The following is a 72,089-nucleotide window of genomic DNA, read 5'->3' as shown; positions in this document are numbered from 1 at the left end:
ATAAGATAATTTAAGCTCAATGAAAAATAATTTCGATTTAGTATATAGAATTTCAGTGCATCAAAATTGAAAGTCTTACTGGCTAATACAAGAGGGGGGGTGAATTGTATTTGAGGTGAAGTCTCAAAACTTTTGCGGAATTTAACTAAATGAAACAATGACAAGAGAAGATATAGGCTTTTCCAAATTTCCACTATGTAATCAAACTCTTTACAAGTGAAAATTCAAACCCGTTAACAAGTTCCACAAATTAGGAACTTGTTTCCAACTCTTACAGAAGACTTCAACAGCGAAGCTTCCTTAACCTCACCTTACAAAAACTCACAATTCCAAACCCCAAAGTACTTGAATACAATCTGTAATTACAAATACCTATTACACTCAAGAATATATGAAGGTTAAGAACTCTCTTTATGTTATAAGATTACTATTGGAATTTTAATGCTCAAGAGTTGTAAGTTGCTGAGATAGTTTGCATGAGTATTTATAGAGAAGACTTAGCCATTAACCTCCCACTATAATCACGTACACATGTCAACACCCCACTAACAACTTGTGGAGTAATCGTGACAGATGGTGATCATGAAGGAGGTTTCCTTGCCTTGCTCACTAATCCACTATCTCAACAACTTGCTAAATATTTGCTTTGACAAAGCCGTATAATGAAAGATTCATGCAACAATAAAATTGCTTGTTGACTTTGTCAAAAGTTTGTTTAAAAAGATTTTATTTTAAAAGGATTTTATTTGAAAAAGATAATTTATAAATTAATTGGCAAAAATAAGTTAGGCATCAAAATATCAACAAACACACACAGTCATATCCAAAACAAGAGCCAAGTTCCGATTTAGGAAACGAAAAAGGAACATAGCGAATGTATCAAAAGATATAAGCGTACAAACCAAAGGTCAAAGAAATCAAACAAAACCAAAAGAAAATTGTTCAAAATATTAAATCAGGAAAAGTGCAATCAAGGTTTTAAAAGGCTACATTGGTAGGATCAAGGGAGTCTTCCTCTACTTCCTCGAAAGCTACTTTGTTAATTGTTTCCAAGATCTCCTTGTTGCCCTCAGTGAACTTTCCTTCAGCCTGTGCAAGCTTCTCCTCCACCCCTGCAAAGCCTGTGACATGAGATTCTGCCAGAGCTTGTAGCTGGCCTTTTAGAGAGAGCATTTGCGTGGCCATGTCCTCCAGCTTCTTGCTGACCATTGTAGTCATCATCTCCATATCTGCTTTAACCTGTTGAAAATCATAAACAGACACACGTGTTCCAGAGAAAGCAGCAAAGCCAGTAGGCTGAGATGGAGGAGGAGAAGGTGAATGAGGAGGCTGCCTTGGAGGTGAAATAGGAATAGAGGAGGGTTCAGTAGCAAAAGGAACTTAGGTAGGTTGGAAGGTGGGATCAGATTTGTCTGAGGAGCTGATGGTTTCTACAGTCACAGGGTGTGTAGTAGAAAAAGCAGGCTTGACCACATTCCTCTTACTTCTTCTAAGACCTCCTGTAAACATAGGAATAACAGGTGGTCCTGCTGTGCTCTCAGAGTCTGTGGTATGTTCCCCCTCACTCTGATCAGTTCCCTGCCCCTTGTGTGAGTCAGATTTCTGAGCTTCCCCCTCAAAAACTCCCTTATGTTCCCCCTCAGAATCTCCCTGTACTTCTCCTTGTACTTCTCCCTCAAGGATATTTTCTTTATTTTTATCTCCTTCAGAAATTTTTTCTTCTTCCTTATCTCCCTCAGAATCACTGGAGGTGGCAGCACCCTCACTACCCTGGTCACTGCTCTCTTCATCACTCGCATCACATTCTTCCTCAGTAGCTTTTCCTTTTCCTCTTCTTTTTCTCCTCTCCTTTCCTAGGCACAAAAGAGACTTTCCCATTTTTAAGCCTAAGACTCAGTCTAAGTAATGATTGTTCAGAGAGGATATTGTCAGGTTTTAGGTATGTAGGGGATTCACTTTCAACATCAATACCAAAAGACTTGAACAATACAGTAAGAAAAGAGCCATATGGAATTGTGGTCTTTTGAGCATAAAAATTTAAGTGTTCAATCATTAGAGCAGGGAAATTGATCTGTATTTTGCATGCAAGACAGAATATGAGGGAGGCATCCAAGAGAGATACGGTACTCCGTTTTTGTAAACGGGGTACAATACCCTTCCAGGTGAAGGTAAAAAGCAGCTTATGAAGGGGTGTTAGGGCATGATGGTGTGTAGTTTTCACTTTTGGATTTCCTCCAATAAATTGAAGGATTTTGCATTCATCATTATGGCCAATGTTTACAGATTGTTTGTGCTTTAAATAAGAACAATAGCCTTTAACAGGAACTTGAAACAGATTTCCAAGGTAATTGGCATCAAACGAAATTGGAATATCATTAACTACGTCCGAGCATACACCATTATCACATTTAAAGGTATTCTTGAACTCATAAATAAATTTAGGATAAACAGGATAATGTGAACAATTCTGGAACAGGTGAGTCCATTTTTGATAATCAATTAAAGAAGTAAATTCAGTGAACTTACTCGCCACACACCAATCATAGTTGATGTGATACCCGAGAGTGTAGTTCCATGATGGGAATTTGGTGGTTGCGCGCCGTTTCCTGTCGCCGCCCTTCACTGATGTTGCCTTCCTTTTTGGCTGAACAGGTGGATGCACCACCGCAATTGGTATCGGTTCTGGAGATCCCGTGTTTGAGGAGGGTTTGGATGGTGGTGATCAGGTTTTTGGGGTTTCATGGTGATGAAGGTGTGTTGAAAGGAAGGAGAAGATGAATAGTGTGAATAGGAAGGAGAGAGAGTGAAGCCGGTTATTATGAGAGTTTATGGGGAGTTAATTTGATGTGATTGGTGAGGGTGGAGTGTGAAAGAGGAAGAGTTTAAATGGGAAGGGTGAGAAAAAAGTGACGGTTAATATGGTGAGGTAGTGGGGTAGTTTTTGAGGTAGTAGGATTTAATAGGGTGGATTAATTGCACTTTTCAAATTCAATTAAGATAGAAAAAAAATCGGAAGTTAAGGAGTTGATGTACATGCTCCTTATCTTACGTAACAAATAAAATCTTTTTGTATTTTTGAATTTTGAAAATAAGAAAACAGAATTGAACATAGAAAAATAAGGATGAAAAAAAGATAAGAATAAAAGATAAAAATAATGAAGGAATAACAGATAATAACAAGAAGGAAAACAAATTAAAAAAATAAATAAAGGAATAAAAAAATAAAAAAGATAGATAAGTACAGATTGATCGTAAATTATAATGATAATTTACGTGATCATAATACAGAGTATAAAGGATGATGAAAAGGGAACTTGAAACAACATGGCTCAATATTTTTAACATATTAACAGTATGTACGAGTGACTTTTCAACACTTTCACAAATCTTTCCCCTTGGTAATTTCAGCTGTGTTATGCACACAAGATTGAGCATAGCATTGTTAGTTACATCCGATTTTACCTTAGGGGTTCCAAACAAAAATCACTTGAGCCGTAGCATCCCCAATTCCACACGCATCTTTTCAAACTTGTCTCTGCTTAAAGGCTTAGTTAATATATCAGCAATTTGACATTCAGTAGAAACAAAATCTAGCCTAATTAAGCCCTTTTCAACATTATCTTTCAAAAAGTGATGCCTTACATGTATGTGCTTGACTTTAGAATGTTGAACTGGATCTTTAGAGATGCAAATGGCACTTGTATTATCACAATGAATAGGAATGCAATCTAAAATAATGCCAAAGTCACGCAACTGTTGTTCTATCCACAGCAATTGAGAGCAACATGCAGCAGCAGCCACATATTCTGCTTCGGTAGTGGATAGAGCAACAATGTTTTGTTTCTTGGAACTCCAAGAAACCATGCAAGAGCCTAAGAATTGGACCATACCTGACGTGCTTTTACGATTTACTAAATCTCCTGCATAATCAGCATCAGCATATCCTCTTAGGTCAAACGAATCACTTTTTGGATAAAACAGACACAAATATTCCGTCCCTTTTAAATATCGTAGTATCCTTTTGACGGCTGTTAGATGCGATTCCTTTGGATCCGATTGAAATCTTGCACAAAGACCTACACTAAAGGAAATGTCAGGTCTGCTAGCAGTTAAATATAACAAGGAACCAATCATACCTCTGTATTTTGTTTGGTCCACACGAGTTCCCTTGGGGTCTTGGTCCAACCTTGTGGTTGTTCCCATGGGAGTGTGGTTGATCTTTGTGCTTTCCATACTGTATTTTTTCAATAATTCCTTTACATATTTCTGTTGATGAATCGTTATTCCTTCGTCAGTTTGCTTAATTTGGAGCCCAAGGAAGAAGTTGAGTTCCCCCATCATGCTCATCTCAAACTCACTGCTCATTAAATCAGCAAAGTACTTGCACAAAGATTCATTAGTTGCACCGAAAATAATATCATCAACATAAATTTGCACAACTAATAAATGAGTTCCTTTTGATTTTAGAAACAAAGTTTTATCAACTTTTCCTCTTTTGAAATCATTATGTAAAAGGAACTTAGAAAGTCTTTCATACCATGCTCTTGGAGCTTGTTTTAATCCATACAGTGCTTTATCAAGTTTAAAAACATGGTTTGGAAAGTTTGGATCCTCAAATCCAGGTGGTTGTTTAACATAGACGTCTTCTTTTAAAAAGCCATTTAAAAAAGCACATTTGACGTCCATTTGATAAAGTTTAAAACACATAAATGCAATAAATGCAATTAAAATACGAATTGCTTCTAACATAGCTACAGGAGCAAAAGTCTCCTCAAAATCGATACCTTCCTGCTGATTGTAGCCTTTGACAACCAACCTTGCCTGGTTCCTCACAATTGTGCCATGTTCATCTAGCTTATTCCTGTACACCCATTTGAGACCAATAACCTTTTGATTTGTTGGTTTGGGTTCAAGATGCCACACTTTGTTTCTTTCGAATTCATTTAGTTCCTCTTGCATGGCAACAATCCAGTCAGCATCTTCCAAGGCTTCTTTGTGATTTCGAGGTTCCAGTGTTGATAAGAAGGCGTTGAATGCACAGAAGTTTCTCAGTTGGGATCTCGTCTGAGTTCCCTTACTTAGGTCACTTATAATTTTATCAAGGGGGTGTGACCTTTGATGTTTCCATGGCTTTGGCTGGAATAATTGAGCTGGGATAAAAGTGTTATTTTGAGTTGCTCCTTCTTAAGTTTCTTCATGGTGTTCTGATCTGCATTTGCATCACCTTCTGCGTTTTCTGCTTCTTCTGTATTTTGAACAGGAGCTTCAGCATTATCTAGAACTTCAGCATGTTCCTGTTCAGCATTTTCAGTAACTCGAGTAGGCTACTTTCTGGGAATTAATTCTTCATCTTGGTCTGTTGAACGAGTGAGACCAATTTCAAAATTTCCATCTTCATATTCCTGTATACAATCATAATTGTTAGTTTCATCAAAAATAACATGTATACTTTCTTCTACACACATAGTTCTTTTATTGTAAACTCTATAAGCTTTACTATTAGATGCATATCCTAAAAAGACCGCTTCATCACTTCTTTCATCAAATTTTCCAAGATTTCTTTTATCATTATTGTGAACAAAGCATTTGCATCCAAAGGCTCTTAAATGAGCAATATTAGGTTTTCTCCCTTTTAACAGTTCATAAGGTGTCTTGTCCAACATTGGTCTAAGCATGGCCCGGTTGATGATATAGCATTCTGTGTTGATGGCTTCTGCCCAAAAGTTCCTTGGAAGCCCACTTGCTATTAGCATCGTTCTTGCCATGTCTTCCAATGTTCGGTTCTTCCTCTCAACCACACCATTTTGTTGTGGTGTTGTTGGTGCTGAGAAATTGTGACTTATTCCCTGTTCCCTGCAAAATTCATCAAACTTGGAATTTTCGAATTCCGTACCGTGGTCAGTTCTCATGTGAATAAGTTGATTACCTATTGACTTTTGTGTCTTTTTCAAGAAAGTCATAAACATATCAAAAGTTTCATCTTTACTATGTAAGAATATGACCCACGTAAATCTAGAGTAATCATCCACAAGAACTAAGACATATCTTTTTCCACTTCTACTTTGAATTCTAACGGGGCCACACAAATCCTATGAATGAGTTCCAATGGTTTTGTGGTGCTTATCATTTTCTTTGATTTAAACGATGATCGAACATGCTTTCCTTTGATGCATGCTTCACAAATTCTGTCATTTAGGAACTTGATAGAAGGTAGTCTGATTACCAAGTCCTTTGACCTTAATTTGTCAAGCAGTGAAAGACTAGCATGTCCAAAACGTTTATGCCATAGAAGTGGATCATCCTCAATAACACTTAAACAAGATAGATTGTATTTTGGAACTTTGTTAAGGTCCACGGTATACGTGTTCCCTTTACGAGTTCCTTCCAAAATGATTTTTCCAGTGTTATTGTTGATGATTCTGCATTTTTCAGAAGAAAAACTTACAGAGTTTCCTTTATCACAAAATTGAGAAATACTGAGTAGACTATGCTTCAAACCCTCGACTAAAAATACATTGTCAATTGCATGGGAACTTGACCTTCATACTTTGCCAACAACAACAATGTTGCCTTTCTTATTGTCTCCAAAGGTCACAGTTCCCCCTGTATAGGCCGTCAGTGAGAGAAATCTGGATTCATCTCCTGTCATGTGCTTAGAACAACCACTATCGAGGTACCACTGGTTGTTCCCCCTCACTGCGACCTGCAAAAGAAATTAAGGGTTAGTAGCAGGAACCCTTTCATTCATGGGTTCCTGTGTTGACACATTTGAATCAGATTTCTTCTGCCAAACATAATTCACATTTTTATTGTATAGATTTGCTTTCTTAGTACATTCTTCATTGCGATGTTCATTTTTACCACAAAACGAACAAACAGTCTCACTAGGCAAGTCCACATACTTCTTTTTCTTTCCAGTGGACTTCTTCTTGTGGACATAGCCTAGACCTTCTATTCTTTTTATCTGAGCTTCCTGTACCCACTTAGGAACACCCATTCTTGCATTACTTCTACTTTTTCTTGCAACTTCTAAGTCCTTTTCTAGTTTCTCATTTTTATCATTAGTATCCTTTAACTCTTTCTTAACATGTTCTAACTCAGTATTGAACATGATTAAAGGAGCTTCAGTAGACCTGCAAGAATCAATGTTAGTACACAACATTTTATATTGAGTCAATTCAACATTCAGCATGATATTTTCACTCTTGACTCTTTCAAGGGATTCTTTTAGCATGATATTTTTATCTAACAATTCAAAAAATCTGCCTTGAACATCATTTCTTGAGTTATTCAGATACTTAACATGATCTCTACAAATTCCAGTTGCCTTTTCGGCTTGACTTAGTTTTCCATATAATTCTTTATAGTCATCTAAGGTCTCTAACAATAAAGAGATTAATTTATCCTTTGAGAAAGATTTCAAATAACTAGGTTGAATGACTACCTCATCATCATGCTTCGCCATTAGACAGAGATTGGCTACTTCATCATCAGTTGTTCCTGTTCCTCTTCTTCGGAACTTGATTCTTCCCACGTGGAAATCATAGCTTTCCTGAAATTTGTTTTAGAAAAGTTAGGCTTGGAGTTTCTGTTTTGATCAGCTTCTTTTCCCTAGCCTTTCTCAGATTCCCATAATGGACACTCTTTGATGAAGTGGTTGGTGCTTCCACATTTGTGACAAGAAGACTTGGTGATGAGTGACATTTATGTCGCTCTTAGGACAGTCTTTTCTAGTAGTTTTAGTAATAATTCGGTCCATTTTAGTATGTTTTTGCTATGATCCGCCTAGTTCGAGTATTCTACCTTTGTGGCGCGTAATGTGTACTCATATGGTTTAGGTAGTCTATGCTCCCCTCCCCTTTCGTTGTATTACGCCTTGCTTTCCTGTTTTATGATTGCAGGTGTATGCCGTTGATTCGGATATGGAAGGAACAAGGGCAAAACCAGAAGAATCCAGACCAGGCAAATGGCGCGGGCGCGCCACCAGAGGAGCAGGCGCGCCACCTATAGGCGCGAGCGCACATCCCTTGAGCGCGGGCGCGTTGATGAGCTGGACCAACCATTAAATACCCACTTTGGAGCGGGCGCGCATTTCTAGGAGCGGCCGCGCCATCATTTAAAGCGCGGGCGCGCCTGTCTGCTGCTGATTCAAATCCCGGTTTCAGCCCAAATTAATAAAAGGGGAGGCAAAATGGCTAACGAGGGAGAACATTCTATCATAGGGATATTATTTTAGCATAGAAACCTTAGAGGAGAGCTTTTAAGGAATTTTTCTAGGTTTTGTTTTAGCCACTTTTGTATTGAACAATCTTGATAGTTTTTAGTGTAATTTTCATTGTCTATCAACATTAGTTTTACTCTTAGTTTTTGAAGAAGTAATTTTGCAACATTGATGTATGGTCAAGCTTGGAGATTGAATGATGTATGGCTCTTTATTTGGATTTCAATGAAGGTTTTGGTATATTTCTCTATTTTCTCTTGTTTTTATGATTAAAGTTTCTACCTTTGTTAGTTTAGTTGATAAAAACTTTGTCTTTCTTACTATTTCATTGGTTATAATGTTTCTTAGTATGATTGTAGTTGTAGTTATGACTAGTGAGTAGTTTCTTGTTGCTAGGGGTTTGGTGAAGATATGCTTTGAGTTTGATGTATGCTAGGCTAGGTTAATTTGGAATATTTGTGATTAAATCTTCCTTGTGCTTATACTTATTAGCCACTCCATGTTTATGGCCATATGCATGTTGTGGTTGAATGACGTGAACTAAATCGTGACGATAGTGCGACATAGGAATAGTCATTAGGTGATTGATTATTGCATGACCTTAGCTTGTATGCCTTACGGCGATAGTGTGAGTGTATGCTAGCTAGGAAAGCTCTTAATCCCGATAGGTGATTAGAGAGTATTCTTGATATTGCCTTGTATGAGTTGCTTGGGTTACATGTAAACCTATTTTCCGATGCCCAACTAGAAGCCCCTCCGGATCCTATGATGACTATACTTCAAAATTTCATTAAAAATCAAGAAAACCATAATAAGAGTCAAGAGGAAGAAAAGAAACAAATCAAGGCACACATGAAAATGCTTGAGACCCAAATCTCTCAAATTTCCCAATCAAGTTCTTCATCCTCCCCTTCTTCATCTTCTTCTTTACCTAGCCAAGGTGTCAACCCCAAGTCTATGTATGCCATTACTACTAGAAGTGGGAAGATCCTTGAGAGTGATCTAAATGTTGAGAAGAGTTCCGATGTGAGGATAGGACTTGAGGTTGAGGATGAGTCATCAAGAGATAATGAGATTCTAGAGGGAAGTGCCGGAAAGAATGAGAGGGGTGAGAAAGAGAAAGAGAAGGAACCCGAAAAGGAGAGCACCAAAGATCAAACATCTTTACCCCTTAATCTCCAACCTAGGAATGAGAGGTTGCCTTTTCCTCAAAGATTTGCTAGGTCTAGGCTTGATGTCCAATTCGAAAAAATTTTAGATGTAGTAAAGAGCTTGCATGTTTCTATACCCTTTATGGATGCTATGAAAGAGATGCCTCACTACTCTAAATTCCTAAAAGACCTTTTGAATGGAAGGAGAGAAGTTGAAACTGTTAACCTAACCGCAAATTGTAGTGCTATTCTCTCTAGTAAGCTACCAACCAAATTGCGAGATCCCGATAGTTTTTCCATCCCTTGTTCCATCAATGAGATTCATTTGGGGAAGGCTTTGTGTGATCTAGGTGCTAGCGTGAGCTTAATGCCCTTTTCGGTCTACCAAAAGCTTAATGTGGGAAACCTTTCACCTACAAACATCACCCTCCAACTAGCGGATAGGTCCACAAAATTGCCTATAGGGAAAGTTGAAGACATACCCCTTAGATTTGTAACCCGATGTGAGTTTTCTTGTTCAAGAATCCAACACTTATTGTATGAGCGGCATAGGATCCTTACCAAGGCATGCTTAGATCGAGAACTTGATGTCTAGCTACCCGAGATCGCGACCGAACTATATCTAGGGAGGACAAAGCCATTTTCTTCGGTGACTATTTTGCTTTCCTAGGGTTTAGCTTTTCATTTGTTGCTTCCTTGTAATTTCATTTGCATATCCCCCTTGCTAACCATGTTGAGCCTACATCTCCTTGTTCTTAGCATCTTACAAACCCTATGGCCCTTTTACTTCATTTTTCCCCCGTAGAATTGTGAAGTTTGAGCCAAGAAAGTTTGTTGTAATTTTGGTTTGATAAGTTGGAAGATGATGGTTTGGTATGGAAAGTAAGGTTGTCTTCGATATTTTTGGTGTTTAATAAAAGCAAATGTGAATTCCGGAAAAATTCGTCCATAGTTATAAAAGGCACGGACAAAGTAATCCAAGGTTGACAACAGCATGAGCTATAAAAAAAATAAAAAAAAATATAAAATATAAAATAAAAAATAATAAAAATATAAAATTTTTTGCCAATTTGCAATCAGATTTTGATGTAGTGTCCTCCCTAGTTTGCGCATTGAGGACAATACTCAATTCAAGCTTGGGGGAGAGATTCTACGCATTTCATTTATAGTTTTGTGAGATTGTGTTGAAAAAGCTTGGGGGAGATGTATTTTTGTTTAGAAATTGGTGATATTCTACGTTGTTTTCGAGAATTGGCGCCATTCTTTGCTTCACAATTAGGATTTACCACCAAATTTTCATATTTTTCCTCACCTTTACCTCCTAGCCTACATTACAACCCCTTTTAAAGTCCTTTCGACTTGGATTGGTTGAGTCACTAGTCGGTGGAGGGAGCTAGATTTCAAGCATATGGAGAGAGCATGACTTGGTAAGATGTCGGGTCACCCTTGTTTCATTTGTTCCGGCTCCTTCGTGGAGTCATGAGATGCTACCTTGAAGGGTGGATTTGAATCCAGATGAGGGAACGCGGTAAGAATGTATGGAATGCGGGTGGAGTGGAGAATGTTAGAGTTCTCTATGCTTAGCATAACTTATCTTTCAATCAACCATTGGCATCCAAAAACGTGCTTACTCTTAGTACTTAGAAAGATTGTCATCCATCTATGCATGTCTTTTCATTATGCTCTTCATTTCCATGTTTTATTCCGTGCTTTTAGTTGATTTTCTTCTTTATTTGCTCCTTTGTTTGGGTTTGTTTTGAGCATGTTGCCAAGAGTTGTGGGTTAAACTCTTTGGAAACCCCCACGAGAGCATACTTGTCCTCATTGGCGACTTTGAGGTTTAAATGGCTTGTTGTTTGTGCTAAAAACAACCGTGATTCCTACGAAAGTGAGTTAGTGTAAATTCCGTTTCCCCCCCCTTTTTTTTTATTTTGCTTGTGTTTGAATAATCGTTTCTCATTCTCCTTTTCCTTTAGCTTTGCTCGAGGACGAGCAAAGGTTTAGCTTGGGGGAATTTGATGAGTGACATTTATGTCGCTCTTAGGACAGTCTTTTCTAGTAGTTTTAGTAATAATTCAGTCCATTTTAGTATGTTTTTGCTATGACCCGCCTAGTTCGAGTATTCTACCTTTGTGGCGCGTAATGTGTACTCATATGGTTTAGGTAGTCTATGCTCCCCTCCCTTTTTGTTGTATTACGCCTTGCTTTCCTGTTTTATGATTGCAGGTGTATGCCGTTGATTCGGATATGGAAGGAACAAGGGCAAAACCAGAAGAAATCCAAACCAGGCAAATGGCGCGGGCGCGCCACCAGAGGAGCGGGCGCGCCACCTATAGGCGCGGGCGCGCATCCCTTGAGCGCGGGCGCGTTGATGAGCAGGACCAACCATTAAATACCCACTTTGGAGCGGCCGCGCATTTCTAGGAGCGGCCGCGCCATCATTTAAAGCGCGGGCGCGCCTGTCTGCTGCTGATTCAAATCCCGGTTTCAGCCCAAATTAACAAAAGGGGAGGCAAAACGGCTAACGAGGGAGAACATTCTATCATAGGGATATTATTTTAGCATAGAAACCTTAGAGGAGAGCTTTTAAGGAATTTTTCTAGGTTTTTGTTTTAGCCACTTTTGTATTGAACAATCATGATAGTTTTTAGTGTAATTTTCATTGTCTATCAACATTAGTTTTACTCTTAGTTTTTGAAGAAGTAATTTTGCAACATTGATGTATGGTCAAGCTTGGAGATTGAATGATGTGTGGCTCTTTATTTGGATTTCAATGAAGGTTTTGGTATATTTCTCTATTTTCTCTTGTTTTTATGATTAAAGTTTCTACCTTTGTTAGTTTAGTTGATAAAAACTTTGTCTTTCTTACTATTTCATTGGTTATAATGTTGCTTAGTATGATTGTAGTTGTAGTTATGACTAGTAAGTAGTTTCTTGTTGCTAGGGGTTTAGTGAAGATATGCTTTGAGTTTGATGTATGCTAGGCTAGGTTAATTTGGAATATTTGTGATTAAATCTTCCTTATGCTTATACTTATTAGCCACTCCATGTTTATGGCCATATGCATGTTGTGGTTGAATGACGTGAACTAAATCGTGACGATAGTGCGACATAGGAATAGTCATTAGGTGATTGATTATTGCATGACCTTAGCTTGTATGCCTTACGGCGATAGTGTGAGTGTATGCTAGCTAGGAAAGCTCTTAATCCCGATAGGTGATTAGAGAGTATTCTTGATATTGCCTTGTATGAGTTGCTTGGGTTACATGTAAACCTATTTTCCGATGCCCAACTTTGTTGAATTCATAGCATGTTTGATCCTTCCCTCTAGTGCTTGTTTTAATTGTTATTCTATCCCTTTTAGTCATTACTTTACCCACCATACTTCTTGATCGAATTAGATTAACATTAGGAGATAAATAGCGGTGCTTAATCGTTTCCCTGTGTTCGACCCTTAACTTACCTCTATGCTCTTTTAGTTGCATGTTTAGGACTACAAATATCATTTGATAGAGGTGTCTTAGTAACTACCTAAAATACCGCCTGTCACTTGGCTTTGGATTCCTGATTTCTTTTATTGTATCCTTTCTTCTTTTCTGAAAACTTGTTGTTACGGTAGAACTTTTTTAGCCTTCTCACCAACATTGCAGCTTCTTCTTCATCAATGTCAGACTTCTCTTCGGATTCTTCATTTGCATTTAGTGCTAGCCCTTGACCTTTGACAGTCTCCTGAGTCCGGTTGTTCAACTGGATCTCGTGGGTAATAAGGGAACCCGCAAGCTGTTCTAGATTGAACTTTGTGAAGTCTTTTGATTACTGCACAGCTGCAACCTTTGCTCTCCATCTATCATTTTCTGGAAGACTTCTTAAGACCTTTCTGACCTGCTCATCTATAGGAATTATCTTACCAAGACACGTTAGTTCGTTAGTAATGCTTTTAAATCGAGTAAACATGTCTTTAATAGATTCTTTGTTTCCCATTTCAAAGCGCTCATACTGAGATAAAAGAATGTCTATTTTGGAACGTTTAACATCTGACGTTCCTTCATGTGTAACTTTCAGAAGATCCCAAATTTCCTTTGCGACTTGCACCCTTTGACACGAGTATGTTCATCAGGTCCAAGTCCCCAAATTAAAAACTTTTTAGCAGTAGCATTCATTTCTAGTTTTTCAAAATCAATTTTTTTCATATTCATCCATAGGTTTAGGGATTACCTCATTATTAGCATTCGTTTTCATAATTTCGTAATCTCCTACTTGTATAATTCGCCATACCTGACAGTTCTCTGCTTGGACAAAGATTTCCATCTTATCCTTCCAATAAGAGTAGTATTTGCCGTTGAAGTATAGAGGCCTTTGAATGGATGTACTCTCGAATTCCTTTTCCTCTATGTAAGCCATTTTCCCAGGAACTTGCTCAACAGGGTTACCTGTGTTTTCTGAGTTCCCGCTCTGATACCAACTGAAAGTCTTACTAGCTAATACAAGAGGGGGGGTGAATTGTATTTGAGGTGAAGTCTTAAAACTTTTGCGGAATTTAACTAAATGAAACAATGACAAGAGAAGATATAGGCTTTTCCAAATTTCCACTATGAAATCAAACTCTTTAAAAGTGAAAATTCAAACCCGTTAACAAGTTCCACAAATTAGGAACTTGTTCCCAACTCTTACAGAAGACTTCAACAGCGAAGCTTCCTTAACCTCACCTTACAAAAACTCACAATCCCAAACCCCAAAGTACTTGAATACAATATGTAATTACATATACCTATTACACTCAAGAATATATGAAGGTTAAGAACTCTCTTTATGTTATAAGATTACTACTGGAATTTTAATGCTCAAGAGTTGTAAGTTTCTGAGATAGTTTGCATGAGTATTTATAGAGAAGACTTAGTCATTAACCTCCCACTATAATCACGTACACATGTCAACACCCCACTAACAACTTGTGGAGTAATCGTGACAAATGGTGATCATGAAGGAGGTTTCCTTGCCTTGCTCACTAATCCACTATCTCAACAACTTGCTAAATATTTGCTTTGACAAAGCCGTATAATGAAAGATTCATGCAACAATAAAACTGCTTGTTGACTTTGTCAAAAGTTTGTTTAAAAAGATTTTATTTGAAAAGGATTTTATTTGAAAAAGATAATTTATAAATTAATTATTTATTTAAAACAACTAAGATAATTATCTAAATTAATTATCTTTATTTGAACATAATAAGCTAGATAAAATATTTATAAATTATCTTTTCTAAAAATTATTTTTAACGTAAATCTTTTAAAACTAAGTTTTATTCCAGTAGTCATAAGTCATTGAGTTCCTTTCCAAACTTATATTATTGAGTGCTCACAATTAAAACTAGAACGTGAGATTTGCATGAGGCTTTTTAGAGAATGCTACTCCGCATCCAAATTCCTACTCCGGAACGAACTTTGCTTGAACCCTTTATTCACCAAAGACTCAAAACGATCATTAGTCGAGTTTGTCAATTTGTCCATCAAAACCAAAAGGGTTAACAAAAATTAAGGTGAAGATAAAAAGGAAAGAAAAAGGGAAGGGAGGGAAGGTGAAGTATTTACTCGAAACTTTTTTTATTTTTATTAAGTGCATCACTTTTCTAAATCGACCGTTTTTATTTTTTTATTGCATCTTTTTGGACATCTTTTAGTTTTAAACTAGGTTAAATCCGGTGCAATGCACGGTTGTTTAATATTTTTGACAATAATATAACAAAATATAAAGTATATGAAAGATGTGTAAAAGTATTTCATTTGGGTATATATGGAATATATATGATTGTCAAACTGGAAAGAAAATATCATAAGTTATAAATAGTTACAAATTTTGCAAAAATAAAAAAAAAAAAAAAAAAAAAAAAAGTGGGAAGTTTTTTACAAGGTAAAGACAAGTATCATTGATTATTCGCTTTTAGTATAAGTTAATAGATTATACCTCTCTCCTCACATGGTCTCCACTCCAAATTTTTTTTATTATTTATCTAATAACTACTCTAGTACTCTCACATCCTTCTTTTCATGAACAATTAGTGAGTGTCTCAGGTGATGCACCAGGCTTTATATTTTCGCAATTTCTTGTCTAATACTCCGTGATGAAAATTTGACATCATAACGTATTAAGTAATTGCTAACTTTTAAAAGTTATAGAATAAAAAATAGTTTATATTAATAGAATTTCTGTAATGACTTGACGTACAGTATTGCTTGTTACAAAGAATTTCGTGTTGTAACAACAAAGACATTAGATATGTAACTTCTTGTCTAACACTTTTAAAGAAACCGAGACAGCTAATGCACGCGTCATAGACTCATAGCTAGTCATGTCCAAGGAACTCTTTCAATTTCGCCGTATGTCATGATTTTAGTTGTTGACAACATTAATGAAAGAATGTAAACAAATATGTTTAAATGTCCGCACACTATTGTTAAGAGTTTAAAAAAAAAAGGACAATTAACGTTAATAAGGACAAATAAGTAAATAAACATTTAGAGGGTATAACTGTTAAGATACTATTCATAAGAGTTGTCTCAAACTTTTTAAAATACGAATTACATTTGTAAGACTTAATTAAATACAATTATATTAAATTAGTAGCTTACAATCTAAAAATCCATGTGTAGATTATGTTACGTATTGAGATGGTTATTGCTTATTTTAGATTTTTGCCTACGAGATTTTACCTTTCACTTGAAAAGGTTTTTCTTGTTTTAGGCCTTAGGAGTTTATTTTAATTATCAGGATATATTTGTTAGTTTAATTCGGTTAGTAGAAGATAGCTTAATTTTAAAGATTATATTTGCAAAATATTATCTTTACAAGTTAGGATAAGTTTCCTAGTTAGATTAGATTTTGTTCTACACGATTTTAGGCTAATTATTTAGCTTATAAATACGTGGTTAAAAAATTAATAAAAATCAGATTTGAGTTTTGATTATCATATGAAAAACGTGAGCTTAGCTTGTGTTTATGGTTTGTTAAACCTTGCCGTTGTGCTAAACTTTGATTCTTGAACCGAGCCTTGGGAGTTCTATCATTGCGTCACAAAAATTCTTTAACTTGTTTTTCCTCAAGAAAAACGAATACATTCAACCATAATCGTATAATAAACTTAATAAAATCCAAGAAAGGTTTAAAAATTGTTACTTTTATTTAAGAAACTCAAAATAGCCGCGTAAATACGCATCAGATTCTCTCATAAATCATGTTGTAAATGTTTTTAAAAATTAGGTATCATTAAATAAAAGGTCAACTTTCTCCTCCTAATAAAAGGTTGCTTAGAGAGGAAAGAAATATTAAAAGCAAGTACATATGATAATGAAAAGAAATGAGCAAATTAACTAAAAAGCTTCACAAAACTTGCTATATTGGGTAGTTGGATAACGGATTTGAACTTAGTACCATGAATCAAACCTTTAGACAATTAATATTGCAGGTTTGGCAAGGAATATAAAGAGTTTCTTATTACAAAGTATTTACCATTTCCCAATATAAGCCACCCCTTATTATAATGAAAAAGGCATCAAAAATTGGTCAATTTTCTCCTTCTTGGTAGTCTAAAGGAAATAAAAGTACATAAAAACTTAAATAAACCTGATCCACAATAAATTATTGTGGACCCGGTATTATCACGTGACTCTAGCTTTCTCTCCAACATCTTACTACTGCTTCCTGCCTTCCACTATTCCTACCCAAAACGCATGCTTTTGATTTCTTTTCCCAAAAAAACGCAGCCTACACACTTTCTCTCTCTTCCGACCTCCGTTCTTCCATTTTCTCTCTCTACAAAATCAGCACCGATTTTTCTGTAAAATTGCTTGAATTATTCTTCAATGGCAAGAACTAGAGGTGGTGGTACAGTTCAACCGAGAAGAGGCCTTCGTTCTTTAGCTACTTGACCACTTTCTGGTATAATTGTTGTTTATCATTTGATTTCTGCAATTTTGAGGTTATTCATTGTTGTTTTTCTTTAATTTAAACTATTTGCATGATTTTTGTTTCGTATTGAAGATTATTGAAGATTGATTTTTTTTCATGATTTGTACTGTATTTCTGCAATTTTGAGGTTATTCATTGTTGTTTTTCTTTGATTTAAACTATTTGCATGATTTTTGTTTGAATTTTGTTTCGTATTGAAGATTATTGAAGATCTAGGGTTTTTCGATTTTTTTTCATGATTTGCACTGTATTTCTGCAATTTTGAGGTTATTATTGTTGTTTTTCTTTAATTTAAACTATTTGCATGATTTTTGTTTGAATTTTGATTCGTATTGAAGATTATTGAAGATCTAGGGTTTTTCGATTTTTTTTTCATGATTTTTCGAAGGTAATGTTTCAGATATTGTGTTTATATTATGGTACATACAACAAAAGGGTTAATTAATTTAGTGATTGAATGGAGCCTCATGTCAAAGGCAATGTAACATCATGTTTTTTTCTTTTTTTTTTCTTTTTTTCCCCTTCTTTTAGTTTGACATAAAAGAGAGCTATTGAATAATGTTAATTCAATGCGTGTAGCTCTTTGCTCAACTCAATTTTATGTATAGCAATGATTTGAATAGAGAAGGCGGGATTCATATTGACGTATTCTGGAAGTGGTGGTTTGCTTGAGGGTTTGTTTTCAGCTTTCTGTATAGTTATTTAATTGCACAATTTCATACATATACTACAATTTAGTCAATAATGATGATTTTCTAAAATCTGGATTTTGCCTTTTTCCAACGATGTTTATATATGCATTGCTAATAATTATTTAGTTAAGTAACTTCAAGCACCACAAAGTATATGTGTCAGTTTTTGTGTCAATTAATGTTTCGCTGGGTGTAACTTCTTGTTGATGAATTTGGCCAATTAATTGGTGATTGCTCTAGTGTAGTTTGAGGTGCTATGAGAACTCTTTGTAGATTTTGTTTGATCATTTGTGTCATATCTTTTGAGCTCTATTACTCTTTGTTCCGAGAGAGCAAGATCCTTTTCTAGGCATAATCCTTTTCTGGAAGATTATGCAAAGGGTTCTTGTATCATGCCATTTCTGCAGTCAGTTTACAGAAGATGAGAAACATCTTTTAGGGACTGGACAATGTCAAGACATTGGAGATCCTCATATCTGAATGTTATTTTGAAATACAGTATTACAATCTTTATTTCAGGTCAGATAAGAAATTATATGAGTTTATTTCATAAGAAAGACAGGCTTAATAGCTCAAAGAGCATTAGAATCTAAAAGTTTGAAACAGTCTCAGAGGCTCTGTACATATTGTTTGTGATTAAATGACCTATGTTAGATATTTAGTACATTTAGTGCATATATCATTTTCAGTGTGAACTAATGTACGTTGTTTTTTAGTAGGTTAGTAGGTTCAGAATTTGTATTTTATTCACTGCTTAATTTGTATATTGTTCGATTACTTTCAGAATTTGTGTACTCAATGATGATCTCTGTCTCTGCTGTTTGAATTAATATTACTTGATTTTTGAGTTTGGATACTTTGGTTACTGGCCTGCATTATGTAATTTGCAATGGTTCTGTTTTTTATGGTTTATTTATGTGATTCTCTAGTCTTAAATTTTCTGGTCATTATTGTTTCAGTAAGGTCACTATAATTTACATTTTGATTTCTTTTGTATCATAATGGTGCCAAAGGCTTGAAGAAGAAAACTAAATCTAACAAGAAAAAGAGTATTGCTATTGAAGAGGTTCATGAAGATTCTCTTGAGCATCAAGTTTCTGCAATTATATCACCATCATCTCGTCGTAAGAGAACTCATGATGAAGCTGAAGTTGAACCTGCTGCTCTTGTTCGTCCTAAGAAGCCAAGGACTAGAACGAAGAAACCAATAGTTGAAGCTACTGAATCTGGTGGTGATGTACCTACGTAAGTAACTTAGCTATGAAAAAGAACAAGTCGACTTTTGGTGTTCAAGCATGCATGATTTCCTAATCTAATGTGAAAGTTGGAAAGCCTACCAACAATAGTGCTTTGTTAGATTCTATAATTTGCCCTGTTACCAATAATAGTGCTTTGTTAAATTCTATTATCTGCCCTTGAATGCATTGAGCTTACAGTATTTGTGAACTTCTCTCTCTAATACTTCATTATCATCGTACATATTATGTGAAAAATTAGCTTCTCTTTTTTTTGGAAAAATTTTTGTCAGACTGCATTGATTTTTTAATTTGTTAACTTGATGTTGATTTAATGTTGATAGCATTATTATTTGTATTTTGCAGAATAAGGACATTTAAAACTAAATGTAGGCCTTTGCATTTGGTTGACATGATGTCTAACTTTATTCTTGATAAAAAATATTCTGTAAATGAAATTGGTTTTGGAGGGTTGTTATCATTGAAGTTGAAAAGGAATCCTACTAGTATGTATAGGTGGCTAATTGATTCTTTTGACTGTGGTAGCTGCATGTTTTCAATTGGTAATAATAAGGAGTTTGTGGTGAATGACTATGATGTGTATGACGTGTTTTTCCTTCCTTTGAACCCCAAAAATGTTGAGGAGATACCTAGATCTGCTAATAAAAATAATCCAGACTTTGTTTTCAAACATAATTGGAGATTGCATTTTGGGTTGACAGATGAAAATGATCAAATTCCACTTAATTTGTTAGAAGCTAGGATACCTACTTTAGGCCAAGGTAGAGATAAGTTTAAGCAACTCTTTGTTATGCATGCTATATCCACGTTTTTAGCTCCTACTTCTAACAGAACTGCCAATCTTAGGATTGTCAAGGCACTTGATGATGTTGAACAAATTAAGAATTTGAATTGGTGTAAATATGTTCTTGAAAAACTATGTGAAGGTGTTAAAAGTTACAAAAAAGGAGAAATTCAGAATTGTTGTGGTTGTGTTTTGATGTTGGAGATTATTTACTTTCATAGGTTGAAATTTAGGAATGTTGAATTAAGTACTTCTTTACCCTTAATTCAACATTGGAATGATGAGTTGATTAAGGATAGAATTAAGAAGGAAAAATTGTCCAAAAGTTTTGGGTGTGGGATTTTACAGTCTGATGTGTATCCTGTTAGTGGTAAAATGAAGTTTCCGGATGGACATGTTGTGGGTATTGCAGGGGGAAGTATGGGGAATGCTGGGGGGGAGTGATAATGTTGTGAGGAATGTCGGGAGGAGTGTTGATGTGCCTGATTCCCAGGGTACAATACAGTTCATTCTCCCAGCAGGTTCGATGTCAGATCAAGAGATCCATTCGGCTGCTATTGATGTAAGGAGTAGCTGACTTTTATTCTATATTATTATTTTTATTATTTGATATGATTTAAATGTTTATACATGTTTCTTTTAATGTTTTTGCAGCCTGTTCATGAGCAATTTTTGTTCATGAAAAGAGATGCATGTGATCTCTTCTTTTTACAATGATAAGATAAAAGAGATTCTTCTTTTACGTGGTGAGGCCAACAACTCTTCTGGCTCTTCTGGTATTAATTTGTCCCAGGATGATTCGTTTTTTATGGATCCTCGAGTTCAATCTGTGATTGACGAGATCTCTGAACTTGCTATTTGGGTGACAAAATTACCTGAGGTGTTGGGTCAAATTTCTACATTTGACCACAACAAAACAAATGGAGGGAGGGAGGCAATTAGAGGCACTATCCCTGTGATTGGCTTTGAAAATATTCTTGCAAATGGAGGGTCCAGGTCTTTGTTTTCTTTGGATTGGAAATCTAATGAAAAGCTTATATTCATTTCACACTTTTTGAAGTCAAATAACAAGGAAATGAAACTATTGGATTCATTAGTCCTAGAGATTGTTGACTATTGCATTATCAATGATTCTTATTTGGCTCCTAAGTAAGTAATCTTTTGCTTGATTACATTGATTTTCTCTTATTAATTTATTTATGAAACACCTTTTTAATTCTTATTTTATACTCTTTGACATAGTGAACTGTTGGTATTTTTTCACCAAAAGCATTTGATTCAAAGGCAAGAATTCTACACATTAGGAGAGCCTTCTGAAATCATGAGCAGTAGTATTTTTGATTGCTGGGCATTGCTTCTCAATGAAAATCAGAAATATTTGAAGGATGGACCTCGGAAATTGTACTTTGGTTCTTCAATTAGTGTGAGTTGTTTAATTATTTCAATGTTTATTCATGTTTTTACTTTTTACTGTTTTTTTGATTTGTTAAAATATTATGTAGGTTACAATAGTAGAAGCTGCCGGCAGTGATGGCAATTCACAAATAATGGACAATGTTTATCAAGGTTTGGAGGAGTGGATGAAAATAGCTTGAAATGATTTTGATTTGTCAGAAGTTGAGTTGGTAATACTTTCTGTTTTTTTTTATGCTTTAAAAAAGACAGTTGCCTTTTTTTATGTTATAAATACCTTTTTTTAAATGAGAGTGACTGTTGAAAATTGCATAAGTATATTTTTAAAAGAGGTCACTATAATATCAAAAATGGAATCTATATTTGTTTTTTTTTATTCTGACTAATTGTGGTATTATTGTTGCAGATATTTTTACCTTGTCTTTGGGGCAATCACTATTGCTTATTTGTGGTGAATTTGACTAAAGGAAAAATTCAGTTTATTGATAATCTGAATTATGATAAGGATAATTTTATCTTTTTGAAAAAGTTGTCTAGTCTCCTGGTATTACTTTCTCACTCAATATTGTGCATTTTTTAGATATTGTTCTCTGTAATGCACTGTTGCTTTGAGTGTGTTGCTGATGCATATGTTTATGTGATGAATTTGTGGCATAACGCATGTGGTTGTTGAGCATAATAAGGATTAAAAATATCATGCAATCCTTTGTGACTAGTATACTGTGATGTCCTATGCCTCTGCGCCTTTTAATTACTAGCAATTGTTTGCCATTAAGGTGAGGGGTTGTTAAGTTTATGTACTATGTACCCCTTATATTGGACAATATCGTGATAGTTTGTGAGTACGTTTGATATGTTAATTATAATTGGTTTGACAATGGTGTTTCAGTTATCATTTGAGAGCTATGCCTCTGCTTGACTTTTTTAGAACTGTGTTGCATAAATATAATATGTTGTTTTGTTCTGTGATCTGATTATATGCTTTTTTGCTAGTGTGATATGATCAGTACCTACTTTGATCAAAGGCTTACACAATCTGGAGATATGGTTGACTACGCTTTGGAGTTTCCCTCTTTGAATTGGAGATCTAGCAAAGATAATTCAAATTCCGGTGTTTATATTATGATGAGCATGCTTTTATTCAATGGAGTTGATGAGTTTAAATGTGAAGTTGTAAAAATAGTTATGTTTTTCTTTCCCTTTAAATTATTTGTTTAATTTCTTTTTATTAATATCACAATATCTTATATTGATTACTTACTTTTTTAGGCTTCAAGTAGGAAGATTCTCCGGATTCAAATTGCTGCATCTTTGGTGTTATCTGATATGAATGAAGCTAGATCAATTATAATTGATAAGGTGGCTGAATTCAAACCTGATAGGCAGCGTCTTTCAAAAGAGGTTGAAGAAAGAAGAAGGAAAGAGATTGAAGAGAGGAAGAATAAGAAGAAGAAGAAAGGAAAGGGGAAGGCTTAAGATGTCAGAACATGATTTTTTGACTTAGTTATTTTTCTGATGCTAAGCAAAGTACTGTGAACATTGAAGATTGGTATTAGTATTAATTCAACTTTTGTGTATGATATTGAAGAAGATTGGAAAAATATTCATTTTGTGTAAACAAGCATTTGCCAACATTTTATGAAAATGGTATATTGTTTGTTTAAAAAAAAGGTCTCTATTATATTAATATACAGGTTACTATGTTAATGTGAAATGCTATTCTAAACTTATCTTTATAAAGGTCTTTATGTGATAATAAAGGTACCTATGTTAATATTAAAGGTAACTATGTTTATATTAGATGTTTGAAATGAAATGTCACTATATTATCATAGGTCACTGTATGTTAAAATAAAGTCACTTTATTATTTATAAGGTCTTTGTTTGGTTAAAACTTTATTATTTATAAGGTCTTTGTTTGGTTAAAAAAGGTCACTTCGTTTTCAATATTGTATAGTGTGAAAATTAAAAATTATGTTAAATTAATGGCAATCATCATAGGTCACTAAATGTTAAAATAAAGTAACTATTTTATTAATAATGTTACTATTATAAATATAAAGGACTATGTGTTCATTAATGTTAAAAAAATTGACAATACAAGGGTATGAAATAAAGATTACTATTTAGGAATAAAGATCACTATATTATGAAAAAAGGTTACTATTCTAAAAAATTTAGCTAACAAAATTAAAGATTACTACATTAATCATAAAAGACACTATATCATAATAATCAGTATTTAAAAGATATAAAGTTTCCAAAAACATAACCATATAACAATACAGGTTCCTATGAAAAAATTTAGTGCTCTTAAGACAACATTTGATGCCTTCAGACTATCAGAGCATATACTTATTATTAATATTTGGTGTTTTGGCACCAAATTCTCTATGCTTCCTCCTCTTCCCCTTATTCATGTAGTCATAGCTTCCTGGAATCCTTTTATTTGATTGTTTTCCTTTAGTTTTTGCACGAGCTGGATCCAATACTTGAATAACACTAGATGAAGTAGCTTCTGAATTCTCTTCTACACCTGTTGTGTTCTCAGAATGGTTGTTAGTTGATTTCACGGCAGAAATAATCTCATCTATTGCACTTGAATCTTTTGTAAAGCTTTCTTCTAAGACTTTTCTTGCTTGTTCAAACTTGTGGCTCTTAAGGATTAGACTATAATACTTCCTCACCATGTGTAGCCGCCAGGGTGTGAAGTTGTTTAATGTCCCCTTCTTCTTTTGCTTTGCCTCCTTTCTTGTCCAAACTTCAACCTTAGCCATTTTAGTCCACCTGAAAGATATGTACTGCTCTGGGAATTTTTTCAACAGAATGCATGTGCAAGATTCTAAGGCTATGGAAGCATAACCAACCCAACTCTTCAAAATTCTTGCATGGACATTGAATTGTTTGGTTTGTTGGATCGTAAGTTACTGCTTGAGTTGTGCCATCTCTGCCTTCAAGGTACACTTGGTAAACCATTTTGCCTCCATTAATAAATAGTAGTTTGGTTTGAGATCCAATGGCTAGTTTGAATTCTTCTTCTAAGTCCCTGAATAATGTATGTGTATAAACCTCAGCAGCATGTTTAAGTAAGGCAGACATCGGATAACTTGAAGTAGGAATTGATTTTGTGCTATTTAACTCATAAAAATCCTCATTCCTTCTCCAAGTCTTCACTGTCTTTTGAAATATGTCGTAGAATTCTGTCAAACTTGTCTTCTTGTTTGCTATAAATCCCACTGCATGATTTGTGCTCTCACTTCTCTGTGACGACAAGATTCTCGCGGAAAAAAAGTCCTTACTTAGAGTTGTTGACCACTTATGCTTTAGTGAGTATAACCTCTTGAACCAACTGTTGTTTTTCAGCTTGTACTTTGTCATCATTGAATCCCAACATACTTCAAACTGAGCTTCGTTAATACAACCACTCAAGCATTTCGTGAAAGCGGCTTTGAATGTGTCATCACTCTTCAAAATTCCAAATCTTGTTACAGCATTTTGAATCAAATGCCATAGACATAGTCTATGTCTAGTGTTTGGAAATACCTGTACATTTTTATACAGTTACTATGGTTTCACAAATGGTTACTGCATTTAAAATAGAGGTAACTAAATATAATTCCAGTACAAACATATTTAGATGTAGTAGTAACTAATTACCTTGGGTATTGCTGCTGCCATGGCTGCATCTTGGTCTGTAAACAGTGAGACAGGACATTTACCACCCATTGCCTTTTTAAAGGTCTCAAATAGCCACACAAATGACTCTATGGTCTCATCACCAATAAAAGAACAAGCAAACATAGTGTTCTTCCAATGGTTGTTTATTCCTACAAAGGGTGCGCAAATGAGGTTGTAACGATTCGTCCTATATGTGGTGTCAAAAACAGTGACATCCCCATATATTTTGTAATCTTCAAGCATCATAGAATCCCTCCAAAACAAGTTACAAACCCTTCCATCTGCATCCAACCTTACTCTGAAAAAGAAGTTAGCGTCTTCAGAATAAGCTTCCTGTAATTTGTCACAAACTACTTGAGAATCTCCTGCTTCAATGGCCTTTATTTTCAGCTTATAACAATAATTCATGTGGTCTTTCACTGTATGACCAATAGCATCTTCTCCTCCAGCTTCATTTGACATGTAATTAAAGGATTCCATAGGTCTTAGTCCAGATTCTTGCATGGCCTCAATCACTTGCCCTTTAATTTCAGTCATTGCACGCTTTGAACGGTGGAAATGGTTCCATTGTGGTCTAGTGAGTGGATGATTGTGCACCAACACATGCTGAACTATCTCAAATTGCCCCTCCTCATTCAATTTGGCTACTATCAAAGCATTACAATTTGTCCTTGTTATAGGAACTCTCCTACTTTGTCTTGTTTTTTTTTAACAAAGAACTTTCCTCTGTCAAGAGTTCTGGAATTTTTTCCTTCTTTTTACCAGAATTCCTCAGTCCAGCTGCAGAGCATACAAAGAACTTTTTGGTGATAATATCTTTAGTTCCGGTTTTGCTTGTCTTTTTTGCTTTTCTAACACTAAAACCAACTGCAACAGCATGTTGACAATACAATTCATGTATCTCTGCAAGTGTTGCTCGAGTTTCTCCTACTAACCAACCACTAATCTCTTCACTATTATTTTCACCTGTTATTTATTTGCACCATCCATAATTATCATTTATATAAGTCAAATTGGGTATATTACAATAGCACTCTAAAGTCTACAGTACAACAGACATATCAGAAAAGCACTCTAAGATAGATCACTATACTATCAGTAAAGGCAACTATATTACTTAAAACTGGCTTTGCATGTCTCTAACTGCTGTGAACCTAATTATTTTCAATCAATATAAATTACGTACTATTAGTTGCAATTATACGAATTAATACCTAAATACCTAATTTGATTTTCCAAACAAACAATTGTAATTGCATAATTGCTTAATACCTTGAGCTTGCATTACATGTTGATTTTCCTGCTGAACTTCATTCTCATCCTCAGCTTCAATAATAGCTTGTTCTACATCTTCAATAGCGTCATCTTCTTGTTCAAGTTCGAATTGAATGGGATGATGATACAAGCTTCCTGATATTTGACAAATCAAACAATGATCAGATCAATAACTATGCACAGTTTGATCAATTAAATAGATTATTAATAATTCTTACCTTCATAGTTGCTTTCAATTTGAGCTTCATCGTTCATATCTAAATTGATGACATTAATATCGAACTTTTCTACGGTGTCCTGTATATTTCGATTTATATCAAATTCAAGTGAATGTATAGAAGAATTTTCCATGAATTTTGCAGAAATTGATTTATTATGGAGAAATTATTAACCCTAGAATTGATTAGAAGGAGAGAGGAAAAACTTCGAGCTCGGCGTAGATGATGAAGTTGCAGAGGACCAGAATTCATCGATTTTTTTACGGGAGTGTGGGAAAAAAAATCACGTGATATTTTTTAGGTCCACAATAAGCTTATTGTGGACCAGGTCCACCCAAAATTTTTTAATTAAAGTATATCCCATAACCTGCAACCTCCGTTTCTTATTATTTGTAACAAATGAATAATTTATATCTCACAAATATTCCCCTTTGTAGCAAATAATAAGAAACAGAGGTAATATACATAAGATGATTAATAACACACTCTACCAACATAACTAACCTCCAATATTATTTAGGAGTGCAAAATTTTAACATAATATTAATGTCATTAGTAATGCATAGCGGTACATGACACTTATTACATTAGGGGTACATAACGATGCATATTATAGATTTTTCGACAAATCAACATAAGGTGTAGAAATGATGAAACAAAAGACACACTACAGGAACTCTCTTGGGTCAGTAACAAAACCAGTCAACGCAGATGCAGCAGCTGTGTAAGGAGATGCTAGATAAATCTGCCCTTCTTTGTTTCCCATTCGCCCGGGAAAGTTCCTATTTGTTGTTGACACGCACACCTGCATTCAGTATACTTTTAGTCAAAGGTAGGTCGAATGGGGAAACAACGTTTCTATCTCATAGATATGCATATCGCTCACTTAAATTTACTAAAACTTCTTAAAACACCTTTAACTAACAGGATCCCGCCAATTATTGAGAGTAATATGCACATAATGATTTAATAAGATCCCCAAATGTAGGAGAATAATATGCAGCTATAAGGTGTATGATAGGTTAGCACGTAGGAGAATTATCTACTACGTATCATGCAGTGAAGAAAAAGGATACAGCCATCAAAATCAGACAAGGACAGTGGTTTTTGTCAAATAAGCACATGATTAATGATAACGACAGTTGTCTTTACCCGCTAAAATTGTAATTTCTGCTAAAAAGCATGTGGTGATAATAATACAAGTTGCTTAATTAGTGACCTACCGACTCATCACATTGTATATAAACCACAACTAAATAAAAACATGTTAATTGATATCATCTCGAACTTTGAATCATATTCACACAATATTCCATATCTATTTATGGAACTTTTTACATAGTAAAAAGACCTACGCCTCAAGGTTAATTAAATAATCACCTATGCAATGGAGTCTTAAAAGACTTAGATCTGGAAACCTACCCCCTATTATGTGATAACTAAATAAAAATTAATGAATATTGGCGGTTGACTGGATGTGAATCTAAGAGTTATGGCCGGTATTAATCAAATATATAGTTACGTGTGGCCTTTAAAATAAGGCCAAGGATGGTTTTTACATTAGCTTTCAGTTTTCCTGCACTTAATTTCAAATTTCAAAAAGCACTGAAAAAGGTATGGTCGAGCACAATGGAAAGCTTTTTTAGAACGCCGAATGTAGATTCAAGACTGGTAAGTGGTATCTAAAAAGAGATTGATGATACAAAATGAAAGTAGGAGTATAGCTCAATTCCATAATCCATGTACATAGGCTTGTCTCAGCTTGTTTTTGCATAAAACAAAGTTATTTTTGCGAGCTTAATTATTTTTTGTATAAACTTTATAAACTGAGAACGCAGCCTTAATCAAGCAAGATGCAAGATATTTCCCTAGCGTATTTCCCTTGTTCACCTGCATGCCTCTCATATTCTAGTTCCTTTCTTACCTCCAATTCCAGCTCATGTTATTTTTAAGATCCTATACAATAATCTCTTCTTAATGGGCACTAAACTAGTCAACCTGAAGTGAACAAGGATACAAGAGTTGGACAGCATTGAGTAAGTTACCTGCGCCTCATTCATTCGTGCGTAAGTGTCTCTAGGGCCACCAAGGCAAGCTCCACAGCCTGGACTGCCTGGTGTATCACACCCAGCTTCTTCAAATATCTGAGCACAGGTCTTACCACCAGAACCAGGCACAGGAAGAGTGTATACATCCACCCACACCTAAGGAGTTATCAAAGAGAATAGATCATTTGTCTTTAAAATTTCACCTTTTAAATGTTCAAATCCTTATGTGCACATAGTTAATAGAGGACGGAAACAAACCTTCTGGGTGGCAGGTACCAGGAAAGTGGGGACTTTGACCTTCTTACCCTGTAGAAAAATCATAACACGGATAACAAAAATGAACTTTAGAATATATTTGACTGAAAAAGCAGCCACACTCCAAATCCAAACATTTACAACCTGTACTTATCACCCCGCCCCCAGGTAACAAAATTGTACACGAACAATTTCATAGCACAGGTGACTCTCTATCTTCAGGTCACGAGACAAAGGATAGAAATGACGGTGCTAGTCCAAGTAGTCAAGTTCTTATGCAACATACATTCCAACATTAGGCTATGTTCTTCTCACCTTTTTTTAGAAAAGAGTTCACTCTTATTAGAATCAGACCATTTAGCCCTGATCGGAAAAATTCAAACCAGAATAGATTAGGTCTTCTTTGTTTTGTTATCTCAATTTGAAATATCTCTAGTTCCGTATAAATAAAGATATGAAAATTAGATATTTGAAATCTACACAGTAAAATGAATCTATTAAGATCACACTAAGAGATCAGATCAAATCAGACAAAAAAAAAAAAAAAAAATCAGGCCAGACCTTAGGAATTGAGATCATAACACTTTATTTCAAGTAAACAGAACATAGCCCTACACAACATGAGCAACTGAGACGAAGATCCATATGAGCTCAGGGAAATGAGACCCGCAAAATAAGTCATTAAAACAAGAATATAAATTAATCAGCAAATCAGAGGCCACGAAGACTTACAGAAGCCATAAAGACTTTGGCTGCAGCTAGAAAATCTTCTGTCTTTCCACCGGTACAAGAACCAATGTATACTCTGTCAATTTTGACATCTTTACACTCTCTTGCTAAAGCACGGTTGTCTGGAGAGTGAGGCTGCAAACAATTAAAAAGGATATCAGTTGACATTAATTCAACCCTTTAACAAAGAGGGGTCAACAAATCAGATAGACAAAACATCTTAAATTAACACTCAATATTTTATTTACCTTCGCAACAAGAGGTTCTAGCTTTGAGACGTCAAACCGGTATTCAGACAAAAATCTAAAATCCAAAGAAATAGAAAACATCAGAATGCTTAAGGTAAACATAAGCATGCATCAGTAAGACTCATTGATCAGTTGCATAAGAAAGCTGCAATAGCATCTATACTAATATATTAAAAGGCGTTACTAAAAACGTCTCTGTGCCACATAAACCACGCCACGTCACCTACTCCATCTCTCATTATGCCACATCATCACTACTCAATCAACCTGAATCATTATGCCACGTCACCCAATATTGCTTCTTATAAAAAAATGATGATAAGGAGATTCGAACACCCAATCTCTTATAAGAAGGATGGTTATTTAACCATCTAAGCCATTTATCAACTATGTTATAAACATGAAAATAAATGTATATAACTGATAATCACAAGATCTAATTAAAAAGAAAATGACATTATAGATATCAAATACATATAATCACAAGGAATAATTATAGTAGCAACCCGGTGCAACGCCCGGGCTACACACTAGTTTTTAAACTATAAATAAGTAAATAAAGAAATTAATTATAAAAAAATAAACAAAAAAAAAAAAAAAAAAAAAAAAAAAAAAAACCAGAGTTTGGACTTTGGGGTTTCACGGCTTCAATAAGGATTTTAAGACAATCTGAACCCATGTTCTTATTAATTACAAAGCTAAATTGCTAAAATGTAAAAGCAATAAAAGTACCTTGCTTGATCATCACTATAAAGAGGGTCGTAAGGAATAGAAGTCTTGCCCTATACAAAATCCAAACACTCATATGTAAGCAAGCAACTCTGTCCAAATAGTTTGATGTATCAAGAAACATAAAATAATTCTCTCTAATTTACTATTGATAGTTTTAGATATATCATGATACTAACATATGTCAATTCAAAGCAAATGCATAAATCATCACTCTGAGAAAGAACAGTCAAAGATATAGCATACTACAGGAGATGAAAAAATGTGCATTATAATCGGTATGGCAAATTTAACAGCATGCAGAACAGGTCGCTAGGCAATGGAGGATAGAAAAGAGTAAATGAGCATATAAGTTTCTCAAATAATGCACCGAGCCAAAGTGAAGGTCCATAAAACTCCTTCAAAACAGGGCGGAAAACTAGGCTTTAGGGAAGACCAAAAACCAAATAATGCACAAACCTCAAGATATTTGAATGTAGTATTATCAAAAGGAACAACCCCATTCTTTCCTCCTGCTTCAACAACCATATTGCAAAGGGTCATTCTTTCCTCCATCTGGGAGCACACAGATGCAATTGCGATTTCAGGAAGTTGTAGAACATCAAAAAATACATACAATATTACAAAATTTTTGGTCAACATTTTCTAAAAAAAAAAAAATTAATTGTAAAGAGTAACAATATATAGCGTACACTCAAACTTTCAACAGTGGATCCAACAAATTCCATTGATTTGTAAGTTGCACCAGCCACTGATATTTCACCAATGATCTGCAAATCAATCAAAAGTGGGAAAGAGGAATCAATACACGATTATGGGGCTGAAATTACAGAGTCAATCAAGAACATGCTACACTTACTTGCAGGATCAAATCCTTTGCAAGCAGATAATCAGGCATTTCTCCATCCATCACAAATCTAAGAGTTGGTGGAACCTGCAACAGTTACAGGTACAAAAGATATTTAACCCTTAATGAGGTGATGTACGAGGATGACAACTTAAAGTTTAGAGTTTCATATATTTTATACACAGCCTCCAAAAAAAAAAAATTGTTACTTGCATATATTTAGATAAAATATAGGAACTCGTAAAAAACAAATGAACAAAGCAAGGACAAGTGTCCTAATAGAACAGCAATTTGTGAAAAGAAAATAGAACTTGAAAAGAAATTCCAATTCTGCTAAATCTAAAAATAGACCCAGGAAAGCCACTAGTCCGATTCAAATCTTAACTAGTAATTCCATCCCAAAGCCTGTCAAATGAAAGAGCAGCTTCAGGAAGACGAGTAAACCAATTCTCAACTAATACAGCAAAGCATTAAGCAGCACACAGCAGTAATTCTTCCACCTGATCGCCCCAAACCCCCGCAAAGGGCAGGTGCAACAATTTTACATTAAAAATAATAATAAAAAAAATAAAAACACCTTTTTCTGCAAGGAAATCAACTTGCCCAAAGATATTGAGGAACTAGGCACAACATTCGCTAAAGGTATGGCAGAATTCTAGCCAGATGGCTTACCTCAGGTATGATTTTAGAGCCTAAGGTATTAAAGTCTGCAGCAAGAATAACATGTGGCTAGAAATTACAGGTAACAATAGGATATTGAAATCAGGTTCATTCATAGCAATATAAGACCACTGACCAGCTTTATTTCTACCAATGTATTAATGATAGTATGACAGACTCTAGGGTAGCAGAGTGCGTAGGAACTAGAAACTCCAAATATAGGGGATAATTGGTGCTCCTTCACTGCATTTGTGGTCAAATTAGTTATGAAAAACTTGATAATGGTGAATCTAGCATAAGGTCAGACTATCCCCCATCACAGAAAAAACTGAGGGGGAACACTCAGACGGTCCAGGATTCCAAGCATGTAAAGAGAAGGTCAACACCACTCAATAAAGAGATCTGACAGAGTGACAACGCTGCAGACTTCGGCCCTGTTTGGTTTGATGTAAAATGTTCTCATGGAAAATGATTTTCTTATTATTTCTCATTTTCCTTTGTTTGGTTTGTGAAGGGGTGGATAATTATTTTCTCAATGATGGAAAATTGCATCCATAATGATGGAAAACATTTTCCTTCATAAAACAAGGGTAACCACATTTTCCTCCCTTCTCCTATCTCCTTTTTACTTTTCTCTCATCCATCTCCACATTTCCACTCCTATTTTTGATTTCTCTTTACCTTTTTCTTGTAAGAACCAAACAAAGGAAAACTATCTTATAAGTGTGAATTTCCTTGAAAATATGTTTTCCATGAAAACTAATTTTTCATTGAAAAAGTTTTACATCAAACCTAACGGGGCCTTCATTAAGTAACAAAAACTTTAAGAGATGCTTGGGAGACGAAAGCATTGAACATGGAGATCTCGCCAATAATACAGGCCATTGATAGGATGCCCTGGTCATACAAGAACGCTACAACACCAAGCACAAGGGCATCTCCTCTAATATAGAAGTTTGACAACGTAGTTACTGGCCCTACTGGTTGGGTTACCTTCTTGTAGTTCCCTTTTGAGAAGAGTTCACCCATACCATCCTTGTACCTTTTTGCCTTTGTCTATAGGGGATATCCGTAAAATGTTGACACAATTCCTAAACTAGTAATATTGTGATAGGACTTACAAAGCTGCCCATCCTTAAAATAATTATTTCCCTAATTGAGGGTGTATAATACGAAGTAATTCTTAGTAACCCCCCCCCCCCCTAACCCCTCTCTCTCTCTCATAACGTGAAACAATGGGATACTCACACTTGCCAATGCACAACCTTCACCAATAATATATTTTAACACTTCTTCCGTTTCTTTTTAGTTGCATCACTTTCCTAATACGGAAATTTCAAATTAGTTGCATCACTTTCCTTTTAAGTTAATAAACTCTCTCTATCTCTCTACTATCCGACCCCAGTTATGGGATTAAGGCTTTGATTGATTGATTGATATCTCTCTCCTATCACATGGGTCCACTTTTTAAATTCTCTCTATCTCTCTCATCTCCAAAAATTGCCTAGGAGTCCGTAATTTACAAAGTGCTGCAACTAAAAAAAATAGAGGAAGTATATATCATGAAATATAGACATTTGATAATATATATTGACACTAATCTAACAACAATCTACATAGCAAAATATTTTTTTTTGTCTTGATAAAAACATGTGGCCAAAGTAGATTAAAATAGCATAAAAGTCCATTTTTTGCTAATATTAGAAAATAGAAAAGATATTACTACCTTCATTTCAAATTATTTGCAACTATTAGACATGTTACTCACACTTTATGTCAAATCATTGCAAATAATTTGAAACGGAGGTAGTATTAACCCCCTCATTTTGAATGTCAAATTTTAAAACTGAACACAGTGTTAGCAGCTGTAAAGGTCGGCAGCTATCCATAATTGGCTCAAAAACTAAACAAGATTGTAGAAATTCCTATATAAAAAATTAGTCTATAATAATGACTTAAGAGAGTTCGAGGTAAACCAAATGTAAAGCAATTAAAAAATTTTAAAACAAGATTAAGTTTCTGAATCCATCAATGAATAGATAAACTTAATTAAGGACTTATAGTAGGGAAACGAGTTTCAAACCTTTAATAGTATTTTACCAGTGCCCAAAACAAAACCAGCATCAGTATTGCCTATTCCAGTGGCAAATTGACCAAATGCTCCAGCATTACATGTATGAGAGTCGGTCCCTAACAAGACCTAAAATTAATAAGTACATGAGACGTTGCACCAAAATTTATATATATATATATATATATATATATATATATATATATATATATATATATATATATATATATATATATAAATAAATTATGTGAGACTTGTGGCCTCAGAGCACTTCAATGGAAAATAGCCAGTCGCAAAGTTGCCAGGACTATATACCTCTCCAGGTCTGCAATGACCCTCTTGCGCAAGAGCCACATGGCATACACCTTTGTAGTCAGGATTTACCTGTACAATTAACAAAATCATTAAAAATATAATCATGATTAGGAACCATTAATACTATCAGCATAAAACGTACCTTAAAGTCTGAACGATCAGTTATATCATAAAAATATTTGATATTTTGCTCCTTCACAAAGTCTCTCAAGATATCAACATTCCGGTTGGCCCGTTCATCGCTTGTAAATATATAGTGGTCGGGAATAATTACAACCTTTTCACGGTCCCATACCTTCAAATAACAAAGCACACAGAACAGTTTAAGGCTTGAGAGGAGAATAAAAGAAGCCATAGGTACATCTGTACATGTGGTCATGTAGATATATGCAAACAATAATATAAAAAAATTCAGTTAAATAAAATTTTGGACAATAAAAGGGCTGTGGTCCGATTCAAAGTGCATTGTACATTAGCATAATATTATACCTTTCTTACTCCTCCACCCCCCCCCCAAAAAAAAAAAAAAAAAAAAAAAAAAAAAAAAAAAAAAAACCTCCTCTTTTCTAAAGGAATATTAACTTAATGATTATTTTTGAAATGCATAGAGATCAAAGAGAAACTTGAAACCAACAACATCAAGATATAATAATTTAAACAGAAAACAGTGCATTTGGTGTACTGAAAGCAGCATACACGAACTTCAAAATCATTTCAAATAACTCAAGACATACTCAAGTGCTAGTACAAACAAACAAAGTAATAAAAGTACAGGTGACCAATTGCTTAGGCTAGCTCAGGCAAAAATATGTGCTAGTAGCCTAGTACATACAAGAATAACAGCCCGGGGGATACCTATCTGTGGATCAATCTCAAATTACCAGCCCAGGATTACTCATCCATTCAAATCCAATTTATTTATTTATTTTTTTCCAACAAAACAAAACAAATTATGGATTGGCCCATAAATCACCCATGGCTAACCCTCCCAAAATGCTTGTCCACTTCATTTATGTTTCTTTATTTCTCATCTCAGCTTGGTCAGGCCTGCTAGGATTAGCCAGCACTGAAATATTTGTCATGGATATTTATTTCCTTCAGTATTTTCTCAAATCATCACCCTTTTGCATGCAGAAAATAACGGAACAAACCCCTATTCTTTACCTCCATCATTCAAATATCCAAAAAAACCTCTAGTTAAAATGTTATATTCAAGAAATTATTTCATTTCTTGAAAAGAATTCAAATATAGCAGCACTGTTAAAAGGGAAAATCCACTGCATCAAGTCAACAGAAGCATTGGAACATGGTGATTCTCTAGAAGATTAATTCACTATAGGATGGTGATAGTGTGTGTTACCCTGCTACACCAACCATGAGAGACAAGGAAAGAGTTGGTTGAACACTTTAGAGTCTTTGGAGTTGGAAGTAAAATGGAGTACAGAATCATCAAGTCTGCGAACAAATTACATACATAGCCCAGGGATTACACTTGATGGGAATTAATAACACGAAATAGAATATATCCTAGGATAAATGACAGCATATGGATTGTACGTATTTGTTCTTGAGGTTGCAAGTGTACAGAAATATCAAGAGTTCACAGGGTAAGAGCAAGATAATAAATTTATTCAGCTTTTATAGGAATGAATGAGACAACACATAACACTATCAAACAGGAGATTTTGATGATCAACTTGCCTTGCATTGGATAAGCCTTTTACCATGTTCAAAAGGAAAAATAAAGAGATTTTAAGTCATTCACCACCAAATAGGAGTTAGATAGTGTTGATGAGAATGATGCAGTTGATAGCAATTACAGCATTAATCAACAAAAATTATCAATAACAGTGAAGAGATTGCAACCAACAACTAAATTACAGCAACTGTGAGGAGAAGTCTTAGCTGATGGTGTTACTCAACATACGCAACCTAATCACTGCCATAATTCAGACACCTGGTCTTGCTCTCACAGTAGGTAATTCTTGTTGCCTCTCTCTACTGAAAATTAAAATAAAATACTAAATAGTGGTGCATCGGAGCACAGACCACCTTATTCATATCAAATACCTTGCACAACCACCTCTCCAAATTGTATCAAGGTATCAATGCCTCAATGGAGCATATGGACACTATAAGTATACACTTACTATTCTTTTATGCGCTCATGCGCCATAATTAGTGTGTGTCTCCTTCAAGTACTATAATGAGTGGTTAGCAAAATCCTACTTCCGTCCCGAATTAATTGCATCACTTTCCTTATATAGTTGTCTCAAAATACTTGGAACACTTCTATAAAATGCATAAATGCTCAATTTCTTTAATATTTCTCACTTAGTTTGGCACCACTTTACTTACTACATTCAAATAAAAGCATTCTCACTCACATCCTCCAAAAGTTAAGACACATCTTCCACTTTAAAAAATAAAAATAAAAATAAAAGCCTCACTATCAACTACGACCTAATAAAAAAAATATTGAAGTGACTAAAATCTTGTGGGGGTTAAAGCATTGTGATTAATAAGGGACGGAGGCAATTTGTAGGAAGCAATGACTTCCACTCGTTACTCAGCATCAATGACTAACCAAGAGCATCTTGGAAACATTTGTTGCCTCACAATAGCAATGCACAATGCATAAGCCTATTAATCTATTATGAAGCCATTTGTAGCTTCATTGGGAACCAATTTCACATTAATGTCAAATTTGTAAGTTCTGATAATAGAGATAAGTTTTCCAAATCTGCTACCAAAACATTCTATGATGTTATGAAAATTCATCAAATGTCTTGAGTATATAATAGAAAATTCTCAGCAATATGTTGTAATAGGAACTAGAAGAAACAGCTATAAACATACTTCAAGCTTATATGTCAATTCATAATTAGGGGAATTGGGTTTTAATTGCTACATATCTCAAACACAGGTTGCCTTCTACTGTTTATAATCACAAAACCACTCATAAGATTTTTCTAATTTACACCTTCATATGAACAATCAAGGTCATTTAGCAGGATATACTTTGCTCCTACCTTTTAAAGAAACGAGAATAAAATTCAACAGAGAGTAATTTTTTGGGTTAGGGTTAGTAACATTTGTCAAATATATAAGTGATAAACTGAAGCTTTGGTAATGAGTAACTAGTATACCAAATTTTCTAACTTCCATAATTGCATGCAATTTGCCTAAAATATGCAAAGCCATTAATAAACTATGATATTTCCAAAGGCTGAGAAATTTTTTAGTATGGTTCACTACAGGCTGAACCGCTGAATATAAGGAAGTTTAGTGTAGGCAGTTCAACATCTTAAAGCAGGCAGTCTTTCTTTTGTGCCGCAGATAAATAGTTACCCCTGCAAAAATATCTTAGTGTAAACGATGAAATGTGAATGTTGAGTGAAGCATCTGCTATCAAGCCTCAGATCAGTTTCTCCTTACGATGCTCACACTCCTCATTTCAGCTCAACTATCCATGTCAGATATTTGACACTCCAAATGGGTTAGGACCATATAGGTATGGACATTTGGACACTTAGTTTTGGCTTAATAGGAAAGTTAATACGAAGTAATTTTCTTTAGAGATACGAAAATACCAAAGAAAAATGTTCTTTTACAAGTGTCCCAGTCATAACTTTAGAAATGTTCTAGCTTTAAAATTTTCCACATCAAAGACTTGGATCCATACCAAGTCTAAGATCCATATTAAAGCCAAGCATCAAAAGTTATCCTATAATTTGGGATTGATTTACTAGAAGTAAGATGAAAATGAGATCATAGGAACACAAAATTAATAATTTCACAGAATCAAAAGTGATTCTATTGGTTTTATTATTATTGGTGCATGGCAGAATTTAGCCCTCTGGGATCAAATATTTGCTTTCTATTGTCTTATAATACAATGTGGTGAGGGTCATATTGTTTCCTTTTCTTCCCTTTAAAGATGAGGTGCACTAACATGGTACATAACGTGACAGCAGCAGATTCCACTAGAGACCACATGGACAGCACAATCTTCTTGAACAAAAACTGTTGAGGATACTAGGACATCAAATCACAGAACTTGACCTAGGTATGTACAAGAGAGGCTTGACAGATGACTACTACCCTTATAAATGTTTTCTGCCAGAACCCAGAGATGTAAAGGATTCCAAGTCTCCAGTTAAGTAGGTTATTGTAATTGTCATTGTTTCAAACTTGTACTCAATATATTCACACACGTCTCTCATTCTCTAGGATCAAAGAAAAATCGAGTCTTTATATACTCTGGGCAAGGCTGATAGAAACAATTTGACAACTTGGTTGAGTCTTCACTCATGAATGCACATTTTCACATTAAAAACAGGCTTAATAATGATAGAAAACAGGATCAATAAACAATCACCAAAAATCAATACTTCTATGATTAAAAGTAATACCTTGGCATTCTTTCCAAATTCCTTCTTGAAGATACCAAAAGAGCCAGGTCCACAAACATCATGGGTCATCAAAATATCAACATTAACCCACACATTATCACCTGGGGTTAGCTGAGACTTCTCAGAAGACCTAGCCAAAATCTTCTCAGTCATTGTCATTCCATGTTTAACCTAAATAACCAAATTAAAACCAATAATCAATTCAATCCTCCACTCTAATAAAAGAAGACTCAGACAAAATGAATAACAACACAAATGAACAATATAAGATCAATATGGATGCTGACAAGCTTAGTTGGTTAAAATCGGGTGGTGCTCAAGACATAAGATAAAATCCCGTCTACATCATTGCACGCGCACACACACAATGACACAATACAAAACAAACCAAACCAAAAAAATAAATAAATAAATAAATAAATGGGGTTTTTGATATGAAACCAACCGAGCCAGTTTCAGAAGGATTTCTCTGAGTCTGTTGAGGAGCCATGACTGAAACTATCTTCTTTGATTTCACCATTTCAGACCCGTCTTTGAGCCAGGGCAAGAGGGGCGGCGGCGCTGAGCGCAGAGAGAAAACATCCATCTTCATAGTTTCGTCCTAACATTCAAGGGTTTTGCAACACATTAGCAATCAAATTTGACTCAATTATCAAATTAAATTCTTCTCGCTTAAGAATATGAAGAACAAAATATATAATCTTTATGTATTTCAATTATAGCCAATAGTTCAATAATCAATATACCTTAGAAGAGCCCTGAATTGAATAAAATTAACGATTAATAGTAGATGTGAAAATGAAATTCGATGATTAAGAAAAACCATCTTACCTAAGCTTGAATGGAAGAGAAAAAGCTTCAACGGAGGAATGGAGAATGCAGAGTAGCCGCCTCAATGGAGAATGAGACAGGAAGGGGAAGGGCACGTGATAAGCTTCGATATCTTTCTAATTTAGTTTAAGCTAGGGCTGCAGACCAACCAACCCAAACCGAACACTACATAATTAATTAGGAGTCGTTTGATAAGGTGGAATGAATTGGTATGAATTCTCATTGGGTGGTATGGATTCTATATCTCATACCAATTTAAAGTTGTTTGGTCTAATCATGGAATGGATTCTCATACTTGAGTGGTAGTATGGATTATGAATCCTTAGGGGGGAGGTGGGTATGAGATTCCAATGAAATGGGATGGAGTTAGAATTCCCCAGGTATGAGTTTCCATACTTAAATAGCTCAACCAAACAAATAAAACCATGGAATGGATTCTGAATCCATTCCAACCCATTTCAAGTTCTACCAAACAACCCCTTAAAGTAATCCTTTCGTTTTTTTATACTCTTTCCATTTCATAATGATCTTCGCACTTCAAGTAGGGATGGCAATGGGTCCGGGACCCTACCACGGACCCTATGGGTATGGGTAGGGTATGGGTTTAGGCGACATCGGGTAGGGTAAGGGTCCGAGTATGATGTTTTTAGACCCAGACCCTACCCATGGACCCTTGAGACCCATACCCTACCCAGACCCGCATAATATATTAACTTAGACAAAGTTTCAAAATCAAATAGAAAAAAAATCTTAAGGATGTTGATTTTGTAGGAAGTTAATGATGAAATCGAGTATGATACGAAAGACGATTATAAATAGTAGGCTATTAACTTTCTAGTCGTGCACTTACTTTTACAAAACTATAATTGTAATGTGCTTATGGATAATAATAATTTGTTTATCTATCATTCTAATATATTTTTTTTTATTTATTTAAATTGTTTTACGATATGTCTAATTAATCGGTCATGTTCTTATGTATTACTTTATTTTTTTTTTGCGCAATACATGCAATTGTACAATATAAAATAGTCGATTGAAATTTGGGAAAAAAAGGTTAGTGAAGGACCCATATTGGACCTAGGACCCTACCCAAAACCTGCTAGACACATAGGGTTCGAGTAAGGGTCTTAAAACTTTAGACCCTAAGGGTCTGGGTAAGGTATGGGTATGGATTGAAAGTTCCGGGTACGGGTATCACTAGACCCTACCCATTGCCATCCCTAACTTCAAGTGTAAGGAGTTATACTTTGACTTAACATCTTTAACTAGTTTAGATTTCGTGCCACGCATAGTCTATACAAAGATTTATATTGACATATAATGATTTATTAATACTATAAAGATAATCTACCAAAAATAGTACGAGTATTGTAAATGATATAAAATTAAACAAATTATGTCATAAAATTCTTAACTTGACACGTACCTATCATAAAGATATTTAAGTTTTTACATTGATGCACGAGACATTGTAAAATACTTTTTCCATTTTTTTAATACTAAACACATACTTATTTCATGGTATTTGAAAAAAGTAGGTTTCACATGATTTAATACACTTTAAGGGGGCGTTTGGTATCAAATTAGTAAAAGTAACGGATTGGAAACAAATTTTTTTTTTTTTTTTGGGGGGGGGGGAGGGGAAGGGTAATACTTGTAGGGAATTTTTCAAACCCAACCTTGAACCCCACTGTGATCATGCATTTAAGCATGGTGGCGTTCAAAGGGAAGGAAGCTAGAAATAAAAGAGTCGCCAACAAGTTTTAGGAACTTGTAAACCGTTCACGGGTGTGAAGGTTACAGTCCATTCACGATCACGGAGATCGCTAACTCCATAGTGGTCTAGAACCATGACTGGATATTCGGGGATGATGGTACGAATCCAACCTAAAAGAGATTGAATCCAACCTCATGTGCGCTTTCCGATCGACATACATACATCAAATTAGTCATAAACCTGTTTAATCTACGTTGGTTGATTATTAATGTACAAATAAATCTAATATTGGTGATCACTTGAATTAAAATCATATTAACCTAAATTCAAATTACCAATTATCTTATTAGGCGTGATTTCAAGTACAAATTCCCTTTAAACCTGTAAGAAGGGCGTGATCAAGCAATAACAATCAATCATGAATAATCAAGCAACATATGATTGACACAACAATCATCATCATAATAATATCATCAAAAATATCAATAATAAGATCCTAGGTATGATACTAAACGGATTAATAACAAATCCTAGCACGTCACTAAATAATCAAGATCAAAGCATTAGCCTAAATATGATACTAGAAAGTATGGTATTAGAAATCAAAATCAACATCCGAACATGATACTAGGAATTAAAATAATATTCTAAGCATGATTTCTATATCAAAAGAATGATTAATTAATTGGATTACTTACTTTGATGCCTCGTATTTCTTTCTATCAAAACAATACACACGTTAGTAACTTTAAGAAAGATTAAATCAAATATTAATTGAAATATAGAGTTGGGACCAAACCCTTAGAACTATCAACCTTTCACGTCAAGGTCGAAGGCAACTACGAGATTGGCTAGGAGTATTCGAGGCTCGTGAAGGAAGTATGATGTGTGATTGGGAAAAGTATCAAGGATGTATTAGGACGTCACTACTACAAAAATAGGCGAAGAGACCTATAATATGAGACGTGTTGATTAATATAACAGGTTTCTTTAGTATAAGAGATCTAATATTAGAGATAACAGTCTCTTATATATTAAAGGGCCCACCACTCATTTGTGGAAGTTAATGGAAAAGAAATAAGAGACCTGTTGTTTATCCTAACAGGTCTCTTATTTGTGTAAAGGTCCACCACCCACCCTTCATTTTTCACCTCTCTCCTTTTCTCACTCTAATTGATCCGCTCTTCCACCTTCGTTTGTTATCTCCTCTTTCTCTCTTTGTTTTACACTTTCATTCTCCATTGAAGCTTTTCAAGGAAGAACTTGCCCACCAAAGTCGCACGAAAGTCTACTCCAGCCACGAGCAGAGTAAAGAAGGAAGCCCCATTGTTTCAGACCTAGAATTGTCACAATTCGTGAGATCGAAAGTAATAGAGCTTTGCTTTTAGAATCCGTCGTCGTCACCCTCCAGATCAGGGAGGCCGCTGAAGCTTACTGGTTTGCCTTTTCAAACATACCAACCTTTGCGTAATTTGTGGTGGGAGGGCTTAATTTGGGGGTTTTAATTGAATCTTAATGTCTAGGGTTTAGGTTTTTTTTTTCAAGAAATTATAGTTTTTGTTTGCTTGCATATAATTTAATCGTGTTTGTTTATGCTTGTTATGTTTAATTGTTGATTGTTAAAAAAAAATTGGGTTTGATCGTCCATTTTTTTGGAATTTTGTTTCACTATTGAGGTAATTGGACGACAAATTGATTGTCTCTTTGGAAATTAAGTAATCGATGCAGAATAGATATTAAATGTTGATTAATTGCTTTGATAGTCTTGTTGTTCAAGCACAACAATTCGAAATCTAACCCCTTTTTTCTCTATTGTTTTTTGCTAAGTGTTGACTTAATTAAGATTATCTTTGTCTGGGTTTATCATTCCATTTGAATGATGAATTGGGTGTAATTTTTTTTTTTTAAAGGGAATTGGGTGTATTTTAAATGTTGATTAATTGGCTATGGTAGATTATTGTTGTTGCTGAGTTTGTATTGTTCCATTTGAATGATATATTGGGTGTATTTTAAATGTTGATTAATTGGCTATTGGTAGATTATTGTTGTTGTTGAGTTTGTATCACTGATGCCTCTAATGTTATCTTCCAATCCCTTGTTTTTTCTTCAGAAAGATCGACTCGTAGTCTGGGATTACTATAATGTATACAAGAAAAGAGTTTATACAAATATTCACTCTTGCTTGCTCAACACTATGAGGTTAATTTTAATGTATTAGCTGCCTCAGTGTAGACACTTCCTCTGGTACAATGGCCTTCGATAATATGAGTAAGCTTATAATTTTCAAGGATTTTGCGGTTGAAAATTATCTTTTGCCCTACAGATTTAGTTTAGTCAATGATGGAACTATATATGATGCATCCTTTGATGGAACAATAAGCTACACTAACATAGAAACTAAAATTTTCAGAATCATTAATGGACCTCAATCCTAATGGTTGGCATGTATGTCAATATTTTTTATTGATATTTTAGTTTGGTCAGATGTGATTGTGTTTGGCTATGATAGCATTCGGTTGTCAATGAAATTTACAACACACCCAAGCATTTTTTTTTTAGATCTTGTTGCTGTACTTTTCCTTAGGTAATATAATTAGGCTTACATTCTTGAATACATGATTAATGGGATACATGAACACATGCAGGGTCCAAGAAGTTGGCAGATGTTGTATGTCTTAGATATTAACTTAGAGAAGAAACAAGGAGAGATAATTACTAGAGGTCATAAAAACTTTGAGCTTATGCTCAATCTACAATTAGGAACCAGGTAATTTTCGCCTCTTTTTGCTCCATTATAATTTTATTTATGGACTACTTTCGATATATTGCAATCATGTCATCCTGTTGATGCACCTTATTTGGCACTAGTAAGCTCAAACCTCAATTGTTTCGGTCTTATTGTCTGTCGTTCTTATTTGGCTCTAGTAAGCATTGAACTAGCTCCTTGACCATAGACATGCAGATTAAGATGAATTTAGTTCAAACATTATTATATTGTGATTATTTTAAGAATGATGATGTATTATTTTAATAAATCATATACAAAGTGGTAAAGGTGATTATTTTTAAATTGTGATTTATATTTATTGTGTCTTATGTGGCTTTTCAAAATTAGTATTCTCCTTCTGATTTCAATGTGGGGTGTGCTTTAGTTAGAGATGCATTTAGTATTCTAGTTTTATGTGATTGATCACTTATACAGAACAAATGGTATGCATCCTGCCAATTTCAAAAATAAAACTAGTATGAATCTTTAATTAGCATGTTATTATCATTTTAGAAGATCGCGGAGCTAGTATCCTTATTTGTAGACTTTTCGGTATTCTTATCCAAACATTATTCAGTAAACTGGAATGTGATTTTAGATCATGTGCTAGATAATGAAAATTTGTATTGCTTATCAAGTTTTTTAATTCGGTATATGTGTGTGTTAACATTGTATACAACAATAATATATAGGTACTTATCTAAACATCTCGTTTTTCAATATCTAAAATCTTTGAATGTTCGTACAGCTGTTGCTTTACAGGTTCTCACAAAAGACTGGGAAAATTTACCCCCAAATGGCTCATTTTAATCATGACATTGCATATTTCAACCCATATCATTATATTCATTTGTTTGTATAAGTAATTTTTTTTTAAATATAGTTATAATATAACATTATCTTCCATTATTATTATCAATGAGTTATGACTATATACGGCGATTTATTGTTTATCTTGCAGTTTTTTAAAGCGGACCCCTGTACATATTCAACTGAAAATATTAACGAAATTAGAGACTTGTGGGCTAAGTATGTTCTAGAGCTTGAACCAGATGATGTTAATGAAGGAAATGAAGATGGTATAGACATTGCGTGAGTTTAGTTTGTCCATTACTTTTGGGAAAAGTATTACGATTTTTAGAATTTTTTGTATAGTACTTTTGGAGCTTATCTTAGATGGCATGGAAATTAAATGAGTGGTTTATATTTTTGGGGAATACTAGATTTTTTTTTGCAGATGTTGCTGTATAGTATTTTTGGAGGTTATATTATAATTAATGGATATTTGTAAAAGTGTTTATCAACTTTTGTTTATTATTGTATGTTCCATGGATATTATAAAATTATGGAGTACTGTATATGATGTGCATATATATAACAGGTGAAAAATATAGGTACAAATATCTTACAGGTGCCATACAGGAATAAATATAGCTCATATAACGTACAGGAACAAATAAAAATATAATTGGATTTTGGGAAAAAAAAAAATAACAAAGAGACCTGTTATCGTTACTAACAGGTCTCTTAAATAACAACTATGAGACCTGTTGGCCATGGTAACAGGTCTCTTTGCTTTTTGAAATATATAAAATAATCACGCGCAAAGAGACCTGTTGTCTCACTTCTTAGGTCTCTTATTAATACCAAAGAGACCTGTTCTATTGACCAGGTCTCTTAACTAAAGAGACCTGTGAGCTAGAGACCTCCAAAGAAGAGGTCTCTTATGCCTATTTTAACAGGTCTCTAAGGCATATTTTGTAGTAGTGCGTGTTTAGGCTAGGCTAAGAAAAGAATCATGAGAGAGAGAGAGAGAGAAAGTATTAGAGAAGGGATTAGATGATGATTGTTGGTGATCAAGCTTGTTGATGATTAAAAACGGGGTGATACGACCTCTATTTATAAGAAAAAGGGAAATTCTCAACGGCGACCCCCAACAATTGCTACGCACCAATGGTAACCTCCCTTTTTTTGGATTATACAAGATGACCCTAATTTAGAAATTTAGAAATTAATGAGTGTTATTTACTTTAAAAAAAACTAACTATGGTTAACTAAGGTTAAATTATTCATAAAATAAAATAAAATAAAATCAATTTCAAATAAAGTTAAATTATTTTTTAAAGAAAAAAATAAATAAAATAAATAATTATTTAAACCACCACCAACCCAAACCTTCCCCGCCGCCCCTGACACCCCTGCCCCGTGGCTCCGGTCACCAGGATCCCCAATAGCGCCGACGACTCGCCTAAACCCCCTCCCCTAAAGCACCAAACCGCTTCCCTCACCAAACTAGGCAACGTCACCCTCGAAAACCCCAGGTTCCGACCGTCGTACCCCACCCCTTGCTGGAGCACTCCCTTTCCCCGCCGAAAATATCCCCACCCTATTTCCACCTTGCCTCTTCCCCGATTCCCCCCTTCCCCTTTCCCCCTTCCTCTTCCTTTACCCCCTATTCAATTCGTTAGCTTTTGATTAAAATTAACGTAATTTGAACTTGGTTTTCAGATGAAGATGTGAGTGAAAATTGAAACCTGAGCAAGAACGCTGATCATTGCGTCACGGATTTCATAAATTGGGTTGGGTGGGGCTGTCAGACCACGTGGGTTGGGATTTGGGAAGGGGGGATGGCGTTTCGAGTTAGGGGTTAGCTGGGTTTCGTAAATTGGGTTAGGTGGGGCTGCCAAACCGTGGGGGGTTTCGGGGTTCGGTGGGTGGCGGACTGCTGGACTGGGTGGAGTGGGTAGGGGGGTCTGATTAAGGTTCTGGGTTGGGTCAGGTGGTAGTGTTATGGTAAGGTGGTGTTGGTGAGGTGGTGGTTACGGAGAAGGTGGTGGTTATGGAGTTTTTCAGCGGTCATGGTAGGAGATGAAAGAGGAGAAAGATTGAAGAAAAGAAAAGGAGAGGTGGTTGGGGAGTGGGCTGGCCGGAACGGTGGAAAGTGAGGAGAAGGAGGAGAGGTTGGCCGGAATCAATGGGGGATTGGGGGTTGGGGTTAATTTTTTCAATTTTTCTTTTTTTTTTTAAAAAATATAAATATAACCATAGTTAATATTTAATGAAATAAGGTTATGAGTGGGATGAAATTGTTAACTAAGGTCATCTTGTATAATCCAAAAAAAGGGGGTTACCATTGGTGCGTAGCAATTGTTGGGGGTCGCCGTTGAGAATTTCCCTAAGAAAAAAAGAGGGTCAAAGGATCAGAAAAGACTCAGAAATCAAATCAAAGTAAAACAGGTTCCATCGCGGCGCGACAGCCTTGTCGTGGCGCGATGATCCTGCAATTTTGCGGTTTTTGTTTTTATTATAACTTTTGATCCATTAATCGAAATAATATAAGTAATATATCGTTGGAAAGCTCTAGAAGTCTAATTTACAATCCAATTAGAATAAGATTGATATCTTTTTTAGAATAAAAGATATGATCGAAATAGTGGGACAGTGTTAGATTTTGATAGAGTTTGGTATTTCATTCATATCTTTTTTTTTATAGCTCGGAATGGGGATTATGATATATCATTGGAAATATAATTTCAAGGGCTATCCAACCATTCAAGATTTGGACAAAAATTATGAGATACAAAAATCATATCTGAACATATTTGAATTCGATTAAAACAAGGATTATAAAAAAGAGGAGTTTTATTCAATCTCGATCTCTTTAATCTTTATCTTTCGGAAAGGATAGATAAGAACCTTCTAGAGGACTCTAGAAGTTACTAATGAATCCTAATTGGTTCAGGATTGGGATTAAGGTATTGGACCCTCCACATGATCATTGTCGTAGGTAGGAAGGACCTAGGTCCAGTTTGGGCTCGGTTTAGTATTTTGGCCATAACTTATTCGTTTTAAGTCGGATTTGGGCTTATAATATATCGTCGAAAGATCTTTTCAAGCCCCATCAAACTAAGCAATAATTGGACCAGGATTATGGAGCAAAATAATCAGGTTTGGACGTTTTTAAGGTTCTGACACGAAATGAATGATTTTAGGTTTAAGGACACGAAATAAATGATTTTGGATTAAAATATTTTAGGAAAGGTTAGGGATACGATCAAGGCTTAAGGAAAATTCATGAGACTCTTCAACTCTTTACTGAACTCGTAAATCAAAGACATGAAAGATACTCATCACTGGGTCTGGTCATTGGGGAGACACAATCAGGTGTCTATAATACCATATATTACCCTTACTAGTTGTTTGATATCTTTAAGAAAACATAAAAAATTACAACCAATCCGTTTCCTCTTGTTTGACATAGTTAACTTGGAAACAAATAGTTTTCCTTCTATTTTTGTTATTGTCTTAGATAATTTTTGCTACACATTATGCAATGTAGAGCAACACTAATTACCATAAAATGTCATATGCTACATACAGACAAAGTGACATAAATTATTGATTATAAAAGCATTGAAATTCTTGCATTTCAAAAAAAAAGAAAAAAAGGATTATTCAAATTAGTTAGTGCTTGATAGAAGATGTGGAGCTTATGTTCCTTTGTTATGAGCATTGTAGCAATCTCTAAAGCTTTGAATGGAGAAGTGTCATCTAACTTCATCACCTCATCCAAAACCTTGTTCACATTTTCATACATCCTGTGCTCTCTTTCTTTCGCTTTAGAGTTTAGACCATGTATTAGCCATAGTCTGTAACATTGATATTTTCAAATATCTTCCTAAAATTGTTGGAAACATCATGGAGGGAGGCCACCATATCATCATCATCATTCCTACACAAGCTCCGGATTAACTTGTAAAAGAATAAATGTCCGAATGAGCAGAGTTCACATCATCTTCTTCACCACTCTTTTGATCCATATCTTCTATAACATCAACAAATGACTCACTTACATCTCCGGAACTCTAAACAACCCCTTAGCTTTCTTATGAGTCTGCTATAAATGCAACAACTCAAAATGTGTAAAAGTAGGATAGAGCGAGAGAAAAGAAAAATATTATGGCAAATGATGTGGATAACACAAACAGAATAACACAAAATAGAAAAGGTAATCCAGAATGCTAGTTTCATTAAACAAAACTACTATGTAAAATAACAAAAGTTCAGAAATGATGTTGCTAATCAGCATGTTGCTCCGATCAGTATTAAAATAAACAAGGCAAACACCAAACAAACATTGATATTAAAAACCAAGTGTTCAGTTAGAAACAAAGCATAGACTGAGAAATATCAAAAGTTTAGAAACTGGACATTGGACAAACATGAAAATAAGAAACCAAATTAATCAACAGGAAAGTTTTTTTTCTTGTAGTATGTAATATTCAGATAAGTCAAGTTAGCAAAAAAACTGATAAGAGAAGTTAAGTTCAACAAAAAACTGAGAAGAGACTACAGAGGCAGCAAACAAAGAACGTTGCATACCTTCACCCATTTGTCGAACACCGCCTTCTCTACTTGTAGCATCTTCTTCTCAGCATCCTATCCAAATCCCAAGATGGATAACATTTCTGCCAAGGCATTGCAGAAACCTTGAAAAACAATCCAATAAAAACAAAATGATTTTAAGGTAGAAGTAGGTGTATGAAAGGAATAATGTCCTTCGAACAAGTGTATTATTCCGATAGAGGGTTCGGAATTAATTAGGAAAACTAATTATTCAGTGAGGTCAAGTGATTGGAATGCCTAATTGGAGGCCTCTTTTGATCAGTAATATTAATATTACAGCTTGCTCTTGACTGAACCCTTCGTGTCACACCCAATCGTGTAACTGAACCGAAGTGACGAATTAATTCGAAGGATTAAATGAGTGAATAGAGATTTTACGAACTAAGACGTCGGATATCGAGCTTAAAGTGTCGAAAGTCGAGTCAAATTTATGAGTCGACGAGACGGAAAATAAAGTCAAACAACAAGTCAACGCGCTTGAAAATCCTAGCCTTGATATGGCCTAGCCAATTGAGGGCTAGGTAGGCTAGCATGGCTAGCCGGGCTCCTTGCTGCAAGGCAAGGCTTGGCCGCAAGCCCAACATGCATCGCATGCACTGGCTGGGCGAGCTGGCCGAGCAGCCATGCGGGAAAGGCTCGCCAGCATGGCCGAGCATGCATGCGGGGAGGTGCACCAGCAAGGCCAGCAGCCAACAAGGCATGTTAGGCCTCGCTAGCAGCAGCAGCAGCACACAGCGCAGCAGCCCGCATTACGTGCGAGGCTTGCTGGCTGGGCTGTACGTGTGTGCGGGTTGGCTGGCAGGCCCAACCGAGCACTAGGCCGCGATCAAGGCGTGCCTTGGTGCCCAAGGCTGGGTGTCAATTGGCGCCACATGGTTGGTGCCGTCTATTTGCTTGGGGAGCAAGGGAAGGTGGTCCTTCCCTTTGTGGTCCTCACCTACTCCCTTGCTCTCCTTGCGCCACATGTCGTTTGATGATTGGTTTGGATTTTTAATTTAATTTGAAATTAAATTAAATCTTACTTTTGCTTTTTACCACCTATCCCACATTGAAAGATGATGGGAATTCTTGGGGACATTTTCCTACAAATACCCATCATTGGGTATTGGGAATTTCACTTGAGTTGGTGAACTCTAAGGGATCTCCAAAAACAAGAAAACCTTTGTTTGTAAACTCTAAGTTATTTTTGGTCTAGCCCCTTTGAAGCTACGGGGTAGGGGCCGGTTACGGTTCGGTAGCGAGGGTGTGAGTCGTCGAAGGTTCCCGCTCTTGCGGAACTTGAAGCTTTCAAGTCCGAGCTCATCGGTTGAGCGAAGCACACTTATAGGGTGAGTATTCTTTCTCTCTCTTCTCTTGTGTTTTGTTTATTTGCATGCTTTTGTTATGTTGTAATTATTATGCAAGCGATCCGGTTATCAGGTTTTGTTTCCGTGCGCTGTCGGACACCGCAAAACCCAACATCGATATAAGAGCCTCTTGCCTTTAATTTTTACAACTAAAATTAATTAAGATGATTTAAAATGGATTTAAATTTCTGCTTTAGCATTCTAATTAGATTAGGAGCTCGTTTTTAATTGGATTAAAATCGTATTTATGCTAATTTTGGATTTCGAACTCCGATTTTGACTCAAAAATAGTGAATTTTGGGTGGAATCGACGTTCTTAATCAGACTTTACCCACTTCATTTTTAAAAAAGGCCTTCCAGAAGCCAAAATCCACCTAGAGAGTGGTTTTTCGAGGGGTTTTTCGTTTTTGACAAAAAAAATTTAAATCCTTAAACCTTGATTAATTAAGGCATGCAATTGTTGGATTATGTGTTTGATTATACCATTAATCTACTGCAATTTAGATCCTTATTAAGAATTATGAATTCATAATTGGTGCTTAATTTGGTTAGCTCTTACTTTCACATAAACTTGTAATTTCACTTTTTTGCAAATTAATTGCTTGGAGTGTGAATGTTTACGGTGAATATGCATTTTTGAAGCCCCTAAAGTGTTAAAGATTCCATCTTTAATTGTTTATTTGCTTGGATCTTAACTTTCTAAAATCCATAATGAACTAATTTTGGTTTTAATCATTTTTAAGTTGATTAAAATAGAATAAATTTTTTCATTGGATGAATGATTATTTATTCAACTATTTTGTCAAATCTCATTATTGATTTATGTTGGTTAAGTTAATGGTGAGAATAGCCCTCAATTTTGTAGCATTAAGTTGAGCCAAAAATAATTTAAAGAATGGTTCTTGAATTAATTTTGGTTTGTGCACTAAAATTTAATTTAATTAAGTTGGACTTGTTTTATTTTCAATATTGCTCAATATTAGTTCTAAAATCAATTTAGAATTAATTTTTATGTCACACAAATATTCGGAATAAAATCCGAAAGCACAACAAGCACAAAATCGAAGCATCAAGCTTCGAAGCACCAACTCGGCTAGCTGGGCTGCTTGCATAGCCCACATGTGGCTGCCAAGGTAGTGCGTGCAAGTGTATGCGAGCGTAGATGTGTGAGGGCTGCTATGTGCATGTCGCAAGGGCAGGGGCTGCTAGGCAGCACCCAGCCCGCAAGGCAGGGCTGCCCAGCAGCACCTGCCAGCTAGCTAGCGCGCAAGCACTAGCCAGCAAGCAGCACGCAAGCATGCTAAGCATGTTGTGTGGTTGCCAAGGTCAGCAAGTGCTCCACTGATGTGCTTTGTGCGGCCAGCACATGCTAGCAAAGCGCTGGGGCTGCTAAGCAGCACCCAGCCTGAGCGCCAGCAAGGCTACTCGGCTAGGCAGCCTAGCAGCACCCAGCCCTCGGCTTGGGAGGCTAGGCCTTGGACTAGGCTTGCGGTTTTGCGATGTTGTCTAAAAGGAGGCTAGGCCTCGGTTTTTCACGTACTTGCAATTATTATGTTGAAAAACTTAATTAATTTAATTGGATTAATTTTAATTAAGTTGGATGTGGAATTTAGTTGGAATTTCATTAATCGTTTTGAGCTATTATTATTGCGTTAATTCACATAATCGGATAGTTACTTTGACTAGTTTTGATTAGGCACGTTAGTTGGATTAACCACCTAAGTTAGTTACTAGTTTTGCGCTCGTTTTGGATTGTTGCTTGAATTATTTGTAAAATTCATAGGCCATTTACTTTGGAAGTGAATGGATGAATGGAATAGCTAGATATTCTAATGCAGGTTTTACAAAATGGAAACTAGTGGGGCCCGACTAGGGTAGTAAATACGGATTGTGTTCCGTTTTGTATTGTTGTAAATCTAAATACGGACTGCGTGCCGATGAGTATTTTTGTACCTCAATATTTAGATTAGTCCTAGTATAATTAGTAGTTGTATAATTGGTGGTGATGTCTCGAAGACGAAATTTCTTAGAAGATGAAGCCAAGAAGGTGCAATAACAGCCTTTGAATATTTGAAGATTCAAGTTTCAAGGGGTTATGCTAGTTGCCAAATGCATCTTTATTTATGCTTAAATATATAATTGCGATATTAGATGCATGTTTAGGATTTCGAATGTTGAATGATTAGTTTAGTTCAATTAAATCAACCAACATAGAAACCCTAAGTCCCAAAGAATATTGAGTTAAAATTTGCTATTCCAAAATGATACTTACGGAACTAATGAGAATAGTAATGGGCTATGCCAAAGCAAGGCATTACTACTTTCCTAGGGAAGTAATAAGGTATGTTGATGGGCTTGCTAAAGCAAGGCATCATATACACGTTAGTTTTGGTTAAACTCAACGACATCAGTAATGAGTCCTTAGATGTCGTGGCAATGGAGATAAACGTCAAGAATGCATTAGATGCGACGTTTTATCGAACCAAGAGTAGATTAGAGCTATTAGAAATTGGATTTCTTACTTTAAAATATTAAGTGTTAAGACAAGCCAAAACATGCTTAATCACTTTTTGATATTTGGGGTCTTGGAATCGTTTTATTCTCGCCTAAAAGGGACAATTTTAAATGTAAGGATAAAACTCTTAATAAGATTGAAAGATTGAACGTATGCTTTAAGTTTCAAACTTATTGGTTTTATGAATGGTTTTTCATTGCAAATTCTTTCAATTGTAGAAACATGTCTGCAATTAATAACAACAACATGTGCCCGGAACTCCCCGACAAGTTGGCTTTTAGCCTAAACTTGGTCAATTTCAAGGAATGTGAAGAGGAACTCCGGAGAACTTTACAGAATAGTTCCATGGAGTACATATTGGACACTCCCATTCCAAGCTTCTTCTCTAAAGGACTCATGAGTGATGAAACTCATGAAACTTTGTCCTTGGATTGTTACAAGGTCACAAATTTGATGAGGAACTCCCTTCCGGAGGATCGAAAGAGGAAGTTCACCTCATACCTTCCGGACATGCTTCTTAATAGTCTTAAGGAGCTAGTCAATATGTCTTCCGAGACTCGGGACTTAAATGTTCATAATTTGACTAGGTCATTTGTGAACATGAAAATCAAGGCCCCGGAGGAAGGTTTCCTTGCCAAGGAAAGGTACTGAGTTTGGTCTAGGGTCTACAATACCAAATTGAGACCCAGTATGCCCCTCCAACCCCATGTGATTAGAATGACTAGGCTCTTCAAACACATGGAACTTCTTGGAATCTCATTAGAGGATGAGATGGCGGGTCATATCTTGCTTGACTCACTTCACCCGGGCTATGATGCCCTTAGGATGCATATGGCAGCCAGGAAGGAGTCATACTCATTGAATGAGGTGGTGGAAATGCTTCTCAAGGCCGACTCCTATGGAGCTACTAAGATGCCCTTGAGAGTGAAGAAGAAGGAGTTCAAGAACAAAGCGAAGATGCAATGCTTCTATTGTGGTGGGCAAGGCCACTATAAGAGGGAATGCAAAATCTTCCGAGAAGATGAGGAAAAGAGGAATGTTCCATCTACCTTAGGTATCTTCATTAACACTTGTATGTAAGCTATTCATAGGTATTAGATACCATGTATGACTCACTTTATGCTCCTATTTTCAAGGACCAAGTGAGAGGCTTCACAAGTAAATGTGCAACTACGACTGGATGATGAAGATGGTCCTTTTGCCATGTTTGTAGGCACAATATTTATCTTTTGGCTTGTAATAGAACTAGTTCTCATAATATTATACTTTGCTTGCCATCAAACATATTTTCATCTATGTTGTAAGACGCCAGGTTGTTTTGATCACAAGACTATAACAATGGTTGTTTTGAATGTCTTGCTTATATGTTTTGTGGGATTACACATTTCAAATGTGACTAGATAAACAGGTTTATAATGTTAATGATACCACCAAAAGAGCTAAGTCGTTGAGTCGAATTAAACCTACTTGTGGAATTGTCGTCATGACCATATTAACATCAAACACATCAAGAAACTTCTTCATGAAGGGATTCTTGATTCATTCGACTTAGAGTCGTTTGAAAACTGTGAAGGATGTCTACTTGGCAAGATGATAAAACAGCCATTATCCAAGTTGGGAGAAAGGGCTAGTGACTTATTGGGTCTCATACACACGGATGTCTGTGGACAAATGAGCACAACCGCAAGAAATGGTTATTGCTATTTTATCACATTCACGGACGACTATAGTAGATATGGCTATGTCTATGATAAGTGGCATTTATGCCACTATTCGGGATCCTTTTTCCTACCATTTCCCTCCATTTATCGCTTATTTAGCCCTATTTTGCCGCGCTTCTCCATATATTGCACAACAATGCTATTTCCCTCGTACTTCCCCTCTACTTTACCTTTTTGTACTACTTTTGGGTGTTTTTCCTGTGTTTTGCAGGTAAACCAATCGATACGTGAAGTAGAAGAAAGTTCGGGATAGTTTCGAAAGCCGATCAAGTGAGGAGCTTCTAATCAGGCTGCGCGCCCAGGAGAACCCTTTCTCCCGCTCTGCGCGGGCACGCAACCCAAGGGAGATGGCGCACATTCAAGGCCAAATCAGGATGTATACCTCCTAGATGCCTCGCGCCCTGTAGAAGGCGCGCTCATCATCCTGCGCGGGCGCGGTGATTCCTAGAGAGGGCGCGCAGATTAGCTTGAACTCTTGAAGGTACAAGGCAACTTTCTGTAGATGCCAAGCGCGCTCAGTAGAGGGCGCGCAGATCTTAGTAGAGGGCGTGCACAATGAAGTTCGCGGGCGCGCATAACTTAGTAGAGGGCGCGCACAATGAAGTTCGCGGGCGCGCATAACTTAGTAGAGGGCGCGCACAGTAGCCTGCGCGGGCGTGCAAAGCACTGTAGAGAGCGCGCACGCTGTCAGGCCAACCCGTTTTTATTTCCCTATTTAAAAGCTGATTTGGGAAGGAATGAAGGCAGCTATTCCATTTTAAGGCAAAGTGTTTAGAACATTTCTAGAGAGAGAATAGCCTCCATTAATGCTTGTATAAGTTTCTAGAGAGAGAAAGTTCAGATTATTAGTTTTTTATCATCCAAACTTTAGTCTTTAATATAGATTAGTGCTTTGATCATCCTTGTAATCAATATTAGAGCATTCTATTGGATTTTTGATGGTTCACCATTGAAGGTTCAAAAACCCATTTTCTTAATTCAATACAAGGTTGAAGCTTTGTAAGCTCTTTCTATCTTAATCTCTTTTATTTTGGTTTATTTACATATTTCAAGTATTTTTGATAGTTATGTTTATGATTTTGATTATGGCCAATATTTTGGGTATTGTTGATATGAGTAGTTTCTCTCTCCTAGGCTAGACTTTTAGCTAGGGGAAGGGGAATGGATGACTTGGTTGCTATTTGATTAAATACTTGATTTTTGGGGATTTAAACCCCTGTTGTATGAACTTGTGCTTATTGTTATATGGTTGATGTTGTGCACCATTGACTATATTATTACATGTCCTAATTGATGCGCGAGAGTGATCATGTTAGGATAGATCGTAGTTTATACATTGCTTAATCAATTGCATGGGAATGAGTTGTGTTAAGTAGGATTTTTGATCCCTTGTTTGTGAATCCTTGATTATCTATGTGTTTAGCTCTTAATCTCCAAGGTTGACGTTCCCCGATCCCCCTAGCGTTTTTGATCTCATAGTTTCCAATACTTGTTAGTCTTTGTTAATTGTTAGAGTAATTTTGTAAGCCTTAGTTTATTCATTGTCTTGTTTTTAGTTATTAGATTGATCATAGAAATCTTCAATATCAAACCATAATACCCCCCCTTTTGTTACTTGCAATTTATCCTAGATTTCGTATTAATTGTGCTAAACCCCCGTTTCCTTGGGAATCGACCCTACCTTACCGCTATCTAAAGTAAAATTGATAGAGTTAGGATAGGAGATATAAATTGTAATTTTTGGTCTAGGTAGTAGTAACGACCTATTACAACCCGATCAAATTTTGGCGCCGTTGCCGGGGAAGCGGCTTGTTTTGCACATTTATTTGCGTTATTAGTGGATTTGTTGCTTTTTATTTTGTTCTTTTTCCACTTGCTAGTCATTGCTAATTGTTTGCTTAGCTTTGGTGAATGCAAAGAATATCTCAAGGACCACCTACTCACAACCTTGATCACGAAATCGACCGCACCTTGAAACAAGTCCGTAGACTTTATCAAGAAGAGGGACGAGGTTTTGGTGCCATTTTTGATAGTGAAAGTGATTCTTGGTCCTCACATTCCCAAGGTGACGAAATGGCAGGACAACAAGCGGAAGTTTTATTTCGTGAGTTCGGTAATCCGGAGGATTATGAGCTCACCGGTGGGATATTGCTACCCGTCACGGAAACTAATTTCACCATCCATCCTCAATACACTCGAATGGTTCAAGCAGAGCAATTCTCAGGTTCGCCAAGTGAAGACCCCATTGAGCATCTTGATAGATTTCTTGAACTTTGTGCCATAATACAAACCAACCAAGTTTCTCAAGAATACATTCAGATGCACCTATTCCGACAATCTCTTGCGGGGAGGGCAAAGAAGTGGCTCAAGCAAGTCTAGCCTAATTCTCTCACAACATGGAGGGAAATTGTCCAAGCATTTTTGAAAAGGTTCATCTCCGAAGAGATAACCGCCGACATGAGGAGGAAGATTGCATCTTTTGAACAAGAAGCGGAGGAAAGCCTTAGTGAAGCTTGGGAGAGGTTTAAAGAGTTGGTGCAAGCATGTCCTCACCATGAATACAATCAAAGCTTACTCATGAGGTTCTTCTATGATGGTTTGGAACCGATGTCTCGAGCTAATTTGGATGCGGGGGCGGGTGGAAAATTGATCAAAGTCCCTCAAAATCAAGTTGAAGCAACAATTGAAGAGGTAGTCAAAAACTACTCTTGGGGAGGTAGAAGGAGGAATTTGCCAAAAAAAGGTGGAAAATATGAGTTGGAAAAAGTTGATCAATTGCAACATCAAATTGAGCTTTTAACAAAGGGGTTCGCAAAGTTGACACCAATGCCAGTAGTGGTGCAAGCTCCTCCCAAGTCAACTCTTTCTCTTGTCAAAATTAGAAGGAACTGAGATGTAGTAAAATAATAAGTCTGATACAGAACGGGTCTATCACAGCATGATGTGGTGGCACAAACCATGATACATCCTATTGTGGAGGTTTAAGCCCGGAGCATTTAGCGGCTTACAACACAAGGCAAGAAGGATTTAAGGGAAATGGAGGAGGAGTAGCTTGGAGACAACCACCACCCGGATTTGGAAACCAACCCCAACAATGGAATCAACAATGGAACCAACAAGCTCAACAACCATACAATTCCAACCTTCAATTCCAAAACCCTCCTCCATACCAAAACCAATATCAAAACCGAAACCCAAGAGGAAACTACCCAAAGAACCATCAACAAAATAACCAACACCAATACCAAAATCAAAACCAAGCAACTCAAAGAAGTCAAGAGCAAGTGTCTCAACCCGATTCTACTTAAACCCAAATTCTTCAACAACTTCAAGCCATGAACCAACAAATGCAAGAAGTCAAGGCCCATAACAAGATGGTCAATTCACAACTAGCTCAATTGTCCGAGAGGGTTCCTTTCAACTCATCTTCTACTTTGCCCGGACAATCACAAACCAACCCTTCCAACATTGTGAAACCCGACTCTTGCAAGGCAATCACATTGAGATCGGGTACATCTTATGAGGGTCCCAAGGGAGAGGATAACAAGGAAAAGAAGGAAGGAGAAGAGAAGATGAGTGAAGATAAAGAAGTTGAAGAAGAGAAGGTTGATGAGAAAGAGAGAAGTATGGAGAAAAAGAAGTCTAAGGATGTGGTGACATCCTCAACTTCTAGTGAGGCTAGAAATCTTGATGGACCGGTTCCTTTTCCCGATCGGCTTGCGGAGAGAAAATTGAATGACAAATTTGCAAAGTTTCTAAGTGTGATGAAAAACTTACACATTAACCTCCCTTTCATTGAGGTTGTCACACAAATGCCTTCATACTCCAAGTTCTTGAAAGACATTCTCACCAACAAGAGGAAGCTTACTGATGAGCTTATCACTCTTCCACATCAAGTGAGTGCACTTGTTCAACACAAAATGCCCAAGAAGCAAAAGGATCCCAGAAGCTTCACCTTGCCGGTTAAGATTGGGAACATGGAAGCTAGGGGTGCCTTAGCCGACTTTGGAGCAAGTGTTAGTTTGTTCCCTCTATCCATTGCTCAAAAGCTTAACATTGAGATGATCCCCACAAGGAAAACCATCCAATTGGCCGATCGTTCGGTGAAGCTACCTTGTGGTGAGCTTGACGATGTCCCTATTCAAGTTGGGCATATCTATGTGCCTTGTGACTTTGTAGTGATGGATATGGAAGAAGATGTGGATACACCTTTGATTTTGGGTCGTGAAGCTCCTAAGACCTTGGGGGCGGTAATCAATTGCAAGAACAATACCATTACATGTGAGGTAGCCGATGAAAAAATTGTCTTTGAATTATCCAAGCTACTCAAGACCCCCATGGTTGAGAAGTGCTATAGGGTTGATGTTGTGAATGAAGAACTAGATCGTTTGGGTAGGGTCATGATGAGTCCTCAAGATCCAATGGTTGAAGCTCTCACATGCGAAGAAGAGTACTTCTCTCAAGAAGCAGAGGAGTTTGCCATGGCCATTGAAGAAGCCAAAGAGGAGGAAGCGAGTGATTCTAAGCATGAGGAGCTAGAATTTGAGGAGGAAAAATTGGAGGAGAGTCCTAAGCCTCCTCCCAAGGTAGAACTCAAACCCCTTCCCCCTTCTTTGAAATATGCTTATCTTGGAAATGAAGGGGAATACCCTATTATTGTCAATGCTTCCCTTGATGGTCTTGATTTGGAAAAATTGATTGTTGTTTTGAGAAAATATAGAAATGTGATAGGGTATAGCATTGATGATATCAAGGGTATTAGCCCTTCTTTATGCATGCATCGTATTCACCTTGAGGATGACCAATCCACCTCTATTGAGCCTCAAAGGAGGTTGAACCCCAACCTCCAAGAGGTTCTCAAGAAAGAAATTTTGAAATTGCGTGAGGCGGGTATAATCTATGCTATCTCCGATAGCAAGTGGGTTAGCCCGGTTCACGTGGTTCCAAAAAAAGGGTGGAATGACCATTTTCGAGGGAGAAGGAGGAGAGGAAATCTCCACCCGGACGGTGACCGGGTGGAGGATGTGCATTTATTATAGGAAGTTGAACAAAAACACTAAGAAAGATCATTGTCCTCTCCCCTTTATGGACCAAATGTTGGAAAGACTCTCCCATCATGCTTTCTTTTGCTTTTTGGATGGATATTCCGGCTTTTTCCAAATTCCCATCCATCCAAATGATCAAGAGAAAACTACTTTTACGTGTCCATACGGGACATTAGCATACCAAAGAATGCCATTCGGGTTATGCAATGCTTCCTCAACTTTCCAACGATGCATGACCTCCGTTTTTTCTGAAATGCTTGAGAATGAGATTGGAGTTTTTATGGATGATTTTAGTGTTGGTGGCTCGTCTTTTGACACATGTCTTATTAACCTTGAAAAAGTTTTGAAAAGGTGTCAAGAGACGAGTTTAGTGTTGAATTGGGAAAAATGCCATTTTATGGTCGAGGAAGGTATTGTCCTAGGACATAAAGTATCAAAAAGAGCATTGAAGTCAACTCGGCTAAGGTTTCGGTGATTGCTAAGTTGCCCCCTCCTACCTCCGTGACGGGAGTGAGAGCTTTTCTTGGGCATGCCGGTTTTTACCGGAGGTTTATCAAAAAATTTTCATCAATCGCCAAGCCCTTAACCGAGTTACTCAAAAAGGATGTTGTGTTCAATTTTGATGAGGCTTGCCTTGAGGCATTTAGAAAACTCAAGGAAGCTCTCATCTCCTCTCCTGTTGTGCAAGCTCCGGATTGGAGCTTGCCCTTTGAATTAATGTGCGATGCTAGTGATCTTGCATTAGGTGCCGTACTTGGACAAAAGAAATAAGGGAGATCTTGTGTCATCTACTATGCAAGTAGAACACTTGACGAAGCTCAAAGGAATTATACCACAACGGAGAAGGAAATGCTAGCGGTTGTCTTTGCCATGGATAAGTTTAGATCCTACCTTATATGCTCCAAGGTGATCGTGTACACGGATCATGTAGCGGTTCGTTATATCATGACCAAAAAGGAAGCAAAACCGCATCTCATCCGTTGGGTTCTTTCGCTACAAGATTTTGATATTGAGATGAGGGATAAAAAGGGAGCGGAGACCTATGTAGAGGATCACTTGTCCAGGCTTCCTTTTGAGAATAAGGAAGATGTTCCTATCAATGATGAAGTGGGATTTGAGACCCTCATGGCTATGGCGTCAACATCAAGCCCTTGGTATGCGGACATTGCCAATTATCTAGCATGTGGAGTCGTTCCCTCGGAATTCTCCTCTCAACAAAGGAAAATATTTTTCAAGGAAGTGAGGAGATATTTTTGGAATGATCCTTATTTGTTCAAGCAATGTGGAGATGGCCTTTTCCGGAAATGTGTCCCGGATCATGAGATCAAGGGGGTTCTTGAACATTGCCACTCATTGCCGTGTGGAGGGCATGGAGGAGTTGAAAAGACCGTGGCCAAGATCTCTCAATCTCTTCTTTGGTGGGCAACAATGCACAAGGATGCCCATAAGTTCATTGCAAGGTGTGACAAGTGCTAAAGGAGTGGCGGCATAACCAAACGTGACGAAATGCCTCAACAAAGCATTATGGAGGTGTAGCCCTTTGATGTTTGGGGGGTCGACTTTATGGGGCCTTTTGTCTCTTCTTGTGGAAATCTCTATATCTTGGTGGCGGTGGACTATGTGACTAAGTGGATCGAAGCTATACCCTCCCCCACCAATGACCACAAGGTTGTGCTCAAGCTCCTTAAAAAGGTTATTTTCCCGCGATTCGGGGTTCCAAGAGTTCTAATTAGTGATGGTGGTTCTCATTTTGACAAGAAACAACTCGAAGCTCTCCTCAAATGATATGGGGTTCATCACACAGTCATCCTACCTTACCACCCCCAAACTCAAGGACAAGTGGAGGTATCAAATATGGAGATCAAGAACCTCCTTGAGAGTATGGTGAACAAGTCTAGAAAAGATTGGTCACTCAAAATCGATGATACTCTTTGGGCCTTAAGGACGGCGTACAAGACCCCCATTGGTACAACCCCTTACCGGTTGGTTTATGGAAAGGCTTGTCATTTGCCGGTCGAGTTGGAATACAAGGCTTGGTGGGCCATCAAGGAGCTTAATATGGACCTTGGAGAAGCCGGAAAGAAAAGGTTGATGAAATTGAATGAATTAGAGGAGCTTCGTTTTGATGCGTATAAGAATTCAAGGCTTTATAAGGAGCAAATAAAGAAGTGGCACGATCAAAGGATAAAGTTTAAAGAATTCAAGGTTGGAGATGAAGTTCTACTTTTCAACTCTAGACTTCGTCTTTTTCCCAAAAAACTGAAATCCAAGTGGTCCGGTCCTTTCAAGGTTTCTAATGTTACTCCCTATGGGTCCTTTGAGCTAGATGCGGGCAATCATAAGTTTTGGGTTAACGGACACCGCATCAAACTCTATCATTCAAAGAACGAAGTTGGTCGTATTGAGTGCCTTAGGCTTGATCCCATGGATTACGAGCCTTCTCTTGTAGAGCCTTAACGAATTGGAGCAACGGTCAAGCTAATGACCTTAAAAAGAAGCGCTTTTTGGGAGGCAACCCGGGCCCCTTTCTCCCTTCTATTATTTGAATTTTTGATTTTCGTAACTAGATTTTATGATTGGATCTAATCCATAGTTGTTTTTATTGTAGGTCAAGTAGGCCAAAGGAAGGAGCACAATGAAGAGAATTAACGACATTCACGCGTTTTTGATGATCTCGGGATGGGAGCTCTCGAAGCCAGTTCCGTAATATAGGAATATTGTCGTTTTGAACTTGAACTTTTATATGCTTTTGATGGGGTTGTAATATTTGATAAACATTTTAGTTTTATGTGTTAGGAATTTTTAGTAGAGTTAGAGAACTTTTTGAGATTGATTGTAGGAGGAAAAATATTCTGTAGATGCCTTGAGAGGGCTCTACAGGGCGCGCAAGTGTTAAGGCCAACTGCAGAAAATTTCTGTAGATGGCGTAAGAGCCCTCTATAGGGCGCGCATGAGGATTGCGCGGGCGCGCAGAGTCCCTTGCGCGGGCGCGCAGGCTTTCTGAAAAAGGGGACAATGTTTCTGTAGATGGCTTTCGCGCCCGTGAGAGGGCTCTCACAAGTCTGCGCGGGCGCGCACGATTCCAATTCAGAAAAACGCAGGTATGCTTCTTTCATCCTCATTTTCACTCTCACGCTCTCACTTCTCTCTCCTAAACCCTAATCTCCATTACTAACCTCCATCATACCTAAAAATCTTCACCTTTCCTCCCCAAATCTTCCTCAAAAATTCATCAAACACTCACCATAATCTCACTTTGCACATTTTTTCTCATAAAAAACCCTTGAATCTCACCCAAGAGATTTCAAGAAAACCCCAAAAACCCCAATCTCCCATTGCACAAACCTAGCCTCCTAGGTGGAGTTTATGTTCGAATATTCGTCTTCAAGAAGGTATATCTAACTTCCTAAGCCTAGTTTTCATTATATTTTGATAGAATTCATGATAGGCTTCTTGAATTTGTGATGTTTGTGGGAGAAATTTTGAACTCAATTGAAATACATGTGGTATTTTTGCAATTATTATGATAATATTGACATGTATATGAGTACTCTGGCAAATATGTGATTCTAATGAAATACTTGTGGATGATTTGCAATTTTTGGGATTTTCTTGAAATACTTAGGGAATTGTGAATTGCTAGATATAGGTATTTGTGGGTTTATGATGTGTAAATTGTTGACCATGAATTTCATGATGAGTGTGAGTAGTTTGGGAATTTCGAGAATTGTTTGGGTGATGTATAAATCTCATGAGCTCCTTGCCTATTGACTAACTTTGTTACGTTGTCGTTGTATTCGTTGTGCTAATTGTTGTTTTGTAGGATTTCACTTGATAGTGCGATTGAATTTTTGGGTTGGTACTCTTCGAATTGTGGTTTGGGTCGATATTTTCGGTGTTTTGGTGTGAAATTCTTTGTGGTATAAACTTTTGAGAAGTGGTTGGGGCAAAGATGTTGAAATTCAGTAGAAAACGATCAAAGAGTGGGAAGGAACCACAACCCTCCCAACCTTCCCAATCCCAACAAAATCAACCAACTTTACCCCCTCTTACCTTCCAAAATAACAACCACGAAGCCAACTACAAAAAAATGAAATAGAGGAAGCTTAGACCCTCCAAACACTATCACCATCCTGCCACCACAAGCTTGGGTGTTAACGAAGACATTTTGGGTACTCTTTGAGAACCTCAATTTGGGTACCTTTGGGAACTCGGCATTCAACACCTACCTTGAGCCAACCCTTGAATTCTTTTCCACTTTCTTCAATTAAGCTATGGGGGATGATGACTTTAGAGTAACCTTCTAGCTTTTCAACAAAACTCATACACTATCCTTGAGAGAACTCAACATTGCCCTGGACTTTAATCCAGATGCCAACCTTGTCGCTCCCGAGAACTCCTCCTTCGAAGGTTATATGAAAGACATTGGTGGAGGGGGATCACGGGAAAAGAAGAGTTCAACACCCGTTACTCCTTAGCCAGTGAGATAGCTCACCCGGCCCTAAGAATCCTGCACCGTATACTTGGATACGCTATTTTCAACAAGCAGGATTTAGGGAAGATGTCTAGAGAGGATAATCTCACTTTGTGGTTCGCTACTCAGCCCACCTTAGGCCGAAGAGTGAACCTGGGCTACTTCTTCATCAAAAATTGCTTATCAATCGCCAAGGGGAAGAAGACCGGCGAAATTGCCTGTGGGAGTATGGTAACAAGGTTAGCCCTGAAGCTTGGGCATGGGGACCTCCTCCCCTCTTGCACTATGGTTGGGAATAGCATTGACATCTTTCTCAATCTTGATCAATTTAAAAGGTTGGGATTCATTGCCTTCACCCCTAGAGAGGGAGTTTATGATTGGTTGGTGTCTCATGCACACCGTTGCTTTCTCCCAAACCCGGATCTTACCTCCTTCCAAAGGGAGTCTAGAAACATCTATTGGGTTAGAAGGGACAATGGTGTCCTTCCTGGAGCCGATCGAGGAGAGGGCCTTGTATTTGAGCAGGATAATGAGGAGATGGTGGATCAACAACAACATCAACAACATCAACAGCAGCAACAAAAACAACAGCAGCAACAGTTCTTCCAAAGCCAAGGCTTGGAAAGCCTTGAGCAGTGAATGGGGAGCCTCTAGTTGGGTGTTCAAAGCCTATTTGAAACCCAGCAAGGTATGTTTCTCCAACAGCAGTCTATTTATGATATGCATGTAGATAGAGGCGATGTCACGCCTCCGGTCAATTATCCATATTGGCCTCCCCAGCATGGCCCAGTGCCATCGTAGGGGGGGGGGTGACAACGCCCCTACCTACCCCTATTGGAAAGGACCTTCCGAGCCAAATAGGGTGCGCCATGATTTCCCTAACTCATCTGGGTCCTATGATTATAGGTTGCCGGGTGGTAGTGATTATAGGGGTAATCCCAATTACCCCTATGTTGACCCCACCCACCCCCAACCCCTAACCATGCCCCCCCAATTCGACCCGTTGCCTACCTGGCAACAAGACCTCTTCCGAGATCATTATGGTTGGCCTCCAGGCTACACTGGAGGTTGGGATCTCCACGGCCCACCTGACGGCTTCTCCTACGGGAATAAGGGGCCGGACTCCGGTGATGCTGGCCCTAGTGGGCACTAGCCCCCTGCTTTTCTTGGTTATTCCCCCTGTCCTTCCCTTCCTTTGTTTTGTCTTGGAGCAACGAGGTCGTTACTCCCTCTAAGTGTGGGGGGGGGTATAAGTGTCAGGTGTCGATTCTTTTGTATATAAGGGGCTTGCATCACTATAGTTTGGGGGGGGGGGGGGGGAAATCTTAGCTTGCTATCTATTTTCGTTGCTTTTATTTGATATCCTATTGTTTTTGCTGTTTATGATGAGAATATCTAATCCTTTGTGTATAGTTTATGCTCCTTTTCTTTCTTTCTTTTTGGTGTGTTTTCCTTGTCTCACTGATGCAGATTGAAGAAGGAACTTCAAAAACAACTCACCCGCGCTTCAAATTGCAAACCCGATGGTGAGTATGGTATGACTGCGCATTCCAAATTCAAGCGGCATTCGGTGAGACCCTTCCTTTTTCTTTTTGGTGTGTTTAGTTTTTTTTTCTTCTTAGCCTAGGAAGGAGTTGAATGGTTCGAGGATGTTTGCATGCGGTTCCAAGGAACCTGGGATCGTTGGTATTGATACCGAACGATCACTTGTATGTCGATTGTGATTTATTTGAATCTTTATGCCTCATATGTGAACCCTCTTTACTCCTTTATTTTGTTTCATTTCCTTTTTTTTTATTTGTGATAAGCGTAATTATGGCATGATGATATAGTGGTATTTTGGAACTTGCTTACTACATTCGGACTCTATCTCCGTGATGATGCATCTTAGAATGCTTGTTTCTTCGTTCTTAACTTTGTGATGAGATGCACATTTCGAGATTGTTGTTGATTGAATTAGTCGAGTCTTAGTCAAGGTAGCAAAGGCATGAACTAGTGATGGCATTTGAACCCTTAGTTCACGGTTTGTGGTAAGATGGAGTTGCTCCTCATAGTGGATTTGAAGCCCCCTAGTTGGTAGTTGCTTACTCTTCTCATCCCTAGTGAGGTTCATTTTGTTCATGCCTTCATCAATTTATTGAGCGACGTTTTAGGATCCTCATCTATGCACGTTTGAATCCTTGTGTTGATTATTAGCTCCCAAGATTGTGACCTTGGACTTTTGGGGGAGGAAAAGGGCATCATTTCTCATTTTCATTTATATTTTCTTTTATTTAGTTACAAATTTGATTTTCTCTTTTGCATCAACCTCCTTGCCAACCAATTTGAGCCTAATGTTTCCCATTCTTGTCTCAACCCCATTACAAGCTTAACGACTTATGTTTTACCAACCCTTTTAGTTAGTGAAGCACTGGGCTTGTAAGGCTAGTATGAAGAGTGTAGTGGATATGAGCATGAACCTTTGATGAAATTGATTTGGAGCAAATTCTTGAGATGAAAGTCTAAATTTGAGCATGAAAGAAAATTTGGGAAGTGTGATGCTTTGAGCTAAAAAAAAAAAGAAAAAAAAAGTGATATGAGAAATTGATCTATCTTGTATATCCTTGAATAAAGTTAGTGATGCGAATGAAATCAAAATGTTTGGATGTTCGTTTGAGTTGTGGTTATGTCTTGAATTTTGACCTTGAGGGCTGCCCTTCCTCTTGCTTCACTTACGGATTACTGCCACTATTTCAAATTATTCTTCCGACCTCTACCTTAAGCCGTGTCATTACAACCCTTGTAAAGCCCCTTAGACCTTAGAAGTACGTGGTCATTAACCAGTGGAGGGAGATGGTTTTCAACCCTATGGAAATAGCATGTATAGATGAGATGTCGGGATGATCTTTTACCTCCTCAAAGTAATTCTTTTTTCCGGTTCCTTCGTGGAATCATGAGGATCCACCTAGGGGGATGATTTAAAGCTAGTGGGGGGAACGCGGACCGTTCTAGAGGGGACTAGGGAGGAAGATGACTCATTAGTTCTCTATGCTTGGCTTAGACTTGATTCTTGCAATCTTTAGCATCTTGAGAAGTGCGTGCACCATTTAGTTGAGAGTGACTAATATTCTTTGATGTTGTTTATCATGGTTGAGCCCGAATAAAGCAATTGTCCATCTTGAAATTTGATGTTGTTTTTTTTAAGCCATGCCGAATTATGTTTATCTTTGTAGTGTTTGATTTGTCTTTTTCTCCTTGGTTTTTGCCAAGAGTTGTGGGTTAATCTCTTTGGAAACCTTCACGAGAGCATACTTGTCCTCATACGACTTTGAGGTTTAAATGGCTTGTTGTTTGCGCTAAAAACAACCGTGATTCCTACGAAAGTGAGTTAGTGTATATTCTTGTGTCTTTCTTTTATTTTGTTTTATCTTGGTTGTTTTCCTTTATTTCTAATTTGGGTGGTGATCTTGCTTGAGGACAAGCAAGAGGTAAGTGTGGGGGAATTTGATAAGTGGCATTTATGCTACTATTTGGGATCCTTTTTCCTACCATTTCCCTCCATTTATCGCTTGTTTAGCCCTATTTTGCCGCGCTTCTCCATATATTGCACAATATTGCTATTTCCCTCGTACTTCCCCTCTACTTTACCTTTTTGTACTACTTTTGGGTGTTTTTCCTGTGTTTTGCAGGTAAACCAATCGATACGTGAAGTAGAAGAAAGTTCGGGATAGTTTTGAAAGCCGATCAAGTGAGGAGCTTCTAATCAGGCTGCGCGCCCAGGAGAGCCCTCTCTCCCGCTCTGCGCGGGCGCGCAACCCAAGGGAGAGGGCGCGCATTCAAGGCCAAATTAGGATGTATGCCTCCTAGATGCCTCGCGCCCTGTAGAAGGCGCACTCATCATCCTGCGCGGGCGCGGTGATTTTTGGAGAGGGCGCGCAGATTAGCTTGAACTCTTGAAGATACAAGGCAACTTTCTGTAGATGCCAAGCGCGCTCAGTAGAGGGCGCGCAGTATACTTTGCGGGCGCGCAAATCTTAGTAGAGGGCGCGCACAATGAAGTTCGCGGGCGCGCATAACTTAGTAGAGGGCGCGCACAATGAAGTTCGCGGGAGCGCAGAACTTAGTAGAGGGCGCGCACAGTAGCCTGCGCGGGCGTGCAAAGCACTGTAGAGAGCGCGCACGCTGTCAGGCCAACCCGTTTTTATTTCCCTATTTAAAAGCTGATTTGGGAAGGAATGAAGGCAGCTATTCCATTTTAAGGCAAAGTGCTTAGAACATTTCTAGAGAGAGAATAGCCTCTATTAATGCTTGTATAAGTTTCTAGAGAGAGAAAGTTCAGATTATTAGTTTTTTATCATCCAAACTTTAGTCTTTAATATAGATTAGTGCTTTGATCATCCTTGTAATCAATATTAGAGCATTCTATTGGATTTTTGATGGTTCATCATTGAAGGTTCAAAAACCCATTTTCTTAATTCAATACAAGGTTGAAGCTTTGTAAGCTCTTTCTATCTTAATCTCTTTTATTTTGGTTTATTTACATATTTCAAGTATTTTTGATAGTTATGTTTATGATTTTGATTATGGCCAATATTTTGGGTATTGTTGATATGAGTAGTTTCTCTCTCCTAGGCTAGACTTTTAGCTAGGGGAAGGGGAATGGATGACTTGGTTGCTATTTGATTAAATACTTGATTTTTGGGGATTTAAACCCCTGTTGTATGAACTTGTGCTTATTGTTATATGGTTGATGTTGTGCACCATTGACTATATTATTACATGTCCTAATTGATGCGCGAGAGTGATCATGTTAGGATAGATCGTAGTTTATACATTGCTTAATCAATTGCATGGGAATGAGTTGTGTTAAGTAGGATTTTTGATCCCTTGTTTGTGAATCCTTGATTATCTATGTGTTTAGCTCTTAATCTCCAAGGTTGACGTTCCCCGATCCCCCTAGCGTTTTTGATCTCATAGTTTCCAATACTTGTTAGTCTTTGTTAATTGTTAGAGTAATTTTGTAAGCCTTAGTTTATTCATTGTCTTGTTTTTAGTTATTAGATTGATCATAGAAATCTTCAATATCAAACCATAATACCCCCCCTTTTGTTACTTGCAATTTATCCTAGATTTCGTATTAATTGTGCTAAACCCCCGTTTCCTTGGGAATCGACCCTACCTTACCGCTATCTAAAGTAAAATTGATAGAGTTAGGATAGGAGATATAAATTGTAATTTTTGGTCTAGGTAGTAGTAACGACCTATTACCACCCGATCAGTCTACCTTATTTCGCACAAATCTGAGTCCTTTGAGAAATTCAAAGAAGTTCAGAGTGAAGTGGAAAATCAGCTTGGCAAGAAAATCAAAGCACTTCGATCGGATAGAGGTGGCGAGTATTAGAGCTACGAATTCGACAATCATCTGAAAGAACATGGTATTCTCTCAGAATTGACACCTCCCGGAACTCCATAAGGGAATGTAGTGTCCGAGAGGAGAAATCGAACTCTGTTAGACATGGTTCTATCAATGATGGGTCTTAGCAATCTTCCTATCTCTTTCTAGGGACACACACTTCTAACCACGACACTTACACTGAACCACGCTCCATCAAAAGCTATTGAAAAGACTCCATATGAATTATGGATGAAGAAACCTCCACGGTTGTCTTTTCTTAATATTTGGGGTTGCAAAGCATATGTCAAAAGACTCATGTCTGACAAGCTTGCACTAAAATCTGACAAATCTAGCAAATGTATCTACAACCAATCTGAGAACAAAGTATTTGTTGCTCGAGATGGTGTCTTTTTGAAAAAGAAGTATCTTTCCAAAATGACAAGTGGGAGGAAAATTGAAGTTGATGATGTTCGAGCAGATGAGCAACAAAGTCAATCTGACAAAACTGACAATCAAAGTGCTTTAGAAGCAGCTGTTGAAAATGGTTAGAGTCAAACCAACAATGTTCAAAGTCAAAATGACAAAGCAAATGCCCAATCTATTACCCTGCGTAGGTCGCAAAGGCCAAAATCTCAACCAGATAGATACCTCGGTGTTGTCTTAATTGAGAATCAAGACATCCTAATTATGGATGAAGATGAGCCAGCGACATACAAAAAAGCTATGACGAGCCCCGACTCTACAAAATGGCAAGAAGCCATGAAATCCGAGATGGACTCCATGTTTGAAAATCAAGTCTAGGACTTGGTTGATTTGCCCGAAGGTTACACACCTATCGGTTGCAAATGGATTCTTAAGTTTAAAACCGACAAAGATGGAGTTGTATATGTAAACAAAGCTAGATTGGTGGCAAAAGGTTACAGGCAAATTCACGGCGTTGATTATGATGAAACCTTTTCGCCAGTCGCCATGCTTAATTCCGTTCGGATTATCTTAGCAACTGCCACATATTATATTATGAGATATGACAAATGGACATCAAAACCACCTTCATGATAGAAGGTTGTCTAAACACGTCGTTAAATGCTTAAAACCATATCAACAAAATTTAGGGTTTCGTAGTGACCCGACACTACGCGGAAGGAAACCCCCCAAGACCCGCCCCTTAATTAAAGCAATTAACAAGCATAATAAACTTAATCAAACAAGATTAAGAACAAGAATTATACCTTTGTTGCGTGCTTCGCTCCCGAAGAGCTCTTACTTCAAAATCCCGAAACTACGAGATCTCCGACGGATTGTACCCTCGACCCGACCCGAGCGTCCTAAGTCTTGAAGGTTAGTCAAGACCCGGACAAAACAAAACTATGAGTTTTACGAATCAAAGGTTTACTCTAATTATAAGAGTTGCCTTTTTAATTCCACTCAAGGTTGTGCTTTTCCCAATACCATGCCTTTGGTATTTATAGGGAAATGCACCCTTGAACTTCATTCCCCAACCAATGTGGGAGAATGAATAATTTTCTAATTTATTTCTAAAATAAATTAATAAATAAATTCAATCACAATGCAACAAGTGTCAAGTGGGAGAGAGAAGGTTAGGTGAGGACCATGAGGGGGTGGGGGGGACCATTGCCTTGCTCCCCAAGGCTTTGCCCAAGCCTTGGTCCCCACCCCTCACAAAACCGCCCTAAGCAAAAGGGCTGCTGCCAGCTAGCACGCTAGCTAGCAGTGCCAGCTAGCCTAGCCAGCAGCCTCGCATCCCAGCCAGGCAGTGCTGGTCGATGCTTGGCGCTGGTGCGTGCTGGCGCTGGTGCTGGCCCTCGCCTCTCTCGCACATGTTCACATAGCCAGCATGCGTGCTGCTAGTGAGCCACGAATGTGGCCCCTTACCTCGCCAGCCACACGCACCACCCTCGCATC

General features: G+C 36.9%; 3 protein-coding genes and 1 long non-coding RNA gene across 10 annotated transcripts; 2 read left to right on the top strand and 2 right to left on the bottom strand.

Annotated features, from left to right (window-relative positions):
- Positions 1-19,045: 19,045 nt before the first annotated feature.
- On the top strand, positions 19,046-23,149 carry LOC110737872. 6 transcript variants are annotated; one of them, XR_002514495.1, is made up of 6 exons: positions 19,046-20,628; positions 20,721-21,215; positions 21,309-21,489; positions 21,569-21,632; positions 21,886-22,023; positions 22,473-23,149. XR_002514495.1 is itself a non-coding variant. In XM_021918222.1 (4 exons), the coding sequence occupies exons 1-4, from the start codon at positions 20,755-20,757 to the stop codon at positions 21,942-21,944; spliced, it is 765 nt and encodes a 254-aa protein (XP_021773914.1). In that variant the 5' UTR covers positions 19,046-20,754; the 3' UTR covers positions 21,945-23,149. The 6 variants fall into 5 exon arrangements, 1 of the variants encoding a protein (XP_021773914.1); XR_002514494.1 differs by having other exon boundaries at positions 19,046-21,215; XR_002514498.1 differs by having other exon boundaries at positions 19,046-21,215; positions 21,569-21,691.
- A 1,108-nt stretch (positions 23,150-24,257) lies between these two features.
- Positions 24,258-25,694, bottom strand: LOC110737592 (protein FAR1-RELATED SEQUENCE 5-like). The gene is made up of 2 exons (XM_021917929.1): positions 25,137-25,694; positions 24,258-25,022 (listed from the first exon to the last, which is right to left on the bottom strand). Exons 1-2 carry the CDS (start codon positions 25,692-25,694, stop codon positions 24,258-24,260), a joined length of 1,323 nt encoding a protein of 440 aa, XP_021773621.1.
- Positions 25,695-27,124: 1,430 nt separating this feature from the next.
- Positions 27,125-39,958, bottom strand: LOC110737871 (3-isopropylmalate dehydratase large subunit, chloroplastic-like). Its single transcript, XM_021918220.1, has 15 exons — positions 39,799-39,958; positions 39,413-39,568; positions 38,968-39,138; positions 34,695-34,847; positions 34,553-34,621; positions 34,250-34,366; positions 31,519-31,593; positions 31,352-31,429; positions 31,119-31,214; positions 30,663-30,712; positions 29,931-29,985; positions 29,686-29,817; positions 28,957-29,004; positions 28,696-28,854; positions 27,125-27,455 (listed from the first exon to the last, which is right to left on the bottom strand). The coding sequence occupies exons 2-15, from the start codon at positions 39,557-39,559 to the stop codon at positions 27,318-27,320; spliced, it is 1,488 nt and encodes a 495-aa protein (XP_021773912.1). The 5' UTR covers positions 39,560-39,568; positions 39,799-39,958; the 3' UTR covers positions 27,125-27,317.
- A 2,698-nt stretch (positions 39,959-42,656) lies between these two features.
- LOC110737870 lies at positions 42,657-45,607 on the top strand. 2 transcript variants are annotated; one of them, XR_002514493.1, is made up of 4 exons: positions 42,657-42,955; positions 43,629-43,786; positions 44,164-44,285; positions 45,247-45,607. It is a non-coding gene; the product is annotated as an uncharacterized LOC110737870 (long non-coding RNA). The 2 variants fall into 2 exon arrangements; XR_002514492.1 differs by having other exon boundaries at positions 42,666-43,786.
- The last annotated feature ends 26,482 nt before the right edge of the window (positions 45,608-72,089 follow it).

This window comes from Chenopodium quinoa, unplaced genomic scaffold (genome assembly GCF_001683475.1).
Source record: "Chenopodium quinoa cultivar QQ74 unplaced genomic scaffold, ASM168347v1, whole genome shotgun sequence".
NCBI lineage: Eukaryota > Viridiplantae > Streptophyta > Magnoliopsida > Caryophyllales > Amaranthaceae > Chenopodium > Chenopodium quinoa.
The sequence above is the reverse complement of the archived record's forward strand: the minus strand, read 5'-3'. Positions and strand labels throughout refer to the sequence as shown.

Coding starts and splice junctions, on each gene's coding strand:
- LOC110737872 (XM_021918222.1), top strand. CDS start 20,755: ATGCATGTGATCTCTTCTTTTTACAATGATAAGATAAAAGAGATTCTT. Junction 21,490..21,568: donor ACTTTGGTTCTTCAATTAGT/GTGAGTTGTTTA, acceptor AATATTATGTAG/GTTACAATAGTAGAAGCTGC. Junction 21,633..21,885: donor AATGGACAATGTTTATCAAG/GTTTGGAGGAGT, acceptor TTATTGTTGCAG/ATATTTTTACCTTGTCTTTG.
- LOC110737592 (XM_021917929.1), bottom strand. CDS start 25,694: ATGACTGAAATTAAAGGGCAAGTGATTGAGGCCATGCAAGAATCTGGA. Junction 25,023..25,136: donor TGGCAGCAGCAATACCCAAG/GTAATTAGTTAC, acceptor AAAAATGTACAG/GTATTTCCAAACACTAGACA.
- LOC110737871 (XM_021918220.1), bottom strand. CDS start 39,559: ATGAAGATGGATGTTTTCTCTCTGCGCTCAGCGCCGCCGCCCCTCTTG. Junction 34,848..38,967: donor AATTTGGAAAGAATGCCAAG/GTATTACTTTTA, acceptor TGTTATTTGAAG/GTATGGGACCGTGAAAAGGT. Junction 31,594..34,249: donor CTGGTAAAATACTATTAAAG/GTTTGAAACTCG, acceptor TAACTGTTGCAG/GTTCCACCAACTCTTAGATT.